The 72,089-nt window shown below is 38.7% G+C and overlaps 1 protein-coding gene across 1 annotated transcript; it reads left to right on the top strand.

Annotated features, from left to right (window-relative positions):
- Positions 1-22,471: 22,471 nt before the first annotated feature.
- On the top strand, positions 22,472-50,429 carry RAB11FIP2 (RAB11 family interacting protein 2; the record flags this gene model as incomplete). Its single annotated transcript, XM_084265092.1, has 5 exons — positions 22,472-22,985; positions 34,194-34,636; positions 35,353-35,815; positions 46,591-46,636; positions 50,202-50,429. Exons 1-5 carry the CDS (start codon positions 22,633-22,635, stop codon positions 50,427-50,429), a joined length of 1,533 nt encoding a protein of 510 aa, XP_084121218.1. The 5' UTR covers positions 22,472-22,632.
- Positions 50,430-72,089: the final 21,660 nt, after the last annotated feature.

The following is a 72,089-nucleotide window of genomic DNA, read 5'->3' as shown; positions in this document are numbered from 1 at the left end:
TTATGTAGGGTCACACTGCCTGTCCTTTTCCTCCCTATGGTTTGCCACCTCCATTGCTGTCTTTTGCCTTCTGTTGGGCTGTAAGTTATTTGGAAAGGCTTTCCCCACTCCCCCCTCATTCCATGTTTGTACAGCATCAAGCACAGTGAGACTCCAAGGGTCTCTCACCTTACCATACTATTAACAATTAAGAACAGTCATTATTTTATTCTCATTATCTAATCAAAGAAATAATGTGGCTTCGAAGCTGCACATGCTGTTGCAAGTAGCAAAGTGCTGGTGATACCCAAGGCCCTTTTGCTGCTCTTAGCTAGCCCCTAACTCACTTAATTTTGTGTAGTTTAGCACATTACAAGATTGTTCAAGAGTGCCATAAATGATGTCAGGCACCATCAGAAACCACTTCAGAAAATCATTGCCTGTAGCCAGATCAAAAGGTGAACACCTGGAAACTTGCAGTTCTGGGAAAGCAGAATAAATCTTTTCTTTTTTTTTTTTCCCTCCTCCTTTCTCTTCCTCTCAGAGATTTGTTTCTTTTTGCCTTAAAGAATTTGAAAGGTTTATTTACAGCTTTTCAAATGACCCCTAATCTATTTAGAAAAACATAGCATGGCAAATTCATCTCGGGTGTAACTCCATTTGTTGACTTAAGCAGACTTGTGCCAGAAGGGAGCCTGGCCCAGGAGTTTCTCTGCAGAGAAAAACAAAGCATTTGAATACAACGCTTAATTGGCTTGTTGAGCCCCATCACAGACTGTCCTGGAATATATTTATTAAAGGTAATTCTCTTATTTTCATAAGATTGTATCAGTAACTGAAGCTCGTGGTGCAGCTTTAAACCTTGTCTTGTTCCCTGGGCTTTGCAGCTCCAGGCTGATAATTTTCACAGCACCTGACAACATTTAAAGAGACGTTGTTTTATGTAGTTTGGTGAAATCTAAGACCATAAATAACAGGGGAAGTTATTCTGTCAGATATCAGCAATATAATTCATCAAACAATCCATCAGGGTCAACTTTTTGGGAAGCAATATAAAAAGTTATTCATCGTGGTGGTGCAGAATTTAAAGACATGCTGGGATCCTGTTGCAAGGACGTGCAGAGTCCATAAGTAACATTAAAATGATGTCTGCTGTAAATATTTTAATCAAAAGATAATTGGTTTGTTAAAGCTTGCAAATTGGTGGAATTCTTCTCTTGATTGGATTTATATACCAATTCATTCTTTTTCTAGGTGGGTTCCAAACCAGGAATACCTTTAAGAACATGTAAACCCCAGAAAAAGAGTCTGGGGCACAACCAGTCCCACCAAAAATGGTCATTCCTGCTTTCCATGTGATTCTGCCTTAACTACACAGCACAGATCCGGGTGTCAGAGCTGTCTCCCAATGTCATGTATGGAGCAGGGGCACAGGGGAAGGATGCTGGGAGAAAGGATTGGCAGAAAGTGTATGGAAAGGGGACAGAGCAGTAAGCGGGAGGAAAACTAGGAAGGGGGAAAGAGAGAGATGCTTTGAAAAGCAGAAATAAGCCAATAAGATTGGGAGGTAGAGATGGAGCCAAAGCATCTATGGACAACCAATCTTCTCTCCTGGGTGGAAGCTGAGTGGCTCTACCAGTTTCCAGTATGAATCTGTCCTGTCCCAAGAAAGAAGCCTTAATTAACAAACCAGTGACAAAGTCAACAGAAAACCAGTGAGTAACCTGTGTGTGTTTTGGAAGTATCAGCTGCTTTGCTTTCGTTTGGATGTCAATGACATCAGGATTGTGTCAGGGCAACCTGGTTTTTGGTTTTCTCAAGTGAAAAAAAATTGGTACAGTTTAAATTGTTTTGCTATGAATGAGCTCACTTTAGAGAGTACCGATCCAACTAGACTTGTAGATTTCCACCATATAAACAGGAGGGGAACCAACTTTTCAAAAGGGTAGACAATGGCAGGACAAGGGGGAATGCATTATAGCTAAAGAGGGAAGGTTTAGATGAGATATTCAGGGGAAGTTCTTTACAGAGAGAGTGGTGAGGGGCTGGAACATGCTGCCTAGAAAGGTGGTGGATGCCCCATCCCTGGGGATGTTCAAGGCCAGGTTGGATGGGGCCCTGGGAAACCTTGGTAGATCATGCCTGGAGGTTGGTGGCCCTGCCTGTGGCAGGGGGCTGGACCTCTATGATCCTTGGGGTCCTTTCCAACCCAGACCATTCTGTGGTTCTGTGGTCCCTTTTTTTTCTGATTTTAATATACCAGTGTGAGACTTGTACTTACTACCCTGTTCTGGCCTTTCACTGTGGCTTTATTCACACAGTTGAACAATTTATAAGGAAATCCTGAGGTCACAGAGCATATGCAAGCACCTAGCAAGTTGCACTGATGGAGGCAGCACCAAGAAGGAAATTTGTTTCAGAAATGACAGTGACCTTCCATGTGCAAGCAAACTGATTTGCAGGGAAAGCATTAATAAAAGAGAGTCTTTTAATGACACATCCAAACAATATTTTTTTACAAACCAATTTCTTGCTAAGGAAGCAGGCTGGGTGTAGGCACGTGCAGTGCTGCTAAAACCAATTGGTTTCCTATATATGCTAATAATACTCATGTATGTTGGCAAATATGTATGCTAACAATGATGCCAGGGGAAAAATATTAAAAAAAATAAAGAAAAACTTGTATTCTGTAGAAGGCTGGTTTGATATATCCAAGAAACTTTTGAATTTATACACCATGGGAGATGAACACTTTTTCTCATAGGAAACAACACCAGGTAATTTAAAAGCACCAATAATAAGCTGTATCAACCCCCAAACTATTCTTCAGTTCTTTGAAGATAAAGTAAATTACTTCTGTATCTATATCTGATTTAGCATCACTGGGATTTTCAAACTGACTTCATGAGAGCAAGATCAACCTCTGCAGCAACAATGGTATTACAGACTCTATTTTGATCTGGAATTACAGACTGAAAACTTTTGTTTTCACTCTGGTGAGCTCTCCTGTCTGCATCACACTTACAACCCTTTCAGTGGTTCCAGGTTACAAACAGCAAAGCTAATCCGAAGAGAAACATTTATATGTTTGATGTTAACTCTAATAACAGCTTTATTCAGTTAGACCTCCTAAACCTTTTAATAAAGCAGATACTTGACACAGAGTTTTTATTTTTATAATAGATGTGTCCCCCAAAAGTCTAAAGCGATAAGTAATCTGAATCTAGAGTAACACTTCTCAGTACTTCCCATACAGTTTCTACCTATTACCATTGCATAATAAATAGATGTTTTAAATATTTGTTCCTAGAGGTCTTTCCTTGAACTTAAGCATAAGTTATCTAAACAATTGAAAAAAGATTTATAGTTATGAAGAGGCCTATATGTCAAGCAAAGTTTTATGATATGTTTCATAATAAATTAGCAATAAATGGATACAGGTGACTGTGGAATTTATGGCCTTTAATGTTTTAATGCTTCACTAAAGAAAAACCTATTATTAAGGTCCTAAAGGGTAATACAGGAATACCATCTACAAATTGTCAAATTAAATAGTTGTTGCCAGGTATTTGAACGGTGGAACATTTCGGCTTGACCAGCAACAGGGGTAGACAGCAAAGAAAGTAACAGAAAACTAAAGCATTTCCAAAGAACAAATGAAGATTTCACAGTGGAACCCCCACACAAACCTGTCACCTCTGCTCCAGTCGCACTGAAATGATGGGCCTGATCCTTGAGCATCCCTCCTTTGAAATATCTGTAATCTAAGTCTACTTGTAGGGCTCCAAATTACTCGGAAAGGCTGCAGGACTCATCCCAGTTTAACTGATGGCTAAAAGCTAGTGAGGGAAGCACTGTGCCCCACTTTGCTTGGCAGAGACCTTTCCAAATGCTTCTGTCCACGTGGAAACTACCACTGGAAACAGTGCATCATGGAAGAGAAATGGACTTTACTGTCCTGACACTGTGACCTCAGGTAACACTGGAAATAGCCCAAACCCAGATTCAGGCAAATGCCAAAACTAGACAATGCATTTAGAGGAGATGCACATGAACCCTTTCTGCTAAGATCTCTTGAGTGGTTAAACTCCATCAAAAGAGAAAAATATGGATAAACCTGACAAGAATCTGACCACAAGAGAAACCAAACCTTTTGTTCAAAACAGAGCTGGTATTTGGTGGGGTAAAGAGAGAGAGATTTACCTTTGAATGGAAATCAGACCTGGCAGTAAGGAGTTAAGATCCCATCTCCTGCCCACTCATAGGAAACAGCCCCCAGAGATGTAACACAGACCCAACCCAGCACTCAAGAAAAGGCTGGGTCAAAATTACTTTTTTAAGATTAGGCATATCCAAGCCATTAGCATGATGTCTGCACGTTAACACATCAGCACAAAGACAGGGCAAGGGGGAAGAGGAAAGAGTTATGCAAAAGTGCTCTGCGACTGCCATTGGGGCAGTTCATCTCTAAAAGGAAACACATGTTATCCAACCCTAAGCCTAATGGGGTTGGACAGTAATTAAAAAATATCTTTTATTTGGAGAGCTGGGTCTTGAAACTACCAACTTGCACCATTAATCTTTTTGATCTACTGCAAAGATCTGCAGCAAGGGTCAGCAAGCAGGATCTCTGCCATTTGTAGAGGGACAAGCACACTGATGGGACAGTGAACTGGGAAACAGATACTGTCATTGCATACAGGTAGGGGTTAGCAGTGGTTGGAAAAGGGATTGTGCATGGCCGTTGCCTGATCACAGATCTGTTCTCACCTCACCAGGCTGCCATGGGTAAATCACTTTAAAAAACTACCAGCAGCTCCACAGTTATAAAACTTAGGTGAGACAAGTGCATGGGGGAATTATTTTAATTGAATGGGAAGCAAGAAGAGGACTCAGGGAAAGGTATCATTGCTTTCAGGCTGCCTTGTTCTGCTCATCAGAGGTGGCAGAGCAAAACCTACTGCTAGGCTGGGGACCTTGTGATTTGTAAATTGGGTTGTCTCAACTTTAAGCTATATCATGTTAAGTGTGCCATAACAGTTAAAGCAGTGAACCCAGCTCCTCTGTGCCATGCTGTACACTTTTCTCCCAGTGTTGACACAGGTCTGCTCTCGAGCACCTTGACATCCTTTACCTAAAACTAAATGCAAAGAGGGGATACTACTGGTATAACCAGACAGGGTTTGTAGTCAGGGAAAATCTATCCCTAACCTGAGCTGTCACCAAACAACAGTTTCCTGGCAGACCCTGGAGGACAGTGTTTTCACCAGCCTCCAACGACATCATGAAGATGTGTCAGTTTAAACCCTGTTGTCATTCAATTAATCTCTAGCACAGCTTTGGTAAAGAGAGAAGTGCTCCACTCCAGATAGCTGGGATAATCATTAATTAACCCATTAGTCTTGCTCACTTCATAGTTCCTTTCTGTGCTCTACTGTCATGGCATTACTAGATGTTCTTCCTCATTTTGATAGGGCTAAGAAGCTCTCTTTGGGTTTTTTTGATTGTTTTGTTGTTGCTGTTTGTAGCTGTGGAGGGTTGGGGTTTTTTAGACTTTGGGGTGTTTTTAAAAAGAATTTGATGAACACCTGTGATTTCATCTGGAAGCTGTTTTTATCCTCATGCTGTGAAGAGCTAACTTCCAGATCACCCTCCCATCCATATGTCTATCAGATGTGTTCGTGTTGTGCTGGGTTGGGCAGGGTTGGGGGGAGATTTTTCACTACGAACTATGAGCTTATGTGACCCCTATCAATGACTGCTGCAGGTGAGCTGTAAAGCCATCTGCCTCTATACTACAGGTACGACCTTCCGCTGTGCCACCAGCTATCGCCCCTCCTTTGCCCTCAGGGAGCCTTACCAGCTGCAGCAGAGTCAGATATAATGGAAACTCTAAATAATTGCTATGTTTCTTTGTGCTTTTACTTGTTATTCATCACTTGCCCTACAAATTCTGTACCACTGTAAAAGAGTAAAGATCCCATGGTTATTTCTTTGAATTCTTTCTCCCTCGGGACAGAACAAACTGAGATGATTGTGTGAGCTAAAGATTAGTTTAGCTTAAGCAAGTGTCCCCCAGATCTGTCTCTAGGGTATATATCACCTTTCTGTTGTCTCTGAAGTACTTCCAGTCAGGAAATATGGGGGGAAAGACACCTTCAGATATTTTTTTTCATCCTTACACAACAGAAGTTAGAAGACTTAAATCTAGCCACAATCCCTCTTAGGTTAATAGTGTTTTCATGCCTGACTTTGGCAGCTGTGATGAAGAGTCCACACAGAGGAATCCTCTGGAAAGGTCAGTTCATGAGAACACTCAGCTTCTGGAGACAGGGCAAGTAAAACAACTTTTGTGTAAAGAAAGTTGATAGCTTCTTGGAGTTGGACTTGAGAATCCTGATGGGTCTCTTCCAACTGAGTATATTCTATGATTCTTCTAAATTAAAAAGTTACCAAAAAAAAAAAAACCAAAAGGACAGATTTGCTGGTTCAAGCCACCATTTATTTAATTTACATATTTAGCTAGCATATTTGTGTAAATAAGATAAAAAAATGCAGCACTACTGTACTGCAGGTAAGGTTCTTCTAAACCACAGGCTTCTAAAATATAGTTTTCAGGCCATTCTGCCACCATCTACTATTCCACCATGATAAATATTTAAACATGCAATATAGCTATGTTTCTTGAGACTTCCAATGTATGGATACTTTAATGGCATCTGCAGTAGTGTTTAAATGAGTATAAAGAAAGCAAATTTATGGATTTCAGATGCTCCCGAGTTTAAAAGCAGACTGAAAAATATGGAAGTGAGGAAGTGACGAGGTATAATGAGCTGCAATTACTTTGCATTTGGGATTTTCAGACATGTTTAAACCATTGAAATCTCTTCTTCCATTCAGACATATATCACAGAGCTTTAAAGATTCTTTCTTCCTATAGGAGCTGTGCATTGGGAATGGGTGTGAACCAAAACCCTACTCCAGACATCGCTGTTCCAGGCTGCGGCTCTGAATCACAACCTGAATTTTGCAGCTGAGGTCCCTCCCTGTTATGTCCAGGGCTGCCAATTCTTCTAACGCTCAGTGTAAGGCATTTTTTTGAGTACTAAAATTATATCAGTGAGCTCTGAGGGCTACAGCTGAGGAGAAGGGATGCTGAACTTCAGCTATAGCCACCAGACAGCTTATTGGAGACTGGGCTGCTGGGACCGATGGTGTTTCCAGTGACCACCCATGGAAATTGCAGTGTGCTTGTCACAGCAGAATAGGGCTGCTCCTCTCCCTGAGCAGTGTGTAGAGCTAAAAAACAGCACACACCGAGGTGATTAAAGACAGAGGATTTGTAGTCTTCATGCCTGGGCTGCTGGAACCACTGTTGGAAACTAACTGGGACAGGAGGGACAGGGGAGCAAATCCTGCTTCTACATATGGAGGTGAAGTGAGCTGGATGCAAGCAGGAGGTCTTCTCTTGTAAGGGGAAGAAATGGAGCAGCTGACTGAAGGAGTAAAAGACAGAGCCATGTCTAGGTAAAGATGAAGAAATTAAGATGGAGATTTTTTTTCTGGGGACAAGACAGCACTACACAAAATCAGAAACAGAGAGAAGAGGTTAAGCCTACCAGAAGGAAGGAGTTGATGTTTGCAAGACATGGAAGAAGATACTGAGGTGAGTATGTGTACCATCCTGACAGGAAAAAACAACCAAACCAAACCAAACCAAACCAAAAAAACCCCAAAAGAATGGAAGAAAAAAGGGATATGTCAGTTCATGTCAATTTAGACAATTCAGGAGCTACTGCACACCCTCTGTAGGGACAAAAAAAAAAGGCCAGTGATGTTGGAAAAAAAGAAAAATAAAACAGAGAACTGAATGAGTCAGCATCAAGACCTGTGATGCTGATGATACTTTTCACATGCTCCGTAGGGGCTTCCTAAAAAGTGGAGTGTCTTCTGAAACCAAAACAGAAACAGGTAAGAATAAGCAGCAGCAGCTCCAGCTCTATCTCCATAAAACTTAAAGGTACACAAATGCAACAGTGCTTAGCCTCAATGGCATTTCTACTGTGATATAAAACAGCCAAGTTCAGGGCAATTTCTTTGGGTTTTTTTTTGCTTTCACTGACAATATCTCCTTGCCCTTCTATTTTTCTTGTTTATTTTAACTCAGGAGGGACTCAGGGGAAAAAAAATAAAAGTGGAAGTTATGCTAATGAAATTCTGTGTTTCCCTTTTAAAGATACAAGCATAATCTTTTGCCAACGTACTTAATGCAAATTCAAGGATGCAGGATCAAAACTCAGAGTTATCCTCACTCTCAAAAATAAAACAAATATGTAAAAAATCTCTAGCAGAACGATTTAAATGACAGCAAAAAATACCACACCTTGAAATCAATAGTCGAGTTCAAAAATAGAGTTGAAATTCCACCGCTAATGACAATGTGTGGTGAATGTAGCCCAAGATTTTGTCTGTAGATGCACTTTATCAAACATCCCCACCCTGGGACTGAGAGAATGAAGCGACAGAAGAGAGTCACCTCTCCAGTAACCAGACTGCAACTTGCCTGGAGTTGGATGTCTGGTTCTGGTTTTATTTCTACAAGGCTGAAGTTAAAATATATATTCTTGCCCTCTCTCATTTGACAGAAGAACGTACTCAGCCCCCTAACATTTGCACTGCCTGTCTTGCTGCCATCGTTAAGAGAACCTACTGCCTTGTAAAAATGTAACTACACGTGTTTCATAAAAATCGATATAAAAATAACAACACTAGGGCACTTACATCTTTCTGGAACAATTGAATGCTGAAATAAGCATCTCTGGTTCTTCATCCTGCAAACGGATCAAATTACATTTCACTAGGTAATAAAGTGTGGTACAATAGCCTGCCCAATCTGTTTTCATCTTGTCTTGTACAAAGTCTCAGATATACTCACTCATTATTCAACCTAATGGGCCTGCCTTTGGCATATATTGAACGTTAGTGCTCTCCTTGGAAGCTGCAGAGGTTAACTGCTCCTAACAGTCTCCTTCCTTCCTCTCTGGGCATGTTTTCTCCATGAATAATAGAAACAACAGAACTGAATGTCATAGCACCCCAGAATGAAGGTGCCAGTACAAACCACAGCGATGAAGTAATGATAGCGTTTTTCTGTCTTAATCCCTGATAATCCCAATGGAACCCAGTCCATACCTGGAAATATTTTCAAATGTATCAGGGAAGGAATCTGCTTCTGCCAAAACACTTTCAGGATTGAAAGCCCCTATTATTAAGCATTATTATCATTCTTTATTTACTTTATTGATAGTGTTTGCGTGGTCAGGGGAAAAAATACCATCCATAGCTGAACTGGAAGTGCTACATGCTCCATTCAACTGTCATTTCAGAAGAGGTCAAAAGTCTTTCTAAATAGAAATGACCTAACTTAATTTTTACTGTGAGGTAAATCACGGTCACTGCAGTGCTATAAGTGGTCCTGCTGCAGCAAGCTAAAACAAAAAATCCCTTTTGAAAACGGGAGCTTGAAAATTATTATTTGTATCTATTTGTCTATAATTCTCAGGCTTCCCAGCAAGGAATGACACAAATTGCTAATTGGCCACAAAAAAATGAATAAACAGTTGATACAGTTGAATTGTCCTCGTTGCTCTCGTTTTGTGCTGCAATATTTTTCTAGTCAAAGTAGATACATCACATTTTGATGTAGTTAGGCTCTTTTCAAGGTGTGAAATTGGTAAGTACCAACAGCAAAGGAAAAAAATTCTCTTAATACTGTGCTGTGCCACTTGAAGCAGTATTACCCTTTGGCTCTGAGCCAGCTGACTCCAGTGAGAACTGTTTTATAGCACATGACTATAATAAAAGATATTTAAACATGGCCTAACAATGGATTAAACTAGTAAGACATAGTTTGTGTTAGATCCCAAGGATGAATATCAAAAATAGAGGCAACAGTTTTGAAACAACAGCCAGCAGTGAAAAGTTTACTTCTAATATAAACCAGACAGTCCCCAAAATAATTTGTGGTTTATTTAATTCTTACCGTTCATCTTGTGTTCCTTTGAGTAAGCTAAAGTAAGACACCCGCCTAAAAACACCAGCTGGTTTCGATTTGGATTCTGGATCTCTAGTGAACTGAAAAAGTGTAATCTGCATCTGCAAGGGTGGGGAGTCATTTCTGTAAACAGGAAAAATAAGGATTTTTAGGGGAGGGAGAGGGAAGGGCAGCTTATGAGAAGGTATATTTTTGGGGAGAAGAAAAAACAGCCTCGCTAATATATTATAATAAATTACTGTTTTGTCATTATCTGGTTATATTTGCACAAACATCAATTGCATGTGAGCCCTGAAAAAGAATGTCTCATTGCCTTTAATATGCACTGCAGTGTGCACCCATACAAAATCATTACTGTAACAAAACCAGCTGCGTGTAATAGAAAGCAAATGATTTACAATGTTACTATAAGAAACTACTTTATTTCATATTATCATAAAAAGAACAGCACTGAAAATTTGCATGACAAACACAAGAATCCAGGAAATTCCGAATCTAATTCATTTTTAGGTTTTAATAGGTATTAACTTACAGAGGTGAATTGCTAAGAACAATTCTTAAAGAATATTTCCAGAGAGTTTAGCTGCAATATTGCAACTCACATTTAGTGAAATGCATGCTAGTCCAGTAGTTGAAGAAAATTCATAAGCTTTAAATAATTTGGATTCATAGGTGGACCTACAAAAGTACTTGTATATTTATTGCCATGCTCTGGCTGAAGGTTCTGGACCATCAAGGATGTCTCTGAAGTCATTGGGACCTCACTCCCCTGAACAAAGACTGCTGGGTTAGATGCTGCCCTTCCTAAAATTTCTTTAATCAACCTGCACAGTTACTGTTGTCAAGTATTGTGAAATTATCACAAATAAACCTAAGCAGTTCCAAATTCATGCCCTGGAGCAGATAGGGTTACTTGAGTAGATTACAAAGGATCAACTCCCAACTCCATATCACACAAGTCATGAAACAAGCTTCTGCTGTATCGGGGAAGGGAAGCCTATTTTATGTAACTATCAAAGGAGATAACAGCTGTTACCAAAAAGGTGGCAGGCACGTAAAACAAAAACTAAAGTCTTGAACAAATGAAGCTTTATAAGACCCAGGCAGGACTCAAACAAATGTTCAATGAAAGTCACTTTTATGGCTTTACTTTGGTTTATCGCAAGGCAGTAATAAATGTGTCTCATTAAAAGCCAGTAAAAGAACACCACCTACACCACCAATTGCTGTAACTGCAGATACAGCAGATCTGGAATAGTTACCTAAAGACCCTCATTTCCTAGCATTTAATGCTTCCCTGTCCATATAAACTAACCTTCTATGGATTTAAAGACTGTTGGATGCTAAAAGCAGCAGCTGTTGCTGGGAAAACAACACTTTCAAGGCCCTGTTTCTTTCTCAAGGTGAATTCAGGGGGATGTTGAATGAACATGGAGCTCTCCTTGGGTAAAATATTGCCAGAGAAGGTTATGCCAACAGAAAACCAAGCAATTCCCCCATTCTGGCTACAAAGTAAGTGTTTTACCTCAGCATTATTGCTCAGCGGGTCAAATTCAATCCTGGTGAAATGGCAGTTCCCATGGTGAAGCCGCAGGAAAATTCTGAAACCTTCTGGCACCTGTCAAGAAATGGGGATGTGAAAGTGGGGGGAGGAACTGGCATGTAGAAGCTGGGATTAAGGGTGGGAGCCACCACATAAAAGGTTATTCTTGTTCTAGTTGTTAGAACTTTTTTATTGCATAGAATTTACATACATGCTTATTAAGTGGTTTAAAAAAGAAGCCTGACAGATATTAAACAGCATGCCACACTCTTTATGCTGCTGCCATACAGATGTGTCCAAAGCATAAACAGACTTACAGTCAGCACTCGGCTGCTCTATGGGAGAGTATCTCTGCAGTAAACTTCTCCAAAGTTTTCAGGACAATTAACATGAGAATTGGAAACTTTTTTTTTCCCTCAGATTTGATCCTTTGCTTGATCTCTCACTGTTTTTCAATTATGCAGGGAAAATATATAGCAAGTGTTTTAATATCCTAGATTGAATTTCCTAGACCTAAGCTTGTAGCAGAATTACTGGGCCAGGGATTCTGGCACAAGAAGTACAGCTGTGTGTGAGCTGGTGGGAAAACTACTGGAATATCATGACTACTCATGGTGTTCACACTTCAAAGAAGCCATGGAAAATTGAAAATAGATCAGAAAAGAATGATTTCAAGATCTGGAATATCTGCCTTGTAGGGACAGACATATGCAGCCTAATCTGTTTACTCTATCAAAAAAAGGTTAAGAGACTTGATTGCGATATATTAATACCTACATGTGGAGAAGATTTGTAATGGCTCTGTAATTTAGCATCTAAAAATAAATCAAGACCTCAAAGCTGAAAATGGACTAATTCAGAGAACAGACAAAGCCGACAGGATTAACAGTAAGGTTAATTAGTCACCAAGAAAACTTCTACAAAAAGATTGTGTGTTCTGTACCCCAGAAGGTTTTCAGTCAAGACTGGTGGCTCTTTGACATCAGGAGAAACATTGTGCTTCACTTGTGAACTGGGCTGCGTGCGGGATTCCCAGGTAGGACGCTCTGGCTAGGGCAAGTTTGTTAATCACCATGATCCCTATGCCCAGAGATGCGCTGGGGCAGGTCTTACTCAGTTAAACTAGCTGGCAAAATCAACACCTGTATATGAACCACAGTAAAACTTACATCTTGAATGGGCCCTCCTTCACAGCAACGCTGAAGCCCTGTCACCTGTCCTTGTCTTGGTGGTCAGCTCCCTCTTTTCTTCCCCATGCCCTCCACGCCTGGATTTTTCTGTAGAAAATACAAAAGTGGAGCCAAGTAATCTGCTTCATCCAATCCCACTGGTACCATGCACAACCCAATTGCTCTCATTTCTCTTCTACCTCTCTACCTGCTTTCCTTCAAAGACACCTAAATTTCAAGCTTGCTACTGGGTAGAAAAGTCTGGAGGAAATGGCTCCTTTGGGAGCATATGCTGGATACTTAAATTTTCAAATGAATCTCTGTTTCTGTGATTTAAGTAATTGCAGGGATAAGCCTGAAAAGTGGTATCTTGGCTGGGATGATATTTAATTTAGTACTTAGTCCTGAGTAGAGGTTATTTGCACAGTAATGTTAATCTTGTGCCTCTTTAGTCAGCACTCTCTAGGCATTATTGTGCTGCTCAAACCCAGCAATGGTGCAATTATTAATGCCTTACCTAAAACTTCCATGACCTCTTGATATTGTCACAAGGGATGGAAGAACCCACATAGTGGCAGGACACTGTACAAAAGATTGTGAGATAAATTAATCTCAACACCTGAGTGCCCAAGTGGAGCATTTAAATACATAGCCTTTTCCACCACTGAAAATGAAGGTGGACAAGCTGCTGCAGTAGTATGGGGAGAGAAAAAACGAGATTGAGAAGCAGCAAAGAAACAAAGAAGCTGAAGGAAAACAAAATATGGAGATGATTTAAAATCACTTATGAGACCTGTGCCTGCTAATGCATTTTTTCAAATGATTATGACTTACATAAAATACATTCAGACATCTTCTTCTCATTAAAAATACTGAGTTGAAAAAGATACAACCAGTATCCCAGTGTGTTCCTCTTACATGAGCTTTTGAACCACAGCTACGAAGCTGCATCCAACACTGGTATGCCTTAACATCATATGTTTCTATATGATGAGACATCTGTGTTCTTACATGGACAATCATATTTACTCCAGCATCAGTGAGAGTGCTTCTAGAGAACAATTGCTGATGTGTTAGGATGGTTTCTACTTTTCTGCTGAGACTGGTATGCTCCATTTTTTATGTCATATTTTTCTAGCAGATAAGTTTCAAAACAGCTGCTACAGTGAGTTTATACTGTTATTCACTGCAGAGAGATAATGCTGTCAAACATCAATGGAAAAAGAAGGAGCACTGTTGGCCTAAGCCATGAAGATGCAGGGAAAACCCTAAGGTAGGGAACGACCGATATTAAAAAAAAGTCATTTTTGCTAATGCAAGGTCCACTCAAAGTGGTGGGTGAAGAAGCACAGAGGGTGATGTCTATACACTGTTAGTATTGACTTTTTTAGCGAGGCTCAAACCAAAGACAGCTCTCGTGGGAAACTTCCACAGTGATTCCTCTTTTAAAACTAAAACAAAGGAGCATGAAGAGCAAAGTTATACAACCAAGAGATTGTCTAACACCAGGTAACTGTTTTCATTTGCTCAGGACCCTAAAAGGAACTAAATCTGACTGCATTGCTCTGCTTTCATGTTTTCTGAGCACAATTCTAAGGTGACAGTGGGCAAAGTGTCAGAAAAGCCTCAGTAGATTTCTAGCGTAGGGAAAAGGGCTTCAGAGCTGCAAATAATAATCAGAGGCAAAATTCTGCACTCCATCACACTGGAGAAAATTCAAAGTAATTACCCCACTGACTTCAGTGGAGTGATCCTAGATTTAGATTACTGTAAATGACAGAAAAAAAATTGGACCCAATATAGAAATAATTTATCTAAGGCCCTAAGTATAGTTGCACAATTCAGTCTGCAAATAATGCCACTAATGCACATATGGCTAATTTACATCCAGGCTATGAGAACATATACAGTGCTGACTTCCAGGATGCTTGATGCTCTAGGCAGTGCCAAAATAAATTTGCAGTATTCCCATAGCCCTTGCAATCTTTCCAAGTTTTGATGTTGGGAGGAAGATGCAGTACAGATATTTTGGAAAAGTGAAATTTTATCTATTATATGACTACATGTTGGATAATTCTTACAAAAAAGGCATGGAAGGCTGTCAAGCAGTACTCCACATCTCTGGAAGCTCTCTCCTCTCAATAAGTTGTTTTTATCTAATTTGTCTCTTACTGGGAGCAGAATTTTAGAAGCAGCTTGAGTTTTCTAAGAATAAACCATGCTTCAAAGAAAAGAGGGTTGTAAGCAACATTGGAGAAGAGTGCTTGGAGTATATACATTTAATGCACATAAAACTTAACTACAGCAATTTAATTTAGATTCCTTCTCTAATGACATATTTATATTAAGAACTTGCTAAAGCCAAATTGAAATTTATATTGCTAGGAGGCAGGAATGATATAAAATCTGAATAATTCATCAACTCAGCAAGAGAAAAAAAATCTCCCAAAATAACAAATATTGTTCTGGGCTTTATCAGCTCTGCAGTGTGGGGTGAAGAGTTAGAAAATCCTTGTCCTGGTGTACCAGGGCTCAAAAGGAGACATGTTAAATTTAAGTGTAACAAATACATTTACCCACCTTCCTACCTTAATAAAATATTTTATTTATTGTGGTTTTGGGTTAGTTTTTTGGGTGGAGGGGGTTGTATCATTAGGGAAGAAGAGTTCTCCTGTTACCAACAGGCAGGAGGTGTCGAGACCCTGCAGTTAACTGCAGATTAATCACAGCTGACTCAATGCTGCAGGTGGATTCCATTAGACCCTTCAACAACAGAAGAGACATGGGGTAGTCCTTCAGTAGAAGAAAATCCCTGGGAAGAAATTTTAGGGGCAGCTAAGCCTGGGAAAAAGTCTTTGGAATGAGTAGAGAGTTTAAATGTGTTGTTTTAGTTAAGAAGATGAAACTTCAAGGAGTACTTTTCAGTCTTTTCAAGAAGCATGCTCTGCTTTAAGATGGGTAGGTGTTTCAACTATTTGCTGCAACTGCCACCTTAGTATGCAAAGGAATTATGTGAGTATAACCATTTCATCTTCTTGCAAGTAATTCCCTTTTTGTCTGTTCTCATGTGGCAGCCTACTGTTCTTGAGTGTGTAAAGCCTGTAAAGGGCTTTGAGGTCCTACAGAGGGAAAAGTAGAGAAGCTCTGGGCTTCCATGACTAAGAACGTTTTTAGGACACACCTTTCTGGTATATGCTGAGATTCTCATTAAGAGCATTGATAACTTTGGATAAGTTCTGAGGTAATGGCTATAAATGGTTTCTCCTTGGAGTCCTATAAAGAGAGAATAAATGTTTGAGTTATTTAAATACAGGATAAACACCTCTGAAGAAGCTTCATACTCGGACAATGATAAAAATCTTTTCTTTTTCTTTTTATTCCCCCTCTTAGTTCATTAGGGAACAGGAAAGAAGGTCATAATTTTCAAGTAATTTGTTTCTATTGCTAATGTTTCTTAGTTTCTGTCAAGCATGAAAAAAGACTATTCTCTACAGAGATGGCAAAATTATCCTTCACTCTCCTTATACTATTTATGTCCATTTCCAATGCATGGAAGTTTTCTGTGACCTTTAAGCATCAGACATACTGAAAACAAGCAAAGTACATGCATGTTTAAGTCTGAAAACAGCCGTTTCTAATGCAAGTCTTTTTATTCTGAGCTCCAGTTTGTGTTCCTATGAGTTTTGGATGGGTTATTCTCTAAGGGTCAAGTTGCAGGTTTCTATGAAGTTATAGGAGAGCCAACAGCAAATCTGAATCAAGCCCTTAGTGGTTAGCTTTAGAAGAGTTGCACATGATTGATCTGCTGAAGACAGCCTGAATCTTGCCAGGTCTAGGGCAGGGCTGTGATACCTCAGCATGCCTGAGGTATCCCATGGCTATCTCAGGTTAGAAGTGCTTGAGGAGTTTACAGGGTGGGGATGCTTTGGCAGCAGAGCAAAATGGTTTGCCTGCATACAATTCGTGCTGAGAGTGAGGTGTCTTCATGTCTTTAAAAGACTGAATTGAAATCTAACTCAGGCTCACGAGTAACATCTTGAGACACAGTCAGTTTGGGTCAAATCTGGATGATTGGCAAGTTTAATTATAGCATCTGATGACTGGTTTACAGCATTTAAGCCTCTTTGAACTTCACAATGGATGACAGTGTTGAAAGGCTGTGAAACAAGATCAGCTAAAAATGAACAAAAAAGATGGTGCTTCCAACAGTCTTAGTGGTACCTGGTGTTTATTTGAAGTCTGATATTGTACAAAATCCTACTGTATCTGTGACTGCAGGTTTCTGGTTGAAAAGTAACAATTTCTGTCAAAACAATGGACAATCCTGTGGGCCTGATTTCCAGCTCCCAGTCCCCTTTACAGAGAGAAATTTCCCTAGCTATTTGTTGTCTGATCCTGTTTATTGCAGTAAGGCAATAAAGATAGTGAAAAATGAGGTGGGGGAGACACAAATTTTATCTTAAGCAGAGGGGAGAATAAACCAATAGTTGGTTAAAGAGAACAATGGCATGGAAGCGATGACAGTGATGGTACCCAAGAGCTCAGTACAGGCAAGAAAGTGCATATAGGGCTGTCAGGAGCTATCAGAGAGGATTCGGTCCTAGTGTTGAGGCCAAAGGCAGCTGAAGGATGAGACTGCACTTATGAGGTGATGCTCCACAGAAGTGAACATGAAGGGTAGGAGACCATGCAGAGCAGTGCAGTGCCAAACTCCCTCAGCCTCAGAAAACCTTCAACGTTTTGGGATGCAAAATTTGTGTTCAGGACAGAAATAGGCAGAAATGTGATGAATACTCATCTAGCTTTTAATATTTACATCAAAATGCTTCCAGCTTAGAGAAGTTTTCTCGAACCAAGATAGCAGACAAAAACAGTAAGCTTGAGAGAAACTTTCAGATCCACAGTGGTGGGTTTAAGCCCAGATATTTCACTTCTGCAATCAATTAATTCTCGTGAACTCCTGAAGAAGTCACTAATTGAAAAAATGGCAGCTAAGACAGAGTTACAACAATGCTCTGTCTCAAAATTTTCAGATTCTCTCCAGAAAATGTGTAATCTGGACAGTTGCAACAGCTACTGAAAGTTAGGCAGAGGCAGAAAGCAGCAGCTCGTTACATGTCTAGACAAAACCAGTTGGTGCCTCACAACTACATAATGTTTAAAACAAACACATCTCCCAAGATCTGGCAACCAAGAACTATTCAGCAAATAATTTTGAAGAAGAGAGCATTTAAAAAAAAAAAAAAAAAGGTATCAAAACGGTTCCTACTTCATAAACAGAGATCAGGGAGAAAGTAAATCACCAAATTATCTGCTACAGTTTACCACTGCAAGTGCAACTGCTGTGATCTTCGTTAGCAAGTACACAACTGGAAATCAGAAGCAGAAGATGGAACTGTCTCAGCAGCACAGGCAAAAAGATTTTCTTGCATTTTCTTTTGGAAGGGCAGCCAGAATATCAAGCCTGATGTTTAATCAGATGTACTGTTGGCTCAGGAGGGGGAATTGAGAGGGTATTTCAAATTACTCAAATTGGAAAAAAATCCACCATAATTCTTGGAATTCCCTCTTTAAAAAACAATGTAGATTTCCCAGGCCAGAAATGCCTGGAAGAATGTGTAATAGAGATAGATGGCACACATGAGGATTAAGGTTCAGTAGATATCCACTGTTGTTCTGTGATAAACAGTCATTTTTTAAAACTCACTCTCATCACTGTATAATGTTTTCTGTCCAGCTCTGCTCACTTCAAGTATGTTCTATCACGAATTTCCCAGTCCTCTGTTTTGTTTCTTTTAGAGGATTTTGAGCCCAAAATGTTATGTTTGGAGCTTACACTCCAAAGTATCTCCCTTGAGCACTGTATCATGATAAATAGGATTTGCCTCTGAGGATGCTAGGTAACTGCAGTATCATTTTCTGCCTTGTCTCTTTTCACCATCTTCCCACCACCTGTGTAGGGTAGGAGAAAGACAGACAAGAAAAGGAAGCCCAGAATTCTTGCTGAAGAAAAATCCATCAAAGCTGGAACCCATGGCCTCATAAAAGTTTCTACATTTCCAATGTTCAATATCTAGCCTATGCTCCTGGTAGCTGCTCCAACACTCCCTCTCCTTGTAGATATCATCCCTCTCTTCTATGACACTGTTAGTCCACTAAGATATTCTTTCCTAAGTAAACCACTCAAAATAAAAAGCAAATTCTGGGATTAAGGAGCATTTTGGTGATGTGAGCTTGCTAGAAGAAGGAATATGGTGACCTTGATAAATAAAAAGCCTTAAGTGCTTTTCACGGAGAAAGCATGAATTAGGTCTTGCCAAAACCCAATCTAAGAAAAATTCTTTCCTTTACCCAAGAGACACTTCAGTTTTAATTATCTCTTGCAGAGTCCCAAGACTTTCCTTCTCTTGTATCTATTTTTGTCCACTTATTCTAATCAGCAAAGAGACAGTGAAAACAGAAATTGTCCATCACTTCTGTCAGCTTCACAGTATCCTTCCCCACGTGAACTATTGTTTGGTCAGTGCCCACTTCAAATTCAGGCAGAAAAAATGGTTTCTCAAAGATTAGTCATCCTCATTAGCATTCCCACTGTACTGCTAAGGCACAGTATTTAATATTAATGTCCACTGATATTCCCACACTGTTTGTCCTGCATCCAGAACGCTTGATCTCAACATTGGGAGGAAAAGAAAAGGAACAGTATGGTCTCATAACCCAAATGGTGCAAAGGAAACAAAATGGATTTTCTAATACAATATTCACTAAATCATGGACACTGATGGGCAAAACCCACAGTGCACGCAGACACTGAGCAGTGGCAGTGGTTTAGTAAGCAGGAATCAGAGTTGTTTCTGGATTAAGGCTCTAACACAGTGCCAGGGGACACTGTGGTGCTGGAGATATCATTATTTCTCTGAGATGTTTTGTCATTTATATCACGCGTCACATTCAAGAAGATGACAATGACCCTATTCCAAAGAGAATGAAATCAAAAGGCTGGATTGCAACCTGACCCCAGGGGGGTATAAGAGGGAATAAAATATCTGGTGCACCTTCGAGCAGAATTCCCTTCAGGCAGAGGGGTGGGGGAGTTGAGAGGACATCCTGGGCATCCTCCATCAGCTGAGCAGAGAGGAGAGGCATGAGAAAGGGAGTGGGGCCCCACTCTTCTCACATGCCAGATTGTGCATAAGGAATAGAGGACTAATAGTTTGCTTATTACTGAAAGCCAGATTGGGGTTTGTATTGATACATTGCATGCAGATGTATAAAAGCTTTTCAGCTGCACGTATATGTATTCTGGTCAGCCCCTGGTTAGAAGGAGACAACTATATGAAAATTATGGAATACCAATAAAAGACAAGGAAAAAGCACCAATCCTGCCTCTTCTAAGAACTCATAAAACTTTTCCTGAGACACAGAATGCAAGACATGATGTTTGACTTAAATTTCTGATTAAATAAATACATTCTGCCTACCTAAAATTAATTTGTTTTGATTTGACAAGTGCATCATGCTTGCTTCCAATTTAGTGCAATGAAGAATATTCTGTTTAAACAGAACTTCTATGTGGTAAAATACATTTAAGAAATAATGTGCTGTACATATGTCTCCCTGGTTTCCAACAAGAACCCTGTGGCTTTCCCCCTTGGCCTAAGCCTCCTGCAGCACACTGTCACTGTAATCCTTCTTGGCTCTTCCAGCCTGAAATATTGCTACTCCTCCATGCACAGCAGTTCACCCCAGGAGCTTTGTTGACAACTTGCCACAAAGTTATGGAAAGATACCTGAGGATGTGGGACACTGGCAGCTGGAGAGGAAGGGAAGCAATTTTCAGGTGAGAGGGGCTGGCAGTTTATCCCAAAAAGTTGGTGTGCAGCCTTAATTTGACCACCAATACAAATCACAGCAGATAATCATAGCATTTATAACTCTTTAAGAAATTAATACTCTAGAGAATCCGCTTACATGCTTTTTTTCTAAATACAATCCCAAGACACGCTCTGAAGTTATGATTTCCAACTGGACCATCTATTTTCCAACGTCCACAAAAATGTGAAAGAGGAAAGAAGTGCCAGCACTGTGACAATTAGCATGCAGACAAGTATTGTTCCCAGTTGAAACCTAAGTGCTTATTTAAATTGTGTACAGAGATAACATGAGCTGCGACTCTGACTAATGACTGTGTGTAGACCAGTGATACCCAAACTTCTGTGACCCTGGCCCATAACTCGCTCAGCATTAAGTGTTGTGGGCAGCAACATACTTTACTCTCCCTAATGGCCTTCAGCTTTAACTTTTTAATTTCCTGTAGGACTCAGAAGTATGAGGTGGTCTCCCAAGCTTTTTGTTGCTCGCTAACCCGTGAGCCGTGGACTGGGGACTCATGAGTGAGGGGTGGTGGATGAAGTATTATCTGACTTGGCTGCTGATTTCCCCACTTGTTACGGCTTTTGGAGCCTTGCAACCCTAATGGCATGGGGGCTTCTCTTCTTTTTTTTTGTAGAAACAAGGTTAATACCTGTGACTCTGCTTACTGGTACGTGTGTAAAAGGCACACATACACATGTAGCCTCTGAGCGTGCCATCAGCAAAATTAAGCGTCCTCAGAATGTGTGACAATTGTATCTGCTTTCCTGGTTTCTCATTTAAATCCAAGAGAATCGCCAGGGAGGGTAGATGGGGTGGAATATAAAGAGGTTCCCGAGGTAGCTGGCAGCTGGATGGGTTGGTTGGGAGCTTGCCCCAGGGCAGCACAAGCTGGTGGCTACCCAGAGCCCCTGCCAGCCCCCAGGGCCGGGCAGCCACTGCTGCCAGACCCTGTGCTCCGCAGAATTTACAGGGGGCTCTTTTCCCTGCTAGATTGCTGTATCAATAGTTAGCATTAATGTATATACAATAATATTAGTATTATTCGTGTAATACTAGTTAATGATATGGTGTATGGGAGTTCCTCCTGCCCGCAGCCCCAGCGCGGCTCTCCCTCCCCTCTAGAAACAAAAATAGCGATGAATTAACGAGACGGGGAGCTCGGGCGGGAGGGGACCCCGAGGGCCCAGCTTTCCGTTACCGTCGGGGGCACCCCGGCCTCTCCCCACCCGGTCCTCGGGCAGGATTGCGGGGAAGGGCGGGGGCCCTCAGCGGCGCCTGCCCCGGCTTAGCGGCCAGGGGAGGCGGCTGCCCGCCCGCTCCGGCGGCAGGGAGGGGGCGAACCCTGCCCTCTGCCCTCTGACCGCCGCGGAGGCCGCCGCCGCCGCTGGCAGCATGGGGAAGGCGGAAGCGGCGGAGCCGGCCCGTCAGGCCGGGCGGCGGCGGCGGGGGGGGAGCGCGGCGAGAGGCTGAGGCAGGCGGGAGGGAGGGCAGCGCCGTGACGGCCGCGACAGCCCGGCCCGACACCCCCGGGAAGAGCCGGGCGGCGGCAAAGCCTCCTCGCCGCGCTGCCCTGCCCTGCGGCACCGAGCCGTGAGGGGCTGGGGGAGGCCGCCGGCGGCCTGCGGGGCCCGCGCTCGGCCGGGCCGCGGTGCGCTGCGCTGAGGGGCCGCGACACTCCGGGCCGGGCGGCGGACGGGGCCCTGCCCGGGGGATGCCCTGGGGGCGGCGGGGAGCCGGGCCGGCGGCAGCGGCGGGTGGGGGGAGGCCGGGGGCGGGAGGAGAGTAGTGTCGGTGCTGCGGGGGCACCCTGCAGCCCCCAGCCATGGAGCCGCAGGCCGGCCTGCGTGGGGAGGGGGGAACTTGAGGACTGGGGAGTGTCACCCGCGGTGCGGAGCGCTGGAGGAAGGACGGCGCTGAGCCCCTGACAGGTGTCTCCGTTGTAAGTGCCCTTACGCAGTTAACTCGAAGACTCACAGACTTAGTGTTTGTTATTGCTGCTGCGATCTTCAGAGATGATGTTGGCAGAGCAAGCCCAGAAGTGGTTCCCAACTCACGTGCAAGTTACGGTCCTTCAAGCCAAAGGTCTGAAGCCAAAAGGTAAAAATGGCAGCAACGACGCCTACACCATCATACAGCTGGGCAAAGAGAAGTACTCCACCTCGGTGGCTGAGAAGACCCTGGATCCCATCTGGAAAGAAGAGGCCTCCTTCGAGCTCCCTGGATTACTCATGCAGGAGAATCCAGAAAAATACATCCTGTACCTGATTGTCATGCACAGGTCGCTGGTGGGGCTGGACAAGTTTTTGGGACAGGTGGCGATAAGTCTGAATGATATATTTGAGGACAAGCAAAGAAGGAAAACCGAGTAAGTGATGGTTGTTGGTTTTTTTTCATTGCATTTTCTGTTCGTTGTTCACCTGCACATGGGGAGGGTGGGAAGTAGTAGCCTTAATGTAAACATATGTTGAAATGGGATTAGTATGCTTCTTTCTGCTGTGGTGTGTGTTCAAAGACCCTGACATACACGGTTATGTCATTGCAGCCTGACCTCTTCCAGAGAGCTTTACTGTAATCACAGTGGTCTCTCTGCTCGGGGAATGACTGTCAATAACATTAACGTTTTTTGACAAATTCTTGGGTGCAACATGAATTCATGTTTTTCTAAAGATTCTTCCTTGTTCTGCTCAGGGCCATATCCTCATGCAACTCCTACCTTAGTTTGAACCATATTTGAGACTCGGACGCCCTTCGAGCCTGGTGCTGTTCTCTTTAAAAATGTTTTCTATCAATTGCTGCAACCAAGCATCTTTAAATATTTTATGTTTCTGTTTTAGTGGTCAAAGAACTGTGACTTAATGCAGGCTTACCGCAGCGCTTTTCTCATCCTCATTAGTCTTAGGCTGAGATCCTTCACACTGCTCTGGTCAGCAGGCCTCAACGGGGAAGACTGAAGAGAATTTTCTGCTATTGTAGTAGCCTCCATCATTACCTTCATATGTCTTTGTCTAATAAAGTTGCTGGCACTGGAATAGAAAAAACTAAGAAAAGGCATCACTGCATTTTACTGGGCTGAACTGTAAACATATCTAACTCTTTGGGTTTTTCAACTAAACAAGTAAAATTGTTATAATTTCCAGTGAGAACATGGTTGCAGAAAGACATCGGGTACCACTGTAATTTACCCTCCAAAGTGCATGGGAATAAAGTGTAGGTCAAAGCGTACTGGAGGCATGCCTGTGGCTCCATCATTTGTGTTTGGTTTAACAATGCATGTCCCACAGAAGTAGTCTGAGAACAGCATGGAGACCTCCAGGCTCACTCTATGTTGGCAGTGACGTATAAGCACTGACAAATCTTTCTGCTCCAGGTGTCTTTCCTCCTCTAGTGTCTCTTCAGTAGAGTAGAAAGGCCCCTGTGCCCAAATCTTAGCTGTTGAAATTAAAGTCTGTTATTTCTTCTGTTGGTGATGGTAGGTCTATGGTAGGATGCTGGCCTTTGCATCAAAATGACTGAGAGGTTAGCATTGTTTTTCTGTAGCAGACTCTGCTGGGGTGGTGGGAACCTCCCAACACATTTTGGAATGGGGCAGCTGGAGGCAGAAATGAGCGACACCAGCCAGGTCTTACTGATGAGACAACTGTTTCTGCAGAAACCATCTCAAAACCTGCTTCAGCTTATGTGCAAAGGCTGAGGTTGAAGAAGCACCGAAGACAAGTCAAAACTCTCTTTGCCCTGGTTGTTGGGAGTTGGGGTTTTTTTTGTAAACTAAGGTTTTAGTGAAACAGTATGTTTACTAACCATATAATAGGAAAGAACACGTCCATGCAGAATTGTCTTGTGGGTTCAGGGTCTGAATTATTACCTGAGGTATTATACTTCATAATTACTTATCTTTCTAAGGACAAGCTAGTTATCTTGATGCAATACATGGTAATGCCTGTAGCCTTAGGGTCTTAATTTCTATTTACACCTGATTCAAGTAGTTTCAGTGCTCTTTAGACATGCATCTTAAATATTCTTTAATCATGAGTTGTAATTAGCTTGCAAGTCAGTAGGCAACTGCCTCAATTTGAACACCTAGCTGCTCTACAGGAAAAAAAAAGGTGAATGAATCAAGTAGAAATGCTACTAACTGTAAAAACTTTGTAAATCCAGGCAGAAATATGTATTCAGAAACTGGAGGAAAAGATGTAAATTATTTATGTATTGCTGTGAGTAAGGAAACCTCTTTTCCCTTTGGGGAACCATAGGCTTTTGCATCAATTTTATCAAAAGTCCTATTGGTGTCTGTTACAAAGTTACTGCAAAAATTTATAAGTGGGGCAATTAACGTAGTCCTTGTGCTAGCCAAGTAAACATTCACCTCTCTTTGGTATTTCTCTATGAAGTTAGCTTCGTAAGGGCTTCTTAAGTGTTCTTTATTTTTTTTTTTAACTTCTTTCTCTGAAGTGTGAGAGAGGAACTCGTGTGATGTAGAAACCTGCAGCGGTGCTTCCCTGGACCACCGCTGAAATCACCAGGGCTCCCCAAGAAAGCTGCGCTCTGCCTGCGAGCTGTGCTGCAGAGGATGGGGGCCTGGGGGAGGGAATTTTTACAAACAGCCTGAGTCCTGTTTTCAGAAGTTACTTGAGCATTTAAGATCGCAAATCTTATTAAAAGTTGATGGGTGTTAGGCTTCTAGAGCTGAACAGCTGGGCTTGTAAAAGTCTTACACACGTGTAAAAGCGCGGATAGGTGGTTGGGGGGGGGATTCTGGCAGCACATACTCAATGTCGATTTAAATTCTTATGAGATAGGAGCCACTGAAAGTCCAGTTTTCCTGTCGGTGTCTTTAGCAGCTTGGAAACCTAGAAAATGCCCTTTTTGCAACTCACTTTTGCAGAAAATAAATGCGAGTCCCTAAGCGTTTAGGTGCCTTTGAAGAGGTGCCGTGGTTGTCTAGTTGCATGCCGTGGTGGAAGGCGTGCGTGCTGTTGCTGGCTCCTTTCAGCTCTCGCTGGAGACATGGATGCAATATTTGTACGTGTCTGTGGGAGGAGGGCAAACTTTCAAGGCTATATTTGCAAATGTGATCTCAAACAAAACGCTCTTTCTTCTTACTCGCCTTTTATTAAATCCTTTTTGATACAAAATATTCCTAGTCCTGTGTTGGCAGTAAACTAAGGGTAATATATATATAGGACCCGAAGACCTTCTAGCCGTGACTACGGTGTGGGAACTGAGATACCCAGTGCCTTTCAAGACCAAGTCCAATGTCTTTATTACCAAAGCATTCTGATGGTTGAAAGCTATAGTCATTGTTTCAGAAACACTAATCTGTTTTATTAAGCAATGTTTTTACTTTCAAATATGTTCAACAGGCTTGTGGTGTTATTAAATCCAGAGTTATTTTCTCATGTTGATGTAACCTTAACATTTCTTGCTTTGTTTGGGGATGAATGAGATCCAGTTATTTGATGAAGTGTCTATTGGTAATATTTCTACTTTTTAATATATTTAATAGCTTCCTCTTTCCAACACAGCTGTACATATGGTGCTGTAAGAGACAGACTCAAGAGTCACCAGGGTATTGCAAAAAAGATATTTAATATTCTGCACAATGCTGAACCCTGTCAGCAATTCCCTAGTGCTTTTTTAGTAAGGAGGTACGAGAAGTGAAGGCTACCAGCTGATTTTGAATTCCTAGGAAAACTGTGGGGTGTGTGACATTCAGCTTTTTGTGTGTGTGTGTATATATATATTTAATATTTCATAATGTGGAAGAAATAAATTTAAAAATTCACTGCAGCTTCAGAAACATTGTATTAGGGAAAAAATAATCTTGTTTTCTGTACAGCTTTTTTTTCTTGCTTTTAATACCTTAAGAAACATATTCTCTTCAGTAAAGTTTTCAGGCAGAGGCCTCATGATAGGATTTGCATGTCTTGTGTTCTGAAAAACTTAATTTCACACAGTATTTCATGAAACAAAGCAGTATATTTAATTTGATAGTGGAAATTTTCTACGTAACATCCTTTCTCTTTCTTTCTGAAACCGATTATTTTTTTGAATTCTTAAAAGTGAAAATTCCTGGAACGGTTAGATCCAGATGTGGCTCAGATGGTCTCTTACTAGGTCTCTTCCTGAGACCTCAGCCAAAGCATCTGCAGGATCTTCACTCGTTTTCTTTCTGCATTGGTGCAGAAGTGCCCAGCACACAGTGGTAACTTCACAGAGTTGTGTCTCTGGCATCTCTGCTGCGATGCAAACGGGCAGGCTCTTTTTACTTCTTCGGCACTTTTCTCCAGGGTTGAAACTAGGCTCCAGACGCTGAGAGATTTTACTGAGGGTATTTTTAACAGTTCAAAAAAGCTTGGGAGACACTGGTTTATTGGAAGTGTATTTAGCATAACTTTTCAGATCTTAGATTTCTGACATGTTTGGATATTTTTTTTTGGTGGTAAAATCCTGTGGGGTTTTTTTAATTCATCCCGAGAAATCCATGACAATGTTTTTGGTCTGCTGCTGCAGAATAAATATACCTCTTTTGCTCTTACAGTGTAAATATAAATTATGATCAATTAATTTATTGTTTTAAAGGATATATCAATTTTTGATACCATTTCTATTCAGTTACAATTCATAGTTGCCTTAACAGTACTACTGATCTGATGATGCGTAACATGGAATAAAAAAGTACTCATCTACTGACATGTCTTAATTTACTGAAGTATTTTTCGGTAGCTTTTTCTTAACAACTGTGCTTATTTTTTTTCTTCAGTGTGCTAAGAGATCACAATGATAGAAGAGCAAATTTCCATTGTCTGTCACTAGGATGTTACTTATTTCATCTGCATTTGCTTTGTCCTTGTTAGTCTCTAATTCTGCAGTATTTATTGTCCACTCCTTTACTAGACGTTCAGCTGATGTAACACTTGTCTGGAATGTTACACGTTTGAGGGGGGCAGATGATGGTAGAATTATTTCTGAAGAAAGTTTTGTTGGAGGAGATGTTTTTTATTTGTGACTTCACCTTCTCTCTGGTTCTACACACACACGCCCCATAGACATCCCCCAGCCCCAAATTGCAGCAGTGCTGTAAAAAATGCTTATTTGAGCATAGTACAGTAAAGGAATCTTGGCCGTATCAGAGATGTTTCTTCTTTGCTTACATTGACTCTATAAAATAGTCAAAGGCAGCTTCTCAGCATAGAAACAAATAAAAATTAAATAGCTAAAAAGAATTAGCGATTGACAGGGTTCGATACCCCTGTGTTGTAAAGCACTTATCCTCTCGTGCTGCCAAGCTTCCTGAAAGATATGAGAATAGTGTGACTACCCCCAAATCAATGTGACAGTCTCCTTCTTGGGTATGGACAGGATCTCCTTTCTTGTGCCATTGCCCTGTCCTGTCTCTGTCATCTGTAGCAACATAAGAAAGAGGCAATTGCTCAAGTAGGTGGCTTTGAATGGAACTTGAATTATGAAGAGCTACTAGTAAACAGATAGTATGATTGTCAAGGACTTGGTGGTTAATGACTAGTGCCTCTTTGAAAATACTCCTACAAAACATTATAAACATTATTTACAAATATTTGAGTCTTAAATAAAAACATGCATTTTATGTGGCAAAAGTAGTAGTGAAAATGGCAGGCTGTAACAGAAATTATCAAAGTGTGGTTAAAGTAAGAGAAGAAACTCGTTCCACTCAAAAATGGGAAGAGTAGTAACTGTGAAAGTTGTCAAAGGCACAGAAATAATGAACAGCCTGGAGGATCCATAGAGATTTGTGCTATTATACCTCCTTTGTGGTACCCACTTAGTAAAGGTGAAAACTGAAGTGAAGTTAGTAGTGAGGAACTGAAGAGAAGGATAATTAGTGAAACAAAATGTTGAGCCCACTTTTAGCCTTAATAGTAATACTTTGAAATAATCTAGTAATAATCCCAGCATTTACATTTCAACAACAAATGCAAGCACATCCTCTGAGTGAGTCGTAATTCTGAGTCAGAGTCTGAGTGCCATCTGGACTGAAATAGTTCTCCATTTTCTGTGCTCACACATGCTTGCACACACACATTCGGCTGAAATAAATGGTCTTCAGTTATTTTGTTTTTAAAATAAAAGATTTCAGACATAGTCTTTAGCCAAAGTAATAAATGAACCAGCTAAGACCACTTAAGTCCTTTGATTCTAGTTGGTGTTCGCTAACCCCTTAGTAGGGATGTTGGGATAGGTGTCGGTTCCCATATGTTTTGTGATGTTATGATGTCACTCTGTAATACTTATTTTTAAAATCTACTTTATGTATCTCATTTCAGTTGCCTTCCAGAAAGTAATAGTATTCATCTTTGTGATTGTCATCGCATATTTAAATAAATAATCTGTTTTCATCCTCACTTTCCTTCATAGATAATACAGTCTGTGCGCAGCCCCTTGCCTTAGTTTTCCTACTTGTTGACTTTTGGGGCAGACTTTTGGTATGGTATTTGTGTGGTTTATCACAAAATGTACTTCAAAGTGCATTTGCTCCTTATGAGAATGTTAAACAGTTCTGGGCTTTGGATGTTTTTTATCCATTAGCTGTGGACTTTTATGTTGGTGGGATTTTGAGAAGCAAGTTTCTTCCTTATGTCTAGCTTGAACGTAGTAATCTAAGATGAGAAAGTACTTTTTTCCTATGACAGCTGATGGATCTATCATTGGGATTTCAATGGTCTTTTGTAGGGTAGTTTTAGAAGTACCCACTGATGTAGAAGATCACTGTGTAGCAGATGAAAGTTTCTTAGCAGATCAGGATGCTGATTTTACTTCTAAAAGCAAGGTTAGAAGCCTTGTGGATGCTGTGGTTTATGTGGCTTTTTGCAGAATTCCTCCAGTAATTTGTGAATTGAAATCAGGATTTTGCAAACATCTTTGGGTGCAATCTAATGATTCCAGCAAAGTGAAATTAGGTGAGCCCAATAGATACTTCTTGGTAGAGTGAAGACGGAGTGGCATATTTGCAAAGCCCAAAAATGAGTGGGAAAATCCCTTCTGTAGTTTCCATCTTTGACACTGACAGGAAGATGGAGTCAGAAGGTTATCTGTCATGCACAGGTTGAACATGATGGGTAGAAGACTTCTTATTCCCATTGGAATTGGTAGACAGGTGGTTTTGGAGGCAGCTAAGGTTTTAAGTGTACAATTAAAATTAATTACACTATGTAATTAAAATTACACTGTGTAATTACATAGTGTTTTTTCTTACGTATACTGTTATTATTTTACTTGCCTATCCTGTCATCCTGTCCTGCTCACTGTTACATGCTGAGCAGAGTAAGTTCAGGTGGCCAACTGCTAAGTCGTGGAACTGTCAAATTCTGGGGCAGATTTGGAGTATAAGACACAATGACATCAGCTTCCAGCTATTAGGAGAAGAGAAGCAAGGTACTGGTTTCAAAATATTTGTTGACTGCAGGCTGAAGGGTGCACTGAGAGTAATGTTACTAAAGAAAAGTGAGTTGGAAAAGTTAAATTAAAAGTTGAAAAACTTAAATCAGAAAAAGGGAAGGAAAAGAACGGCATGAGGAAATTGTGTTGGAAACATCTTTGCAGATCACTAGCTATTGAGAGGGAATAGGCAAACTTTTTAGCAGTTCCTTCAGCTTTCTCCTTCACTCTTCCTGTCTACATTTTCTAAGCTAAAGTGTTCATTACTGTTAATGCTACACAACTTACTGTCATAGTATGTGGAAGATGGTTCCTGTCTTTCTTAGAAATAAGAGAGTTTGCTTTTTCCACCCCTGTTTGTAGGTATGGCCAGAATTATTTTTTTCATTGTTAGAAAATAACCAAACTTCCTAAGAGATGGGTTTAGTTTTTCAGGGCTGACTCGGCAGCAGGAATTCTTTCTATTTAGCCTTGAATCTGGATTTTCTCTTTACATGTTCAAAAAAACCAAACTGTTGGCATTGCAGAGTGGCAATTTATATAATTCTGAGAAAATAAAAATGATTGGAAACCTGTGCAAGTCAGGTGAAGCCCATTAGTGCACTCAAAAACAGATGAGAAGAAGCAGCATGGATTGTTCTGATGGAAACCATAGGGGAATAGTTGAAATTAGAGGGGGTATGGAGGACCTTGTTCTACAGTCCATTTGAAGGTGAGAGCAAGAAGTATGAATGTGATTCAGAAGGCAATAGGGCTTCCTTTGAAGTTGGAAAAATTTGCCAGACTTTGTACAAGGTCTGTTTAAATAAAGACTGTCTGCAAGACTGGATGTAATATTTGGTTATTAAATAAAAGGGCATCTGCTCTCATAAAAGCCACCCTGTTTTGTTCATGTATGTTATTGGCTATTTTCCTACTTTGTACAGGCTTTCGATAGAATAAGCTCATGGCAGCCTGACAAATGGAGCATTTATTGTGGCTAAAAGTACTGTAAACAAAACCAAAATAGCAAGTTTTATTGGCTTTTATAATACATTACAATTTTTGAAATTGGCAGTGGTATAGTGGAATTTAGTATTTTAGGACCCAAATGTTGTTATCTGAAAACAGTGGACTTCATTTTCCAGCTCTTTTTTCTATTACACAGAGTGCTGTTTTTTCTATTTGTTGCTCACGCCCATGTGTTGCAGAAACAAATTCTAATAAGAAACACTTACAGCCTCTGTTGCTCCTTCACATTGCCTGCATTTGTTCTCATCTGTTTAAAAAAGTAATTATTTACTTTTGAATTTGAAGAAAATAATAATTTGAGTCTGCTTCTCATATTGTCTTGTTACGAGCTGAAGCATCTGGAACCTTCATAATAACTAAAACAAGACAAACTCTCCAAGGTAACAAAGAAACCTCCTTGAAATGATGATGAAAATTAAATATCTGGGTTTTATACAAAGATTTGATCCAGCAATCATTATTCAAATAGAAATTCCATTGAATTCCAGAGGAATCTTGCTGGAGTAAAGACTTTATGATTAAATTCTATTGGAATCAGTGGTAGTATTGAAGTTGGTCCCAGCAGGTATGAGGTCCAGTCCCATAGGACGTTATGTGCACTTCTTAGGGTGAGGAGAGTTTTTCCCAGCTGAACTCCTTGTTAGTGTCAAGTTCTTCAGACTTGACTTTGAAAACAAATGTACAAGCTGCAAAGACAGTGTATTAGTTGTGTGTTGTAATTCTCCCCTTCAGATCTGGTGAATGTCAAAATAACATGGAGGTATGCCAGTTGCAGGTGAGTACTGATAGTAACACAGGGTTGTTGATTCATGATAAGAATGTCAATAACTGGGTTAAATTAAGCTTTAAAAGAAAAGGCTTCCTTCCACTCAGCAAAAGCTGAAGAATTTATCTCTTGATACTGTTCTAAACTAAGTTAGCATGTGTCATACATCAGTTTAAAGTTTTGCTAATTCCCAAGTAACATAGGAAGTTTCAGCTGTCTTACCAGGGTAAGAGTCTTAATGTTTGAGACCTGCGAGGGGAGGGAACGTGAAGAGCAACATGTTCTCTTATACTGTAGCCTGATCCATTAAATTTGAATGTCAAATAGTGAGGTCCTCTTTGCCTGTTAAGCCTCTAAAAACACTCAAAAGTTTAAGCTCAATGTCTGTCTAAGGAATCACAGTGATGACTTGATGTCTTTCTCAGTTTCACAATGGGTTTTGTTTTTGGGTTTTGTTTTGGTTTGTTTGGGCTTTTTTTTTTGCACGGGCACTACCTATCTGAGCAAGGGCTTGCTCATTAAGGTTCTGTAGTGTTCTGGGGTTTTTTTTAAGAGAATTTGTGAATACATTTTCTTTTAAAGACAAGATTTGGAGAAAGTCAGCTTTCTTGTCTTCCAGTTACTGCTGTATTATTATCACAAAAAAGATTTACTCTTGGTTCTGTTGTGTGCGGGTTTTGTAATGACTCTACAGATGACTTAAAGTGTTTCTGGAATCAGTTACCAAGAAGTGAAACGTTATTAACTAAAAGGAAAAATGATCCATCTTCTTCAGGCAAGTAATGTTTTAGGCTTTGCATTTCAGTAAAATACCTAAATGAAGTTACCTCCCAACAGAAGAAAAACTCCTTTCCTAAAGGCTTAATTGTCTTCCCAACAGTTTGAACTTCTGGATCTACTGGTCTGAATTCATATTGTCCAGTGCTGGGACAAAGAAAGTCTGATTTCTTAATTATTCTACTTTAATAGAGGATATAAAATCTTTTGGACATTACAGAGTAACAAAAAAAGTCATAAAAAGTCACAACACTCTTTATCCTTTTTTTATTTCTTTGTTGGGTCACTTACAGAAGTATTTTTTCAACAGCTTTCCAGAAAATGGTATCTCTGTCTGAAAATTTGGTTTGAGCTGTCGCCTTTAAAAATATTTATGAAATCAGAAAGGAAATTGAGGGTTATTTTTTTTTTCCTTTCCTGACCTTGTTTTCTATATTTGGCAGTATTGAATAATGTATGTATGTATAACTGCATAATCAATTTTGCATCTGTGCTGATAGGCTATTTCATTTCTTAGTCTCCAGTTCAAAAGTTACTTCATTGTGATACTGCACCATTGCATTAGCACATGTGTTTGCATTTCTTCTGGCAGTGGGATTAGAGAACTTTTTTAAGTAGGAAAACACTATGTGTGAGGAGTGTTGAGATGGGATTGTCTGTCAGTCATTCATTTAGGTGAAGGAAGATTGAGCCGTAATTCTACTAATGCTGCGATGGGACAATGGAGCACATTAGGGAACGAATAAGACACTTTGATAACAATTAAGCCTTTGCTGGACCTGGCAAAAAATGCACACTTGTTTTTTTTTAAACAGATGGTCACACCTTTGATCTGTTTTTCAAGGTAGAGGGGTTTGTGTCATGGTTTCAGAGGCTGTGGAAGTATTTCTGACTGGTGACCTGCAAAAGAAGGGATGTTAAGATACACATGCTGTTCTGTCACTGGTGCTTATGGAGTTGCCATCAATGTTAGTAGGGGTTGCAGTTGCAGAACTGAAATGGTAGTTGACCCTTCAGGGGTCTCAGATATTTATTTGCTAGTGCAGTTGATGTAAATGTTAATCAGTGTTTAGAAGGAAAGGACAGAGAGGGAAAGATGTCTGCTAGCCTGTAAACCAGAGAAAAATCAAAGGAGGAAAGGTTAGTACATGAAATATTTGCACATAGAATACATTCAGGTAACGTACACCACTGTTAAATTAAGGCCACTTGAAAAGTATCAAGTGTTCATTTAGAAAAATAAAATGTATTTATAATGAACATTATAACCAAAATGTATTTATAATGAACATTTGGTATATCTGTTTACAAAAGCGAATTTGTGAGCCTGTTAGCTTGATGAAGTTTAGCCAGCTTCCATGGACTTTGGTTGTCACTGCAGATAAACAGTGCAAAGAGCCTTGTGCTTGCTTAGTTGTGAAGTTTTCTCTTCAAAAGCAAATGTAGACAAAGATGTTTTGTGGTACAGGAATGTTTTAATACTTGGTATGGAGTTTGGTTTTCATATTCTAAATTATACTAGCCAGATAGATGCATTAACTGACTAACCAGAGTTTAATGACGAGCCTCCAGAAAACACAACTTAACTTGCTCTTTTTCTCCTTCAAGGTGGTTTCACCTAGAGTCCAGACAAGGGAAGAGAACTAAAGACAGAGGAGAAATAAAGGTCAATATTCAGTTTATGAGGAATAACATGACAGCAAGTATGTTTGATTTGTCAATGAAGGACAAAACCAAATCCCCTTTTGCTAAGCTAAAAGACAAAATGAAGGGTCGAAAAAATGATGGGACTTTTTCAGATACATCCTCTGCAATCATCCCAAGCACTCACATACCCGATGCAAACATAGAGGTGTGTAGTGGTGAAGTACAAATGAAATCAAAACCAAAAAAACCTTTCCTTTTGGGACCTCAGCGGCTATCCTCTGCTCATTCGATGTCAGATTTAACAGGATCACATGTCTCCTCAGAAAAAATAAAGTCCAGCACAGTTGGCTACTCTCATCTTTTCAGGCGTCAGCTAGAATCCTTTGGTTCGGTTGATGAAGGTGGTAAGTAAATCTCATACTAAATCTTGACCTTTATAATTACAGCTGATTGCTATTAGAGCATTCAGAAGTCTGTTCATTTAGTTTATGAAGAAATTACAAGGCAAAAAAATTAAGAATTACGACTGGCCCATTTTTTTTCACTTCCATTAGTTGGTGGCAACTCATAAATGGTGTTTCAGAGCCTAAAGAATAAAGTTGGTCATAATTTCTGTTAATTCATATTTTTTCTTCTTCAATCCTCCTTTGAGTGTATGTTGTAGTGAAATGTTGCATTCTGGAGGGAACTGTAGGCAAAATAATGTCTTGTAAAGAAAAAAGTTTCTTTAGAAAGTTAAAAACTCTCATCAAAGTTTTAAACTTATATGAAGGACTGAAAATACTGTTAATTGTTCAAAGTTATTATGCAGCAATAGACTATTGTCACTGTCTGGAATGGCAGTCTAGTCACAGCTGTCTTCTTTGTAGAACTGTTTTCACACAGGAAACAAAAGTTTGCTGTAATGTCTATCCATAAACATTTCTGGACCAAGAAGTCAAGGCCACAGCTGTTGGGTTTGGTGGTGGGTTTTTTTAACATAGCTTAGTTACTTGGCAGTGTTTTGAACTGCGACTCAGTTGCAAAGCTTCTAGACCTTAAGCTAAAATGTGTTCTGTGCATGTCATAAACTATGATATAACGTCTCATTGATAATATACTAATGACAGATTGTTTGCAGGGAGTCTAAAATCTCCACATAGAAGGACATTAAGTGTTGATACTTCTAAAATGAACCAGCTTGACAGCACAGTTGATGAAACTGCACTTGAAGCACAAAATGACCCGTTTACCAATGTGAGTGCTTCGTTACCCCAAAAATTTGCTACACTGCCAAGACAGAAGAACCCGTTTGAAGAAAGCCCAGCAACGTGGGATCAGAACATCAGTCTGTTCTCCAAACCCCTCGAAATCAGAAAAGAAATTAAAAAAGAGAAAAAAGAGAAAGTTAGTCTTTTTGAGAGAGTGACTGGAAAAAAAGATAGCAAGAGGTCAGATAAAATTAGCAACGGGGGATCAGACAGTTCTACTGACTTGAAGTCACCTAGTGCGTTTGGTGAAACTCATCAGGAGAGTTTTGATTACGATTCGACTAACCCGTTTATGACAAGCTTCAAGCCTACGAGCATGTTGGCATCGTCAAGGTAGGTATTTGCTGTGTTTCCATCTGATATCTTGAACATGTTGTATAAATGAAAAGTATTGAGGAGCACAGACTTGGTGTTTTATATATGTTTATGTCAACTCTTATCTGTTTCTAGTAAAAGCTGTGAAATTTTTTTATATGTCTCTTCTTATTTCATTCTGAAATAACATATTATTAACATGTACTGTGAATATTCTTGTGTTTGTGGAAGGGATGGGTTTCAGAATGGGTTCTTCCTGCAAGTCATCCCTGTTCACTGAACACCCATTGCTAACTATTACAGTGCCCAAAGTCAAGGTTTTAGAGAGAAAGGTTTCAAAATATCCAAACTGGAATTTTAATCTTGTAAAATAAATCCTTGTTTTAAGTGAAAACATGGCTCTAACAAATTTACCTTTCCCTATTTATTAATTCCTTAATTGATGACACAGTAATATTTTCTTTTTTTAAAAAATTGTTCTTATTTTTCATTAAGATTTTAGAACAAATTGATCTCATTGTACCCCAAGTCAGTTTCATTCTTTGGATAAAATGCACGCGTTCCTCATTTAAACTTATAATTTTCTCAACAAAAATAATCATGGATGTGAATTAGATAAATTAACTGAGATGGAACTGTGATAGAAAAGATTTGGTTCCTAGAAGCTCAGTGAATTCAGACTTCAGTGAATTATCTTCTTAGCGTCTTCTACAAGCCAAGACAGTTCCTAGTGTCTTGAATAACATGTTTACAGAGCCTTAGAATATTATTTATTTAATAAAGGATTTCTTTAGATTAGAGTAAGGTTAGAATGTAGCTTGGTTTGTCAGAAGTTAAAGTCCCATTTAAATAAGCTCCTTTAAAGAGAAGTAATTTAAATAACAATTAAAATTACATAGCATTTAATTTTTTTTTTAAATGAAAAAATGCATTCAGGCAGATGCTAGATATAAGTAGTGAAATCTTTTGAAGTTCTTGAATGCAGCAGATCTTGATAAATATAAATCTTTAACGGTAATCATGATGGAATTTTTTTTTCCTTTATTTTGTAATTAAAAAGCTCATCACAGTGCCCATTCAGAAGGACTCTAGTTATTTGTTCCCCGTCTTTGTATGAGGCTTTTACTAGATCTTGACTTCTATGTAAACATAAACTTTTGATAAGACAATGTTTTGTTTTCAAAAAGCCAAAAATAGTAAACATTTTGACCTTTTCTATAAGACAGCTGTTACAGAATATCTAGCTTGCCATAATTTAAGTTAGAAGCTCTCAACTTCTTTATGCTCTGGTATTCTGTTCTGTGGGAATTTTTCAGAACAAGTTCACTTTCCTTCCAGTGAATCTTGTACACTGATGTTCTTTTGAAGTAAAAACTAATGCAAAATGTGCATATTTAATGAGTTTACAGTTTAAGTTTACCTTTTATCTGTGGAGGATTTGTTGAATAGAATCTATTTTTAATTTTTTTAACTAGTAATACTGTGAAGAAAGAGTTGTATAAATCCGTGGGCACAAAATAAATGAGGTTTAGTAACAAATTCAGTATGCAGAAAGCATGCACAGGGAATTTAGACTTTGAGACGCTTTCTGTTTACTCATAGTGCTGTTAAGCTTTTGGATGGCTACCATGTCAGCAAAGTAAACCAGGCAGTATCTTTTTATTAAGGTGTGTCCAAAATCAGTGTTTGTGAGTGGGTGAGGAGTTGGCTTTGCAAGTGCATTGTCCAGTTAACCCCACTTAGCTAAGCCTTTGAGTGATGGAACAGATCAGGGGCTTGTGAACTGCATTCCTGGCTGATGAAACTGAACTGGAAGGTGTATTCCAGGAGCATACTGGAACCACAAAGAGTGAAGAAGAAACCCCACAGCAACCCTCTTCCCCCTCCCTTGATCATATGGCCAAACTCATCTCCTTCATCCACAGTGTAAAGGTCAGGTTCTCAGCACTGATGAACCCATGTAAAGTTTGGGGGAGTTTGCAGTGACTTTGAGCTTTGGTTCTGTCTCGAGTCCATCCTAATTAATTGTGTTTGGTGATGTTGATTAAGCACTAATGCTGTGCAGAATGGCAGCTTGTAACAACATCACCTACCTGATGGCTGAGTTGCAGAACAGTTGCTGAATAGCCCTTCGCCTGGTTGTTAAGTGCAGACTGGCTGTATGGATGCTCTGTCAGTAATTACACTTATTTACTGATTAGAATAATGAGGAAAAATCCACATTCTCTGTGTTTTTCAGCTGATACAGAAAATACAGAAGTGGCTCAGGAACAGTTAGAGATTATTTTTTTTTTTCCTAAAATCAAGAAATAAAGCCAGGATTATTTGATGATGATGGAGATGATTTACTGTTACTTTTTATGGTTATTTCAAGAAGGTTTAAGAAATATTTTGGAAAAGTGAAACAAAAGCCATTTGTGTATAATGCTAGTTGCCAGGAAAACCCAAAATATGGACCCCTAATTTCCGTTAATATCTGCTCTGGCAAAGGCTTGTTCTGTGGCTTTGGCTAAATCCCTTAGTCTCCTTACTCCTGGTGTGTCAAATAGGGATGATATTTTGTTACCACTTACAAATGCTGAGTGGATAAATTAGTATTTTGTAACGATTTTATAGATAGGTTTTTACATAAGAGTTCAGATTCAGAGGTTTTATTGTCTGGTGTAGGGGTAATACAGATATTTATGAGCTGATTTCTTGACAGTTTAAAAACGCTGCAGTCTCAGTGAAATGAGAAACCCTTTATTTGTAAATATTACAAAACCTGCTAGCTCCAGAGGATTTATGTCATACAGCCAATGAAGAATTTTTAAGCACACAATATGTCTAGTATTTTTAGCCAACATTTACCAGCAATAGTTTTGTCTTTGTGCTTTGGAACTCTTACCTAATATTACCTTAAATTGCACTCATTCTTAGAATTACTGCTATTGTCGTGGCTCTCAAGAGGTTAATTTGCAGTCAGGAGCCACGTGGATCATATTGAACACAGTTAAAGAAATTGAGGGTACTCCTGGAAAACAAAGATTGTTTTGTGCCATGGCCAAACCTTGTGCATCATTTCTCTGAAATTGTTTGTGTTTAGGAAAATACACTACAGTAGGTTAATAAACTGATGTGAAAATTTCTCAATTTACACCACTTGACAAGTGCTAAAAGAAAAGCATCTTTAATTTTAATGTGTTATTAGGACCTTTTTAGAGAGATTGTACGAGTTATTAACAAGGTCCTCTGAGACAGGAGACGGGTAATTAACAAGACCTACAGAAAGAGAGTTTAGGTAATTAACAAGATCTTAGGCACTGGACACAGGGAAACAAATAGTCTGATATTTAAAGCTGACAGGTTGTTACTAGTCTGATCAAATGCCAGATCAGGGAAATGAATTGATAGGTGTTTGGGAGTTTTCTAAGAAATATTATCTGTATTTTATATATAGATATATACACATATATAGAGATATACTCATATATAGAGATAAGCAATAGCAAAATACTTTTAAAGTACCACTTAAATGATCTAAGTATTGTTAAACTTAGGGAAAAGATAAAACCTGTGCCTACATACTGGTTATGCTTATCTCATGGTCTTGCAATGAGTATGTTACATTCTAAAAACTATTGAAGAGGGAATACAGGAGGAGAAAGAAACATGGATCTTACTGGCTTTCACTGTAACAACAATGAATAGTGCTCATATTTATAACATTAGTAATCAATTGGAACATAGATACAAAAATACTAATTTTTTTCTGTGTTCTTTTACTTCTTCAGCCTTTTTTTTTTCAAATTGCAACTTAAAAATATCCCCACCCTTAAAGTTATCCCTTTTGCATTTTCTTTGTCTGTCATTTCTGAATGTGGTTATTTTTCTTAGTGTCTCTCCCCCATACTGTCGTCACACTTCCCTGTGAGAGCTGCCTGCCTCTCCAGTGATGCCTGTTCTTATCAAACATTTAATAGGTCCATCCTTAGATTTGGGGGTGGGAGGAAGGGAGGTGCCATGAAAACATGAGCACTCATAACTGCAGTGTGTTTGGAGCATTTTATATTAGGTCTAAAAAAACAGCTGATGCCTCTTACATACAAATTTTTAATATTTCCTGAAATGTATGATGGTCAACTAGTCAGAGCAGCCTTTGGGAAGTCAGGGTGTTACTCTGAATCTCTAGGTTACTTCTAGTCACTTGAGCTGTGTTCATAGACCAGGTGCCTGGCTCTAGTCAGCTGCAGTTGTAAAGTAAAACCTGTTAGCTTAAACCACAGTGAAGATAAGTTATTAGTGCAATAAATTCAACATCATCAGGGACAAATGACTGTGAAATTATTTCAGTCTCGCCCATTACATATGATGTGCCAGTGGCTCAGTTACTGGCCACAGCTCCATTGGAATGACCCCCAGAAGTTGCCTGATGAGAGCAAAGGGTTGTAGTGGCTGTGTATTTCTTTACCCAGTGGGTCATCCTCTCCCTGTGTACAATGCAGCTCACTGTTTTTCATTTTTCTGTGCCTTGTTCAGAAATGTTGATCCCTAACAAGTTTATTACTCTGCCTGCTTGAGTAATAAAGTTGCTCTGACATTTTACTGTATGCTTCTCAGTCAAAAAATGACATCAGGTGAATGATGCCATTTCCAGAATTTTGTGTCCTCTGTCAGCATTAGCATGTCTTATTTTAAGGACAGTGTACTTCTGCACTGTTTTGCTTGAAATTAAAGGATTTTTTTAGGTCTCTCCTGAAATATGACTAGTTTTATTTCTAGTCAAATGTGATTATCTATAGGATAGGTAGATAGTCTATGATGGTTCATTAATTATCCTGTAGGCTACTAATTTTTGTTAATTCAGTGGGGTAAAGCTGTTGATTGAATGTTCTTTCAACAAAACAAATACCTTTAAATGTATATGAGAGGTAAGAGGAAATAACAAAACAAGCAGAAGTTATCCAAGAGTCTTGGTCTGTCTTGTGTTTATTAACAAATGCAGAAACTATATGCAATTGATGAACTTTTTTTTTTTTCCTGCTTCATTATAAGAACTAAGAATTAATGCTATTTTTTCAGGCTTTTAAAAATTATTCTGGAATTTTCAATACAATGTTTGACTTTAGGATTGGTTGATCTCTTTGATTAATCTCTAATAGCAGGGTCTTTTAGGGGAGGTGCTGGCACAAATTCTAGTATAAAAGTTCTTTAGTGGTCTCTTGAGGATAAAACTTCATTAGCTTTTTAGTCATAGCACAACTGCCTAGTAAAAGTAGGAATATTTAAATGCTTACAAGTATTAACTTTTTATGTAAAACTGTTGGTTTTTTTCTAGAAACGTAAAATAAGATTCAGTTGAACACACTGTGAGAGATCACTTTTAATTTTTAGAATGTCTTGTAAGTCCTGAATAATAAATGAATTTGCACAAGTAATGTATCCAGCAAGTACAAGTGCCATTGCTTTATGGTACTTCTATTTTTTGGAAGGAAAAGGCTAGAATTCTGGGGTAGAGCTCATGAATACAGCTCCATATGCATCCGCTTCCCTTCCTCTGTCTCCAGTAGTATCAAACACTTAAGACTTGGTCACCAGCCTATAGTGGAATTCAAGTTCATATGTTTTTAAAATGAAGGTGTTTATCCATAAAGCCAAAATTCTTTATTTTTAAAGTTTTTTTTTAATTGAAAGGTTTTTTTCCTGTATAGTTGCATTGTTGTGTTTCTACTGCACTCCATTCGAGATAGACGTGGGCTACAAGAGCAGAGTCTGCTCCCTTGAAGAGCATATTGTTCACAACCATTACTCAGACTGTATTCTGAAACTGTAACATAAAGAAGAGCTTTCTGCCATCGTCAAATGGCTCCTTAGAGTGCAGCAGTATACTTGTGAACAGACCATTTCCAAAGTAATCTATGTAAAGAATACGTAGCTTAAGAAGAAATGATTTGCAAACAAAAAGTGCCTTGCATTCAAAGTGCAGGGGTTTTGGTCCAGTCTCTCAACTCTTGGCTCAAGACTTAATAGTAATATTAAGAAATGGAGTGATAGCAACAAAACTTGACACTCTTATTATGTCCTCCTGGGGTTACAGAGACTCCAGAAAGCCTTGGAGCATGGCTTGACAGCAGGACAATTTATATAGTGAAGTGTCTTAAGTGATGTTCCCCAGAATCTGATTGGGAAATAAATGGTAATATGCTTACTCTATAGTTTCTTAGCTGCCAGACATGACAGTTATTCCTGTATAAAGTGATGTCTGCATTGCCAGGCACAGCAGGCTAATAATATTCTATGGAAAGTTTCTGAATTTCATTAACTATCTGATTTTATTTCGTTCTTTTGTTTTTCTGGTACATTGGTAATAACTTAAACTGTGTCCTGATATTTCAAGGTTTTCATATATGTTGTAAGAATCCAGAGAAACGCTTAAACAATGTAATAAGAATCAGTCCAAAGACTGAGAAGTAGGAACAGGAATAATATTTCAACTCAAATGGAAAAAGAGCATGGTAGAGCTTTGCTAATTACCTGCACATAGATGTTCCATGTTAAAGGAAAAAACCTGAAAGCTGATTGGTATAGGGGATAGTTCACATGATGTCAAGTTAACATACAAGATTTCAGTACTTTGAATAGTAGCAATTAATGTAAATATCCTAGTTTTAATTTCTAGTAGTGAATTGCTATTCATATAGCTCATACGAATAGCAAAAGATAACTAAAAAGCTTTTGCTCATAAGAAAATACAGCATAATTTAGGAGTCTGATTCCCATTCATTATGTTGTCAGAGTAAATGGTTCAGGCACTAAAATGTTTAAATCAGCTATAGGAAAGATTTTTTAAACATTGTTTTAATCTCTAGGCATTTAAAAGCTAAATATTTAAGCAGCCACTAGATCTAATGTTTGAATTTTTAACTACCATTAAACTTCAAAAGAGAAAATTACAAGCTCCAGTCATAAACTTGAGCTTGTAATACATCCTGAACTCCACTCTACTGTGTTGAAGTATCTGCACAAACTGCAAATGATCAGCACGCAATGTAAGTACTTAACTACCTCATAAAAAATAGGTGTTATTTAAAAAAATTGAGTTTCATGTAGTTCTAATGAAATGTACTTAAGTAGGGAGAATAACAAGAAAGTATAATATGCTTGCTGTGATTATGAAACAGTCATCCAAACCACTCCACAGAATTAGCATTATGGTATAGTTTATACTGGTTTTATTTCTCATCACTTTTCTTCCCCCAGTAACATGGTGATAGCAAAGGGTTCTCATCTCAGGTGAGCTAAAATTGAAATCCAAGCTAATAAAACCCCAGAAAATGGATGAAACTTTAATATTCAGTAACAATGTACTGGTAAATAAAAAGTTATATCCATAGAAATTAAACAATGGTTATTATTTAAGCTGGGTAAAAGTATCTGGTATAAAGTAACATTTAAGGAAATTAATTGAATTCCCCACATGCATAAAATGGGGGACAAACTAATTGCTGTGCTAGATTGAAGAAATCTGTGCTTCCAGTGCCTAGGGGTGATGTAGAAGTTGGGTGGCTTGTTTGGTCAGTGCCACCTGCGTGATCCTGCTGCAGCTGATTTTGAATGTTTGGTGTAATTTACATCCCTTTCACTAGTTCCTTTATTGAAGATGGTTAGAAGGAAAGTTTATTGGTTGTAAGAGGGAAACTGTTAAAAATCATTATGAGACCTGGGACATCACCTTGAGGCCAGTGCAACTCCTCGGTGGTGGAGAAGGGGACTTGTCCTCTCTGAATAAGTGAAAGAGCTAGAAAATAAACTGATTCCTTGACATGACGGATGCAGGAGCAAGAATGAGCTCTTGTCAGTCAGCAGAAAGAGTAGAAGACAAGCCTGTTTGTGTAGGTTAGAAGGTATATCCAGTAAGGAGACATTACTCAGATGTAACAACACCTGGGAGTTACACACAGTGTGAATGACAGTTTGTACTTCTCAGAGTGAGTTGGCAAAAAGTCTGTTTGTTAGAAAAGAATCATCATTTTACTTCTAAACTCAGCAAATTTAGTTTAGGCATCATAATTGAAAAACAATAATTACAGAACCCCACAATGCCAGGGTTTTTTTCAGTCACTGTTCACAGTAAACTGCTTTAAAAAAAAAAACAAATGAAACTTTTCTTTTCCCAAGCTGTGAACAGCTTTTTAATGCTTCTTTTGCAAAAATTCCCTGCCAATTTATCAAACCCTGGGGAAGAAACAGAGATGGGACTGGAACTACTGATACTACAGTGAACTCTGATTGTAGCATGGTAAAAAAGGGCATTATTTGTTTTTAATTGCTTAGATCAATGATTGAATGCTCTTAGGAAGTAGAAGGAAGGGCTGCTCGAAGGAGCCTGCAGGTGGTTGTACAGCATGTGGGCTGTGGTCCTAGAGGTGTGTTTTCTGTAAGCTATTTCCAGCATCACATGAGATGGTAACTTTGGGGCTGTAAAGGTAGGGATGAATTTTACATTAAAAGTAAACGCCCTCATGAATTTGAGTTCACCATACATGCAACTCCCCCAACTGTATGTATCCATAATTTTACAGTATTTTCTTCTGAGGTATCACATGGTCCTTGGACAGTGAATTATGTGTCCAGCAGTGAGCGCCTGCATCTGCTCATGCTCACCTCAGGATGGGAGCGCTGGCAGGAATCCCTGTGGGGCTCCCACCTTTACCTAGCAGACAGTCTGATTTAAAAAATGCTATATGTAATCTCAGCACCTCTTTCTTCCTTGTGAAGCTGGATAAGCAGTGTATTTTGTACGTATCTCTTTAAAAATATGAGTAAGACCATTCACGGGGTTTGGGTTTTTATTGGTGAATATTTTATTTAATAGGGTTTTTTTTTTTGTGTTTGCAAGTACATTCATTGCTTCATGTGAAATACACAGATGGGCTTTTTGTAATTGCAGTTCTGCACTGATAGGGAAACGATTGCAGGTTTTTTAGCTAACAACAACAAAAAATATTAGCCCGTGTTGCCAGGGAATTATATTTCTACTTCTTAGACTCAGAACTACTGCTTTTCTTTTAAGCTGCTGCTATGAAATAGACTCCCAGAACTGATTTCCCAGAAACTATAAAGTCATTCAGGGCAATGAAAGATCTTGCTTTTTTAACCTTTCAGAAAGTCACTCAGTTGAGCAGTCAGGCCGTATTATTCTATATCTTGTCTAACATGAGGAAACAGTCCCGAAAGAAAGATATCCCAAATTAACGCCACACTTCGTTAAATAGAGACATTCTTGGTTTTCACCAAGCTAATTCGATCCAGTTCAGTTCACTCATTTTTTTTTTGTCCTGGGATCACAAAAGACAGCCGTGAATGAAGCGAGTTCATCATGTGTTTGACACATCAGTGTGAAACTAAAAGGAGGGCTGCGAGGGAGGGTTCCTGCCTTTAGCTTTGTAGACAATACCCGATGAAAGAGGCCCCCTCATTCAAAACTGGTCTCCAGCAAACGAGGCAGACTGCTGCAGATCACTGTTACAAACAGGTATAATGGGAATTAGCCAGAATTTCATTCATCAGACACCTCTTGATTTCTAGTTGTGACTGTTGGTGTAATCCAATCTTCCATCTAATATCCTCAGTCCAGCAGATGGTTTGTGGGACTTCTGTATGAGCAAAAGCTTTGCCTGCTTTGGAAATGGAAAATAATGTACAGAATAAAAAATAAAAATCTAATGTAAAAAGTAATTGTAATGTAAAAAATATTTTTTACAGCAAAAAAATTTATGGCTTGTAAACTCAGATGACAGAGTGATGGACAGTTACAAAACACGTTCCTTACTTGAAGCTACCTTTAAAATAATGAAAAACTGTAAACATAATTGTGTAACTTTTTGCATTATTCTGTCAACAAGCATCAGGCCTGACAGCCAGTATGTGTAATCTGAATAGTTAAGTCTTTGAGATGAAAGAATAATGACACATGTGGTGCTACCAAGTAAATAGTATTTGTTAGCCATAGACAAAGTGAACACAGTTTCAGATTTTCTCTCCAAACTTGCTATGGCAAGTGCATAAGAACACAGCAGCACAGATTTTAAAAGATATTTGCAAATAATTCCATCAACCTGAGAGACCAGTGGACCATTTCTTAGACCTGACACTTTGACAATGTCTGTGTTTAGTGACAGCTGCACTTCTGCAATTGAGGAAGAAAATATTATCAACGCAAGAAAATCATGAAGTAGCTTTTGCTTTCTGGATACATAGGATGATTGCTGGGTTTGTAAAGTCATAGATTGTTTTCTCAGTTTTAACAAATGATGCTTACAGAAGATGGCTTTTCAGCTCTGACTCAAGCTGGTGATCTCACTTGAATTTCTAAAGGACCTTTTTTTTCCTCTAGAAGCTGCCACGAAAGCTGGGAATGCACATTAGTCTGTGAGGGTTTGTTGTTCAATACTGATCTCATCCCAGGGACCTCTTTCCAGAATATTTCATTTAAAGTTTCTGGTTTTGCTTAGAAGCTTGAATGTAAGTCTAGAGAGAAGATTGAGGGAAGTCCAACCTGTAATATCCGTTCTTGGATTTTTAATTACTCATTCAAATTTTATAACAAAAGGAATATGAAAAATACAAAAAATAGTGAATATATGAAAGTTTCCATTAACTTTGGATATTTGCCTGTTTTTCAGAAGTTCAACAAACCAAGAAAGTAAATCAGATTAAATATTTTATAGCTGTATAGTACTTCTAGTAGATGTGCTGGTCAGATGAGAATGCACTGCTAATATTTGGGATTTTGGTTTTTTCTCCCCTCCCAGTTTTAATATGAATCCTTCCGGCATTGGAGACCTCAGGAAAACAATGGTGAGTTACGAAGTGTTGCGGAGAGGCATCAGTGAATGCCAGCTAGTTGGTGGTGTGGTGGGTGCAATAGAAGATATTATTCTTGTTTAAGGAAATGGGGGGGGGGGGGGTTCTTTTGGCAAATCTAGGAAATCAATACAGATTAGGAAATAAAGAAGAATAGATGATGTAGAGAAGAAGGGAAAAATGAAATCTTTGCACAGAAAATCAAAAGGAAGCTGTTGCTTTGAGGTATTTCAGATGACTGTGGAGAAGTGATGTTCAAGTGAGGAGCTGTACAGTAGGCAGTGACGTATTAGTTGACCTAAGAGGAGTGTCCTGTCGCTGTAGTCAGAGACTTGAGGACAGTCAATTTAGGTGGTCCATTAAAATGGAAATAATGACCTGAGACATGACAGGATTAATAACACAAATGATTAATGAACGCTCTCCCATAAACCACTAAAAATAGGAATGCTGGCAATTATTATTCAAAATACTCTTTTGACTCTAAAAGGACCGAGAATAAATTGTGTACTGAGAAAAGACCAAAAAATTTCCTATGCAGTGTCTTTGAAGGAAAATGTGGTCTTATAGAATTTGTTCTGTGAATAGATGAAATCTCTAAAAGTGGGTTTGTTTTCAATCTCTAAAATATATAGAAAACAATTTTCACAAGCAAATATGACTTTGTACTGTTTGTTTTCTGCTGGTTTATGTAAATGACTTGTAATAGCATTTGATGTTATTGTAAATGCCCGAGTTTTTATAATGTAAGTAACTGGTGGGAGATGTCAGAGTATATGAAGGCTGCCTTTGATCAGATAGTAAACTGAATTCTACCAGGCGGTTACTTAATCTCTGACAAGAAGCGACATCAAAAAAATTGATTTAACTTAGCAGCTATTGTCTGTAAAGTCACCATAATTACAGTTTCTATGTGCTTGCAAATGTACTACCTCAAATCATGCAATTTATTGCTGGTAAAAGCATCAGTTTAATTCTTTTAAGAAACAAGATGTGAATTGTTTTATTTAAAGGATTTAAAGGTGATAAAAGAAATCCTTGATGATTTTTTTTTCTTTTGGAATACCAGCTATCCTAAATGTCAGTTGTAGGATTATGAGGTGGTGCTCATTTAATACAAAATACAAATTAGGAGGAGAAGAAACTATATCTCAGCCATAGTTTTGAATGAAACCATTTGAATTCTTTTTTTTTTTTTTTTTAATATGCAAGATTGCTTTCTAAGGTGTTTGAAGTAATTTATTATTAGGTTCTGCAATAATAGCCCTCACCAAGTTATTATATTTCTTCCTTGTGCATCACATTTAGTAATTATGTTTGTATGTCTTCTACTCTGGTGCCAACACCTGTCTTGGAAAGCAGTGTTTAAATGGGAGCAGTAGCCAGTTGAAAGGGCAGCATGAGCTCTTTAAGGCCTAATTAAGAACTGAAAGGAAGATGAAGTAAGTAGGACAAAAGATGTGAAAGTAGCTTCGATGATATTCCCAGAGCAGAATTCCTCATTAGAACAATAAAGAGATGATCAGAGATTGCCAGGCCTTCATGTTACCAAGCTCCGTTTCCTCTGGCTGCCAGTGTGTACCCCAGTAGTGTTTTGGAGCTGTGACAGTCAGTCTTTGCCTAGCTTATTATTTAGAGTCTTTTTTTCCTTAATAATTCATTGTAACGTTAATTTTTTGTGATAAAGTTTTAGTAGCTATTTTTGTAAAGATATAATTGTGCCTTATACATTTCAGTGTCACTTATTTGCTCAAAATCAAAATATATAAAACCTAAATATAATTTTATCTAATTAATGTGATATCTTTTTTCCTCTCCCCGCTCCAGAGCTATATAGAGCATGTGTATGGCAAAACATTTTTAAAGCATATATATTACACACAAATTCCCAGTAAATTTTATATAATAATTGAAGTCATTATTGCATCTTAATTCCTGTTCCTTTGCCAAATCAGAAAATTAGGAAAACCCTGTATCTTAGACGTGGAAGTGTTAATGATGTCTCTTCCAACGTGTACAGAGATTTAGTCCCATAAAGAGAGAATTTTGCTTCCTTCTTGTAGAAAATGTGCTAAAATTATAATGAACACAAAGTGAAGTTATTATCTTTTCTATACTTGTTGGAAATCAACTACTAACCTATTTATAAATTTCACTGTTAATAGAGTGGGATTTATTGATCACTTACAATATTGTAACTTGATAATATAGTTTAAAATACTGGATACACATACATAAACATAACATCAAGTATCTCGTGAGTAACTCTTAAAGGCACACATTTTCAAGATGCACTATTAGAACATAATTGATGGAGAGAGGCTGATTGATCTGTCGTACTTCAGCCTATTTGCAGTGCCCCATCACTTTTAATTGGGTTTATTTGAAAACTTTGGCCGCCTGTATATTGTAGTGATTCAGCATATGCCAGTGTGCAAATCTGGAGCTGCATAGAAAGAAAAGGAAGGGAAAAGAACGAAGCATGGAAGAAGAATGAGTATGACTTTATTATGTGCTGTGCTCCCTAGCTGAGCAAGCTGTATCATTTTTAATGACATTTCTACTGTAAACAAAAGCTCTCTTATGTACTTCTCCTGCCCTGTAAGAGTTGCAGGATTTGAGGGGTATAGATTATTTTACTTAGAGGTTCCATATCTTTTAAATGACTCCATTCTGATTCCAGTAAGATTCACTGCTTTGCATATCTAAGAATGCCAATACTTTATAAACCAACTCTCACAACCATTTTCTCAGTTATACATTTCCAAATATTTCATAACCTGGTTAGCTAAGGTCACAGCTAATTCCACTTGACACAGAAGACAACATTCAAGTTTACAGTGTTTTGGTCATATGTTGCCCTTTGTTAAGGGGACTAATCTGTCCATCTCTGTTAGGACCTGCACTTTCAGAGTCATCTGAAATCATGACAGAAACAATTCCTATTGCTTAAATCTGGGTCCCCCCTGCTTGAAAGAGAGCAAACAAGAACTTTTAGTAGTCCATATTTCTGTCTTTGGGATGTAGGCCTTTTTTTCACCTGGAATTTAAAATTGACAGTTTTATCGTATGATTCAGAGACCAAGGCCTGGAGAACCACTGATGGTTGAAAATAGAATATGAAAGACAGTGAGGGCTGATGTCATTTAAAGCTAAGGAGATGTTTTGCTGTGATATGTTCAAAAGGTACTCAAGAAAGTTACAGTAGGAGTTTTCTCTTGGCCTGTAATTAATGTTAACACATAGTTGGTTTCCCAGGATAGACCTGATAACTGTTCTTGTGGTTACTGCTCCTATGGCCATTCACTATGTGTACAGCTCTCTGAGAGCAGTATTTTTCTCTGAGATGACAGCATGGGAAATGTTTTAAACCAAGCATCTTATTCCCAGTCATCTGCTCCAGTGTTGGAGGGAAAAACTCTAGAGCACATGGAGTTATGTCATCTATGAGACATTGCTTCTGTCAAGGGGCAGTTGTAAGAAACATGAAAAGCCATAAACCATCAGTTTGGTCAGAACACTGAACTATTTAATAAAATCTGGTGTTTTTTCTCTATAGGAAGGAAATCCTTTCGACGCCACCGCAGGATACCGTAACCTTACTTACGAAGAGGTTTTGCAGGAGCTGGTGAAACATAAAGAGCAACTTAAGAAGAAGGACACTCATATTCGTGAGCTTGAGGATTACATTGATAATCTGCTGGTTAGAGTGATGGAAGAAACACCTAGTATTCTCAGAGTGCCATATGAACCTTCTCGAAAAGCTGGCAAATTTTCCAAAAGTTAAGATAGTCAATACTTGCTGGTAATTATGCTGAATGTGTTAGTGGAGGGAAATCACTTTTTAACATTATGACTTCGTGGCTTTTCTCCTTAGAAATTGCAGAAATCAGGGGAGGACAGGACTATGACATGAGTTTTTTCATTTCTTTTTTACTCCAAACACTAGCAGGGACTGCCAAAAGTAATATTCTGTTACATTACCTAAATCACCTTTTTTTTTTTCCTTTTTCCTTTTTGAAAACACTTTTAGGTACAGAATATTCATGGTAGAGTAAATAATACACATTAAATATGTCCATGCAGTTTATATAGTAGCTTAGTGTTCACCATGTGGCACTTTAGGCTGGGAAGCCTGTGCTCTTACGAATGTTTCCTTGAACGATTATTGGTATTATGCAAATATATCAGTTCTGATATTGCAGCATGCCATTGAGACTGCTGTTTCCAAGCCAGTGTAGTACACTTTACTAAACCTAAGTGTGTTTTATTGCAATGGAATGTAGTTTGTTCTACACATGCTAGAGGAAAACAGTGATGCAATCTTTGCAGAGTAAATGCTGTATTCTATATAATGTGCTTTTTGTAAAACAATGTAAAAAATACCGTGCCATTTCAGTAGTGGCATGTGCTGGAATCAGTTATTTTACATGTAAATGCTGAGTTTTGTGTACAATGATTGAACTTTGATAGTGAGCTCATGACATGAGGTTGTTTTAGTGTTCTTTTTGTATTAAGTTATTGCATGCCTCTTTATTTTGAACGGCCGTAATGGAGTCAGAGTTACAACTGGAGAAAAGTATGGAATAATGATATGAATACTTTGGTCAGATTCTACTACAGTGAAAGTGTAGGAGACATGAGCAGACTGACTTAAATAGGCATGGTAATTCAGAAAATACAGAACTGACTCAATTTCAGGTTGAGTTTTACAGGATATATACGTGTCTTAGTTTTTTTTAAAATCTTATACAGCAAAGTATATGCCTTTAGAGAAGTAGGCTATATTGCTTAAACAAATAGAGAGTACTTAGAAAGGCTTTTCATTGAAAAAATAATCTTTATTCCTTATAAGCACTTCTAAAAGTTGGTTTTCATTGAGGCAAATTAAAGAATGTAGTAAATGTCTTCCTGATCACTTAATAATTGTTTGTAAGATGACATAAGAAAAAGCTATTAGTTAGTCAATAAATTGACAAAATAGAGTGATGAATGTATAATAGGAAAATATTGTGTTAGAAGAATCCTCACAATATTAACATAAATAGATTTTAATTTCTTTGTAAGACTCTCAGTTGGATTCTCTGTTGCTGTGAAACAGTAGGATGATGTTAAAAAGGAATATTTTAGATTTGGATTTAAGAAAACTGACTGTCTTCTCCTTCTCCTTTTCTTTTTCTACACCTGATCTTTTTTGTTGTTGTTGTTAGAGCACCATGTAATGGCTGTTACCAAGGAGGGAAAAAAGCTTGAAATTAAATTCCTGTTTTGTTGTTGTTAAAGATTTTGGTTTTTCTAATTGCAAAAATAGGTAATACCTTGAGTAATTATGATCTGGAAAAGCTGCAAAAGTTCTATCTGAATGCTCTTGATGGCATTAGTATTGTATGACAGCACAGAATTACTCTTGTCAGAAAAAAAATACTTCTTTGTACAGTTGTTCTCAGATTTAATTTACTTATTTTTTGCTTTTTCTCCTTAATTGTGGCTTTTTCTTCTTTCTTTCTTTTTATTTTTATTTTCTTCTATTTTTTTAGCAACTACCTCCCATGCCTCTAACACAGTGTCCCTAAAATGTGTGCAGTCTGCCTATTTCCAACCCACTGTTGGGATCCCTTAGCGTAGGTCGTTGTGCCTGGATGGAGCCGGAGTGACTCAAGCCCGACGTAATCCTGGTGCTCTGCATTTAGATGTTTGTAGCACAGAAGTGGGTCCACTTCATCAGGTAGTCTCTCTTTCCACAACCTAGGGATCTATCAAGTTTGGTACCTCATAAACCACGTGAATGTTCCTTTGACCCACTTGAGATCTAAATGACTGTAAATTTGTTGTAATATATTTGAAGTGCCAAAGGTTATGTGCAAAGTTACGGTACATTTACTGTTGGAAGTTAAGTTTTGCACTCAATTAGATTTTAATTTCCTAATTACACCAAGATGTATTTCAGTTATTCAGTATTTCCATAAAAGTTCTTAAACATTTTCAAATGTTTGGCCGAAGCAAGTGGTTTTCTCATGTTGTTAATGGGGAAGTGTTGTGCAATTGTTTTGAATTCCAGAGTCATTTTCAAACTAACTGGTTTGAGACCATCTGTAGCATCTACACTGATTGAATCATACACACCAATGGGGTTTAACAAGTAAACTAACCAGAGAATACACTCCAATGACTTTTCACTTGCAAGCCAACTTATAATTATTAAAATGAAACTCGACTATATTTAGCACCTCTGAAATCACTCCTTTTAGAATGTAAATGTAGAATATCAAACTGCATAATTGACTAAAAGCAGATCATTTGACATATTTGCATACCACGAACGATAAGCAGATTAAAGGTAGCGAAAAGATCAATTTTTGTGCATTAGGGAGGAAATTTAGTGAAGCTTTGAATGCACTATCTAGTCTTTATCTGATCTGTAAGTGAATAAAAGCACCTTTTGTTTCTAAGAGTGTATCAAGAGAGGGGAGAACGACAAATGCCGTTTGGGAAAAGGTAAAGTTACTGCTAGAGGCAGAATGGGACATTTACAACTATGAAAATATTTTTCTGGAGTTCCTGTAGCTAAAGATAGAGGCTTCTTTTGGAACAGTTCTGGAAAGATTACCTGCATGTCATTTTCCGCTTAGAAAGTTCTAGCATTTTTCAATATTTTGATATTATTTTTGAAAAGCATCTTCACACCACATGTATTTTTCTGAACCATACAGCTCTCAAATGAAAACATTCCATACACTGTAATTTATATGTTGAAAACAAAGAAAGTGCTGTTTCTCCCATAGGATAAAAATCATAAACGTTCTTGCAGATCATTTAAAAACCATAATAATTTGCCACTCATGGTCAGTCTTTCTTGCCCTTTAAAATGTTGGGATGAAAATTTGGACAGGTCCACATTATTTTGAGTTTTTTCTCTCAAAAATTAGCATTAGAGTTCATCCATGGGCACGCTATACTTTGAAATTATCCTGTGAAACACCTCTGCTCATAGCTATGTTGCTTCACTTTAAAGAACCAATACTACAGCCATACTTTAAAGTTGTAAGTACCAAGTTGAAGCTTTCTGCCATTCAAGAAGGATGTTTAATATTTATATATGTTACCTCTTGCTGCTGTATTTTACGTTTAGCTTGGTTTTCCACCTACTAATGAATGTAGCATTCTCCCTAGATTATACATAACTACATTTATTGCTGTTGGCTCTGTATCAAGAACTATTTGTAATTTTCCAGCTGTGAAAATGTTGCCTTGCGTTAAGAAAGGTTTCATGATTTGGGGACCTAATGAAACTTGTGCTCACTAGGTACTAGTCTGCATTTCTTTCTGTACAGGATGCCCTTTCTTAGATGCATCTTAAACAGAACGTCTGTCTTAAATATATTTACTGCTGCACTGGAGGTTTATTTACACTTCCAGCTTTAAAGAAAAGTTACTGTCCTATATGAAGTATGTAAAGCTCATGCTTTTTTGCTCTTTTTGTATCCATTACTGTTGTAGATACGATAGAGGCGTTAGCCGTGGGCTTTTAAAATGGTGATATTTAAAGCATGTTGACTAACTTCCTCTCTTTGAAGTCTGTGGTGAAGGATTATAGCGCTGCTGAGTTGATGATGCTAGATTTAAGGGTCTGTCAGCACTTTCGGTATGAAACCCTATTTTCAGGGATTTATGACTTATAAATGTAGATACAGTCACTGGAAGTATTTAATATGCAATAGGTAGCACTTTAATCTGTTTATGAAGAGTTTTGCAATTTGTTTCTGTGGAAAAAGTCATGTTCTCCTGAAGCGTGGTGGGCATTTGCTTTATCTTTTCATCGTTCGTACGCTGAAGAAGCCACTGTACATTACAAATGGTAGAGCCATTCCTATTCATCTTAGAAGCTTCCAGATGTCTTGTATTACAGTGTACTATAAAAAGCTGAAGATCCAGGTTATATAGGAAGTCTGTAAAAGATACGAACATTACTTATAACTTAAGGGTTGATTTCTGTCTCGTGCAATCAATGGTAATTTGTCTACACTTAAGAATGGTACAGAATCACTATATGCACATGTGAGAACTATAAACTTAGACTGCATGAAAAACTCTATTTTTGTTTCATTATTGCAACTTCGACTCCTTTAATTTTATTAAAAAGTTATCTTAATCCTTTAATTTCTGTTCATTAAATGAAATATTGCATGTCTAACACTAATAAAGCACCACGATGCACTACCGTATTTCTGGAATTGTGATATTCATCTGTGTTAATGCAAAGGATGTAACTCCTAAGCTCTGCTTAAGTGTGTGTTTGTAAGAGCCACGCTGCTGAGGCTCAGCCCAGAGAGAGCTGTCTCCTTAAGGACAGCTCTAAATGAATATCCCAGCTGTTCACCAGGTACCCGGTGAGGGAAATCTCTTCAGTAGTATCCAAAACAGAATTAGTGAAAAAAAAAACTTGGCATGTTCTCAACTGTGCTAATATGTATGTCTCTTTTTAATTATTATTATTTTAATATGACATCTGCAGTCCCTTTACATACACTGTTCCTCTGATACTGTGGGCAGGTAAATACTCCCAGGAGATCTGTGGCGTTTCAGGGCAGAACTGCATTTAGCATGAGCACAAGCACTGCCAATTTTGATATGGAAAACATGGTGATTATTTTTTTTTCATCCTTGACAGAATAAAAACCAGCCAGAATGACAAAAATTGGAGCCTTCCCCCCCATCTCCCTGCCCTATAGGTATTTTTTTCAGTGCTCCCAGAAGATTTTCAACAGTTTTTCTCAGGAAGAAAAAAAAATGCTTTTGCCTTGTCTTTTCCTGTCCCTTCAGGGAGCAAGACAGGGAAGTTTGTCCCCTGACAATAGTAGGTTTTCGGGGTGTTAGGGATATGAAGAGTGGTCCTGGCTCAGGAGAAGAACATTGTGAGTCATTCACCCAGTTACTTGGAGCCTGGAATTTCACTGGGGTGCAATTCCTTTCCTTGCAGTTAACTTCCTCTGTGACTAAGTCCTTTGCCATGCAACTGTGGACTCGAGAGGTTTAGAAAGACTTCTTCTCTTCAAGGTATCCATGAAATGTGGTGGTTATGGAAGCAGTAGTTGATTTTTGAGATGTATGTCTACTTACACATGCTCTGCTACGCAGGTCTCCATCAGCTTTCACCCCACGTCTCACTGACTCTGCAACTCTCCTGATGGGTGAGTAGATGAAGAATGGAGGCGGAGGAGGAAGGCAGGTTTCTGAAAGCACCATGCTGCATTTTAAATACCAGTTTCCATCTGTAATTCACATCTGGTAATTAATCTCAGCTCCTCTGCCCATTTGAAAATAGAGCCAGTGCAATTTCCCTACCTCAGAGGCATAATGTTTGTTAGTTGATACCAACCGTAATTCTGTTGACACTGTTAAGAGCCCAGCTTGATTAAATAGCTTCCAGTTTCCCCAGCATGGAGTTGTTTTTTTGAGTTTTCATTATTTAACGTCTCAATGTCCTAATAAAGGGTTTCAAGGATATTTTAAATTTATTTGAGCAGTTAAAGATCGATCAAAAAATTTGAGATGTAATCATTAAAGACAAATCTTTCTCCAGTTACATTTATTAGAGTTAATTCTTTATGGACCCATACAGAGTAAAAATCAGGATTTCATTTCCACATTTTATTTGTTTTTATGGGTGTGCTGTACAAGCTCTGGCTGCAGCTCACTCATCCTTTTGTGTAACCCAGAGCAAGACCAGCTACTCTGCATTACTAAATTAAATGCTGGATTCTTTTGTTGGATTATTTTGTATTGGTGCTGTTTTAGGAGAGAGAGAGGAATAAGACTATCTGCTGAAGGAAGCTGTTTTCTCTGTACTGCTTTACTGGCTAATGATGACAGCAGGTTACCATGCCAAGTACAGCCCAGTTTGAAAATGGTGTGGCATTGCCTGTGTAATATTTATATAAATCAGTACATTCAGTGCTGGAAGCCAGGGGCTATTACATGGAGATTATCACAGTGTATTTACAATGTCTTTTTACAACATTTAGCAACATAGGTCAGTCTTTGATAAGCAGATGGTATTTAGGGCAGAAAAAGTACCACCATGGCTAAACACCGACATGTTTGAACTCTTAAAGTGAGCAGCTTAAAAGGTTTTGGGGATATGCAGCATTTAAATGAAGCCAAGTACTGCAAAGTAGAAAAGCTGCTTGGATGGTCTCTTATTTCAGCCTTAACTGTATCTGCTGTGAGACATAGAGGGAAGGCGTAAAAGTAACACTGTAGAGATTCCAGTGCTGGCACCCAAGTAGAAAAACCACCAACAAAAAGTTAACAGGACTGAGATTCAGATTTTAAGGGATCTATTTGCCCAGCACGTGCAAGATTCTTTTTATAATAGGAAAAGTTAACACAGCATCCTTCACTAGCAGGATCTGTGTCCGGGTGAAAAAAAAGGAGGAATTTAACAGTGTCCCTCTGACACTAGTATTAACTTCAGGGATTGAAAACGACCCGTTTTTCCCAGGAAAGTTAGGAGATGTCTGAGGATATTCAGTGTACGCAGCATGTGGCCGGCCAGATTGCCTCTGGTGTTACTTGAAGTAGGTGTCTGGCTCGAGGGCTCGGAGGGGTCTAACAAATAAACCACCAAAATGTGTCATATCACCTCCTTCTCTAAATGATTCATTCGGGTGATGAATGTCTCCTTCTCCGATAACTTGCTGCTTACATTATGAATTCCTTGAAAATTGACTCCCTGGGACATCTTTACAGGAGACATCAAGGGTTTCCATTTAAATTTAATGAATATTATGTAGTTTGCCAAGGACTTCTACAATGCATTAAGAAAATCTGCCTCTCTGAGGCCAGAGCTTTGTCAAAATAACGGCAGCTTGATGGCATCCCTTACAAGCAGCTGCTGACTCTCCAGAAATGAGTATTTTCTATTTCCCAATAAAATGTTTTCCCTATTAAAGCAGCTCATTTCATTAAATTTGTAATTAACAGTTTAAATATGCTTATATTTTGAGCAAAATGCAGGATGTCAGGGTTTGAGAGAGAAGTCTTGCCTGGTGCATAGCAATTGCATTTGGATAAGCATTTTTCAATACGCTATTTTTAGGGCTGGTTTACGTCCTATTTTAAACTAAATCATTAAATGTGCCTAGGAAGAAGCAATGTGCTCATGCAATTTATAGTTTTAATTAATTTATGGATACATTCTCTGATACTTTACAGTTATGATTCAACCACAGTTACGTACTTCACATTGTAAGGTAATACTGTGAGAGCCCAAGTGATTCTCTTCTAAAAATACAGAGAGCCAACGTAACCAATACACTTTTCAGTAGTGTAGAAGTTAAAAATGAGCTCTGGGGGAATTACATTTTTCCTAAAAAAAATTGTACAGAGCTTTGTGTTGAACGGCAGTGTGGCCAGACTCGGGCACGCAGCCTCAAGCACTCCTTTGATCCAGCAGGCTAGCCTCAAACTTGCTTTTATTTCTTTGCAACTGGAGGACAAGAGACCAAGAATTGGTTTACAGCAGGTGCTGGGTACTGCTCTTATGGGCCAAGGGAAAAAGATGCTTGGTGAGATTCAGTTTTGACATTTGTGTGTGTGTGTGTGAATTACATTGAGTGCAAACACCAGGCCTTTGTGTTTCCAGCATCAGACATAGAAAACTTCCTATTTCCTATATTGGCATGTTTAAAAACTTGTATAAATAACATTGTTATTTTTAAGGGACAGATTATTGTTTGCTTACAATACGTGTAACAGTTCCCTTGATGAACGTTACTGCTGATGGAGACCCTCTTCTAATTGTCCTCCTCATAACCTACACACAGAGTGCTGTGAAGTAGAGTGAATTTTAAGTTGAGAGTAAATGAAAGGATCATCCACCAACAGCAAGGGGAAATAAAATAATCCTAATTAAAAGCAAAAGTATTGTGTGATCTGACTTAAGTTTCAGTTGGTGGATACTGAAATGTATTTTTTGGGGAAAGTATTTTTATTATAACTGTCCAGTATAATTGCTCTGGGAAAAAACTTCCTCCTTCAGGTTTGATGGTACAAAGTAGTTCTTTATAAACCAAATACTAAATTAAGGACTTGTGCTTAACCTTTGTTTTCAGAGAGTTGAAGCAGCATTTTCTTGCTGGAGTTGATCATGGCAGAGTTATATTTATTATTCTTTTATCTGTTTCAGGATTTTCTGTGTAGTTTTCAGTTCTGAACATTTCACCACCGTCTATTTAGAGCATTAGTTAAAACTTGTTCCAGTTCTCTTCATTCTTACGCACGCTGATGTGCTAAACTACTCCAGAAACCAGCTCAGCTCTCACCATATTTGGAGGCTGTTCCTCTTCTTTGCTCTTGGACTGTTTTGGATGGGGACTTCACATCTAAAGTAACAAATGAAATATGTGACAAGAGCTGACTGCCAAAACTGGGATCAAAGGAAGTTTCTGAAGGGCTCGTTGGAAAACTCTTCAACTTTTGAAGGGTAACTCGAAGCTACAGGCTAAATAGAGCAAAAGATGGTGAAATAAACCTCAAGGTGGGAACAGAGTTCTTGGGATGGGATGGGGGGGGGGGGGGCTGTCCCTAAAAGTAAAGGGAAACAAATAAGCAGATGAATTTCCAAATCCATATCAGGACGGGATGGTTAGGGTTTTCTTCATCTGCAAGCCTACGAAGCTTGGTGGTTCCTATTTAGGCTTGCTACACACAAGTGTGTTAGCAAAAGAGCATTCAAAAGAAAAGGTAGCGTTTGTTGTTCTTGTCCTGTGGGACATCATCAACTCGTCTGAAAAGCTGCCAACTTTGGAGTTGGTTTCAGTTAAATCCATTCAGCATTTTTCTCATCTAATGTCAAAAGATGAGAACATTCAGCTTCGATTCATTCACTACAGCCAGTTCATCTGAACAAAGAGGAAACTGCATTTTCCCCCGTATCCACCTAAGAAACACGTAGACTTAAGGCAGCTGCTGTAACAGTCAGTAGAGAGCTGTACTTTGTGCTTGAATATGTGTGCCTGAAACAAGCTAGCACTGAAGAAAAGAAAGTTCTTTGTGGAAAACCTAACCAAAAGCCCTTCCATAATCAATCACTGTATCAAAGTCACAGTATTTTAAGGTGATCACAAATAAAGAAGTAGGAGAGAAACATTTTGGTGATGATGGTCCTTAGCAATTGGGAGTAAAAAGTGACCTGTTAATTTTAGAAGGAGAGGAAGACACTTTTTAGGTAGTGACTGCAGTGGAGATGGAAGCAATGCTAATGTGTAAGGTAACTGTAGAAGTGAACGGCATCTCACTCAGAATATAAAAGGCTGAAGAATGAGTTTGGTGAGTTTGCCTGTGGTAGGCATGAGAAGCTGTAACTGGTTCCTTACAGGAGGCGATAACTGGCTAGCTACAGTAAGCATCACACTTCAGGAGTGTGCTAGATGCTGTGAACACAAATAGCAACATTTCTCAGACTTTTCCTAGTACCTGGGAGAAAGTACACATTTTTTTTCTCCCCCCAAAAAATAAATTGCTTGAATTAAAAGCCTCTGAATTTATTCATTCATTTATGTATGTATTTATTTATTTATTGCCCACAGGACAATTAGCAGATACACAAAATGTTGCATCCTTCATGGCTTTATTTGATTCCTCCTTTGACTTGTCTTTGAAAGGAAAGTTAATGGATTTTAGTCTGCAAAAGGCTAATGGAGTCAATGCTTTGTTCAAAGGCTGGCATGTAAATAAGGAGAGCTGCAGTTTTAAAGGGGAGACATTAAGCTAGTAGAGTTATTTTTACAAAGTCTTTCAGTGCAGTGGTGGTCTGGCCACAGCACTTGTTGCTGTGACCTGGAAAGCATCCTTCCCTAAATAAATCCCCATCCAAAGCAGCTGTCATTCTAGCTTGGGAAGAGTTGCTGGCATAATGCTGGCCAGTTGGAATAACCCCTCACTGAAATAATCCCAAATACAGAGTGATTATGTTTCAGGAGTATTTTAGAAGACAGTGTCGTGTCTCTAAGGGCAATTAAAAAGACACTGAGGGATAAGATTATCACTTATTACAAATTTTCCAGGATTTCTTTTCTTCCTCCTTGCTAACCTAGGAGTGGTCCTTGCACAGCCAAGTCAGTGCCTGAAAACCTTTGAGCAGGTTGGTTGCAGCCCTCATCTCTTGCACAGTAGCAGATCTCAGCCTGCCGTTGGGATTGTTGTTATCCCTTCGCTGCGGTACCCGGTGGAAGCACCACATATGCTATCAGACTGTGTATCTCAACTGCTGGATATTAATTATTTAGACCGTTGGAAAACACAACCTCCTCCGCTTCCCACAGGTATAAAATGTGTTTATTTTAGATGTGGCCCTGGAGTTTACACTGTCTGTGGCTGCCCGTGAGAGAGGCTGGCGGCGCGTCTGCTGAAATAACCTGAATCTCCTGCTCTCAGACCACATCTCTTGAGCAACAAAACTCAGGAGACTCACCCTTGTTTAAAACTTTTCATATTTATGTTTGTGGAGGGTTTTTTATGGTCCCTCGACATTAAGTAGAAAGGTGTGGAATTCTCAATAAGTGTAATTTTTAGTTGATATATTTTTTGCTTCGACATTAATGCCAAAATTTGGCATTATATGAGGACAAAATTATCTTAAATGGCTGTTAAATTTCAATATTGGCAGTTATTCCCACTTTGCAGTGGTTTTGATGTCTATCTTAGATCCAGGGCAGTGGACCCTTACGAAACCTGTTTTCAAAGCAGCTATTAGAGGAAAAATTAGGACTGGATATAAATCTTAGTACCTAGGAAGGAAATATTTGGGTTTGCCTTGTGGTAAAGTTACAGAAAAAATAATGTGTTCGTTGCCCAGGATTTTTGTGAGATGGCAGTAGCATCGGCCTGTTTCTTTCTGAGACCTTTTCTTCCTCTAACACACAGCTAAGCAGTTGAAGACATTGATTCACAGTTTCAGTGCTGAATATAAGCTTTTTTTCTTCAGCTGTTAAAATCCTCTCTCACATTTTGGTGCACCTTTATTTTCAATTTGGCTTCAAATCAGTCCAGAGCATGGACTCTAGCAACTGGTATAAAATTCATTGCAGAACAATAAAACAAATGCTATAGTGCCTGAGCATGTTCTATTTTCTTTACTAATATAATTGCTCATTGAACGTATTTTCCAGAAACACTTCTCTATATTTAAGTATGTATCTGAATAACCACACTTTTAAATTCAGGAGTCAAGTAGCTACTTTGTATGCTGCGCTTATCTTAAATGGAGTTTGATTTAAAACATTTATCTTCCCCAGTATCATCTCCCATGTCAAAGCACATTTCAATCGTGCTCTGTTCCTCATATCGCTTGTGCTTAGAATGGTATCTTGAGTACTGAAAAGTTTGAGGAGCGCTCTGTTATGTGCCCGCTCGGTAGTTGTGAGCTGCTCTGCCATTGTTTTGAGTATCACTGAAGCTGAGAAGGAGAAGCTGTGGCAAAGTAAACTTTTAAAAATTAAAGCCAAGGGCAGACTCTAGGGTTGGCAACACTAGACGACTGCAATTTAAGATGCGCCCAATTATGCAAAATCACGTGTTGAGTTACAGCCTCGAGTCTCTGTTGGGGTCTGTGAGGCTGCCTAGGTAAAAATATGAGAGGAATTTCAGGAGGGATTTCTTTTCTTTCTGCCTTAATCTTGACAGGGAGTGATGCGATTCTGGAAGTTATCTTGTCATTTTTAGATCAGTAACTCAAAAGGAAAGCCCTTACTCCAGGAACATGTAGTAGGTGCATCACTTCAGTGAAGGCAGCAGAACCAGGATGAAACATAGAGACTCAGAGGCATTTGGTATCTTGTGTTTTATTGATGTGCAGAGGTAGAAGACTTGGGCAACACCTCTGAATCTAGAAATAAATCAGTCAAGGGACAGCAAGTGATCCATTAAGGCAGAGCAGATTTTACTGATATTATTAATATTTAAGTTAAAAAACTTTTTTTTTTTCCCTAAGATTTTAAATGCTTAGTTTAGCATTTCCTTCAGACTATTGGAAAGCACAAGCACGCAATAGTGCCAAACAGTGGCTCCCAGAAAGGCTGGAATGAAGAGGTCAGGCTCAGTTTAGTTGGATGATTTATGCAGAAGGTAGGAAAATTAATTTAAAAAAAAAAAAAGAAACCCACCTACATTACTTCTTTTTTTTCTGGGTGAAAAGAAAACACCATGTGATACGCTTTTAAAGTACTTATCCCCAAGCCAAAACACTGTTGAGATATTTTGTAGTCTTCCTACTTCAGAAAACATCAAAACTTACCACCATTACAGTTGCCTGACTTCTGTGAGCATCTGAGGTATATGGTTTCATAATTTGGATCACTTGTATGAAAGCATTCTTAATAAGAGAAACAGACGGATTATGTTCAATAAAAACAGAAACACAGTGCTGAATATGTTTAAACAAGTTTTTGCATTGACAAACAAAACTACTGGGTACTTTTTTCTATCACGCAGACATAAAAAAAGTCATCAGTACTTACTAAAGAATTTATGCAGTGCTCAGGGCAAGTTACAGCTGGATCCTCTTACAAACCTCAATCTTTTCTAATAAATGACTCATAAAACTATTGTAGCTATGAAGCTTTTCAGAAAATTTATATAATTAAAGGGGATCTTCACCATTTCAACAAAGGTTAAGTTATTGTAAATATCTTCCTGTAATAGGAGGGGGAAAAAAAAACACACATTGGTTTTGCAAAGCATTTCTTTCAAGCAGCCCAGAAATTGAGTTCCTGAACTGACAATTTTACTACAGTCATTGTACAAATGCTTTTGACTGAGTGATGCTTCCTACTAGGCATGGCTAAGGCACCTGGAAGGAGAGTCTTCTGCATCTCTTTGTGTAATTAGCCAAGTGTATGGGAATTTGCTGTCCAATTAAATCTGTAACAGTTCTACTGAGCCAAACTGCCTTTTATTTTCTTATGCAAGGAAAGCATATGTATTTGTAAATATTCCTCAAATTCCACTGAGTCATTGACAAAGGAAGTGAATTCTAAAGCCTAACTACTTCTGTCACCCCCCAGGACTTGCACTCATCCTTTGATGTTGTGTAGCACTGGAGACATCGCTCCTGCCTTCCCCAGCTTGCAGGTGAAACCCTGTTTTAAGGTCTTCATCCCATGAGTAGCTTTTCCTTCCCCCCCAGGATCTGCCATGTCAAGTGCACTTACCTCTGCTGCCTGCTCAGCTGTCAATATCCACGTGGAGTCAGGAGACCGTCTGTCAAGGCATTAGGAAAAGCCACTGAGAAGATAGTGACACACCCTCAGAGAGAAAAGGTTGAATTTAAACACCTATCTTCTTCATGTCCACTCTGGTAGAAACAGACTGTGCAATAAGGCCATTAGCAAGTCTAACCAAGAAGGCTGGATTATTTCTTCATGACTAAAGCACTAGCAGGAAAGAAAATCCCAGTCAATTCTTAAAATACCTTGTGACTCACTGGGATGGGACCTTCTCTTTACACCAAGTGCTATAGGGACGTTTTTGCTTAGAATAGCTCAGGTTGGAAGGGCTCTCAGATTGGATCATGTACTTCAGCTTCCCAACTCTTCAGGCAACAACAGCTTTCCAGGAAATCTGTGGTAATTGGATAGTCTCCTCACAGGATTGTAACGAACTCTCATGTGTTTGTTTCTTGAAATGAAGAGCTGAACTGGCTAACATCATTTAACACGTAAAAACACCCTGCTCCTGGCATTTCATTATTCTTCTATGTTGTCCTATTCATATTAGCAAGACCACGTTTGTGAGTAATGGGTATGGGATTAGGTCATCTCCTAGTCCACTGAATGGTCAGAAAATGATTAGTTCAAACTGACTCTGCAGAACTCCCAGAGATGTGCAGAGGTAAGTAGTGTCTCTCTGCTGGCATTAAGAGCGAATACTACTTCTCAGAAGCCAAAAGCAACCTTCTGTAAGCACTAAAATGGACTATAAAAACAGGTAATACTAAAGCTTATGGGGTATATTCTGGTAAAACAATAATATTCAAGCTATATTAGCAGCAAAATTATTACTGGAGCAATAAGAACAACCACAAGATTTATAAAAAAATACTATAATACTGTATGATTATGTATTCTCCAAGGGTCATGTTAGACAGTGCCAGCTCAGAAAAAAGATTAAACTGTATCTAAAGACACTGTCAACTAGAGTTCCCATTGACAATTTGGGAGGAAAAAAATTAACAATCATTTAGGGCCTATGAGCAGATTTAGATAATGGAATATTCAGTCAATTGATTTATCTACCGTTACTAGAGAGATAAAAATTATAATGATCTAGAACTTGGCAAAAAAAAAGAATTAAACTGTTGAAAGGTTGCCATTAAAAGGGTATTTACCCACAAGTCAGAGGAGGTGAAGGGAGCTGGGCTGACAGAAACGAGATGGTGTCTATTTGAGCAGAAGTGAAACAGTAAATTCAGGAACCAAGCTGGACAATCATATTCTGGTGTCCCATAAAGCTCTGGATACAATGTAAGTGATGCTTTCCCTCACTTGGGAAACATCATAGTCATAGCAAATTTATATCAAAATAATATTACTGACCTTTTATAAACAAAACCCCAAACTTGCTGTACCAAATACTCAGTCACAAAGTCCCTCCAGCACAGTTAAGGTAGGGTAGCAAATGAGGTTAAGGAGGTCCTGCAACAGGAGCAGAAGCAAAATCAAGAACTTTGGATGCTGAGAAGACCAAGCTCAATGTTCTGATAAGAAGGGAGACGTGCTATTCAAGCCCCACAGTAAAGTCTAGCAAGACCAAGCAAGAGATAATATGTCTTTTCTGAGACTCTGCAGCTTTCAGTGCAGCGTTAGGAGGCACCTCTCTCAGTGCATGGTCTTCTTTTTACCTAAAGATCAACAAATACATACCATAAGATTGGACCAAAGCAACAGGCCACTAGGAAAAAAATATTTCTAGGAGCCAAATTGAACTGATTTAAATCAAAATGGCAAAAAGAGTCATTTAAATAGTGTTACTAAGCAAGCAGAACACCTTTAAGGCTGATAGAACTCTGCCTTAAGTTTGCTTACACGTAGGGCACACTATGTCTTGTATCTATTATTTACGCAGTCGAGTAGATGTTTTTATATTTACATTTCTCATGTGTTGGATAAGGGTTGTATCCTTACTGGTGTGGAAATTATAATTCCAGTGAAGGAAAAAATCTAGGAATTAATCTCGTTGATGCTACTGAAATAAATTTCCCTAAGTAGGCTAGATATGTAAGAGAACAATATAAATTCATCTAAATTCAATTATTAAACAAAGGGAATATTGTATTTAATTAGAAAATTGAATCCATTTACTTATATTCACTCATCCTTCATAATTTTAGAGATGATAGATCTCGTCCTCTTAAACAGACAGAAGAGAATAATCTCTCTTCCATTTTCCAATTCCTGTTTGATTTTCTTCAGCTGTGGATGAACTAATTGCTAATCAGAACTAGTGGAATAAACTAAAAGAAAAAAAAATATTCTTATACAGTAGAAAAGGATAGTTTTGTCAAAACCTGGCTTAAGGCTTCAACAAACTTTCTTCAAAACGTAGAGAACATTTGTATGCATGTTTCTTAAATTTAATAGTTGAATAGATTATATTAAGGTTATAATGAACAAAAATTATAGTGAATTTATTGACATTAAATTATTTTCCAAATATTTATATATTTATATAGATATATAGATATAAATTTTATATTTATATAATTTATAAATTTAAAATATAAATTTATAAATTTTAAATATAAATTTAGTGACCCCTATTTATAGTGGGTAAGGGAAAAATAAAACAAACAATATGAAACTTCAGGTACCTAATCCAGCTGTTGGAGACTTCCTTAACTGTCAGGCTCCAGTGCAATCTCTGCTCAAGCTGGAACCAGAAGATCAAGCACAATGAAAAGAAAATGGGGAGAGCTGGAGGGGACACAAACTGCACTCTGGTTTCCATGTCAGCAAAAGTCACAGTTCTCTTAATAATGAAAACAAAGTAAAAAGCATTTTATTTTGGTTTAAAAGATTGTAATTTTGCCACAGTACTCATGATGCTCATAAACCAGAAATTATTTTATCATACATTTATCATGACTTAAACCCCTCCGAATTCCCCCAAAGTAAGCTGATACAGGCTTAGGCTGTAACTTCTAACTCATGTTTGAAATCCCAAGTCACTGGGCTGAAGCACAACTCAGAAAGGCACAGTATTTTGACACAAAGAAAGCAAAACAGAGAGAAAGGAGCAAATCTCCTTTTGAAATGGACTTTTTTATTTGGGTTTGCTGGACTCGTGGTTTTTTTCTTAAGGGAGACTTAGGGTACTTAATGTACAATAATTAAAAAAAAATGAGGATTTACTATGATACTTCAAAATACCATAAAGGCTTATGCAAAGCAGAGTTCAAATTGCAATTGGTCGAGTTCCTTGGAGCTGTTTAAGCGAGAAAGAAGTTTTACAGCCTAGGTTTTTATGAAGCATATTATCCCAAATGGGTCAATCTGAAAATCACCATAGTAGGAGCTTGTTATATTTGGCTGGGATCTGCAATTGTTAGGAGTCAGTCCAAAATTCAGTGAAGTCATGGATTTTCATCAAGTCACTATAGATTAATACGGTCTAGATCTGTCACACTTCTGCTAACAATGACCTTTCTTTACATGTATGTGCATTCCCTTTCTGAATTCGATTACCAAGATATCTGTTTCTTAAGCCCTACAAAGTACTTTTTCTTGGGAAAAATACCTTGCCTGTCAATTTTTCAACCAGCGCTTGTAAGTCATGGTAAATCCTGCAAACTACAGTGAGACTAATCCTGGGAGAGAAAGACCTGTGCATGTATCAAGAGCACAGGTATCCAATTTTTCCAAAGAAAGGCAGGTATATTTAAGTATTTAAATCATATGTGAATACCAAAAAAAAAGGTGCACCAATAAGTTTAGGGAATTTCTTTGCAATACTTTTTTTGGGCTGATTTCCACCCAAATTTATCATCACATGCAAAATTGCCGCAGTTAAGAAAATTGCTGTTTGATGTGTAAAGGGGTGAATTGTTCTTCTGAAAGCAAGATATTATAAGGTTTGGCAGTTGTTATATTAGGGTTTATGAGCTGTGAATGTTCTACAATGTTCTCCGGCACCTAATAGGTTTGAACTGTTGATACATCTCTGAATGAATCTTGTAAATGGTGGTCCCTTGGGTGCACTCTGATTCTGAAACCTTTGTTACAGCAAATGGAATAAAGGTTTTGATAATCAAGGAACATATATGCTCAGTGCAGCATGGAAATTACGCCACTTCTGTTTCTCTAGATTCACTTCAAAAATACTTGATCGGCGCCACACACTTTGTATCCAGTTACAGAGTCTTGTTGCATTCACTGGCCTATGTGGAAAAGCTTTTCCCCAGGCACTTCAGATTATTCACTGGTGCAAGTGAGTCTAAGGACAGTAGTGAGATGCTTAAGTTGGCATTTTGACTGACCGAGCCAAACTAATGTGTAGACTCCACTGAGCCAAATTCTCTTCTGTATTTAAGAGGCTTATGTAGTTCTTTTCAAGAATGGACGTGATACTGGCCTTCTTAAAATTTTATTTTAATGAAGGGAAAGCGAGACGAGAGTAGGATGAAGAGCAATCAGTGATTAGAGGGCTTGGCCAAGCAGTAAGAATTCCAGGTTCTCTGTACATTTCTGAGCGAATGTATTAAGGTCCAAGCCATCTGCTTGCCAGGAAGATGCTGTTGCCACTGTAAAAGCTTTGGGCACAAGGACACTCCACCTGCGTAGCTAAAGCTTTGCCAGCGCTGCAGAAAGCACACAAAGGAGACAGAATCTTAGTTTTCTTACTCAGTAATGATTGCATTTTGTGCCTTAAAGATACAAGACCAAGTGATGAACGTTCAATGATAAAGACGATGCCACTCATGTTTAGATACTATTAGAGCTACACACTGAATGCTCAGAGGATATGTGTTGCTGGGCTGTAAGCATTGAGGAAGAATTCACTGGGAGAAGCTATGAACTTGCTTTAATACAGGTGAGTAAGTTTACACCTTTGGACAATCACTTTGGAGAGTAAGTGACTTTATTAACGAATTTAAGAGTGATGATGCTGTTCATTGGTGTCCAACAGGCATCGAGGTGTCAGCATTGAGGAAGTTTTATCGTTGAAAGTGTAGGTGCATATATGGCTTGAGGAGTTGGACTTCTGTACCTGAGTGCCTACATCTTATTCTTGTCTTACAAGAGCTACACACTGAATGCTCAGAGGATATGTGTTGCTGGGCTGTAAGCATTGAGGAAGAATTCACTGGGAGAAGCTATGAACTTGCTTTAATACAGGTGAGTAAGTTTACACCTTTGGACAATCACTTTGGAGAGTAAGTGACTTTATTAACGAATTTAAGAGTGATGATGCTGTTCATTGGTGTCCAACAGACATCGAGGTGTCAGCATTGAGGAAGTTTTATCGTTGAAAGTGTAGGTGCATATGTGGCTTGAGGAGTTGGACTTCTGTACCTGAGTGCCTACATCTTATTCTTGTCTTACATTTAGTTCCTGCAACCTTTGGCATGGGATGGCTGTGGTGATTCACCAAAAATCATGCAGAAAGATGTAATGGAGAAGGAACCTGAAGCAAACCAACCCATCCTTCAGGATAGGGATGTAATCAGCAAATCATCCTCTGCCCCTGCTGTTCTGGGTGATCCCTATGAAGAGGATCAGGTTTGTTTGTAAGTTATCCTCTCCGTGGCTGATCCTAGGGGGTCCACAATGGAGAAAGCTAAAAAGGCTTAATTAGGACCTGCTGGTGTGACCAAACAGTTATTTACAAAAAGCAGTAAAGACACATGAGGCAGTGTCCTACAGAGCAGAGAAGCCTGTAGGGACACTGAAAACTATCCAGGAGTGGTTACATCCACACGGACTGGCAGAAGCCCAAAAAAAATACACAATGGAGATGTACTCCATGACCTTAATTACCTGTCTCAGGAGTCACGCTCTCCTGGCACCATAAAGCCTCTGGTTACAGGTCACAAGTTTTTCCTTTTCCCTTAAAACCTCTCCTTCATTTGTCCATCAGCACCTAGTGCAGGCCTGTGCTTCCACCTCATGCACTGGGGTCAGTTCTCTCACTCGGATGTTGTAAAATAATTAGTTAACAAGAATGAAACATACCAGATGCAAGACCAATGAGGGCCTATAAAAGTCTCTAAGAAATGAGCCTTTAAAGCTTGTCTCCTCTTGCTAATTGAGAGGGGGCAGGGAGAGAGCAAGAGGTATAGTTTCAGTATATCCTGGGGGAAAATATTAGATGTGAATAATAAGGCAATGCTAATTCTGTTATTTCTCAGCTTTGGAACATTTGACTTTATCAAGTTATGTTGCTAACGTTTCTTAATCTCTAATTTGATATAATTTAAAGATAAGGCTATTTTCTCCGGGCACTGGGAGAAGCTATGAACTCGCTCTAATGCAGGTGAGTAAGTTTACACCTTTGGAGAATCACTTTGGAGAGTAAGTGACTTTATTAACGAATTTAAGAGTGATGATGCTGTTCATTGGTGTCCAACAGACATCGAGGTGTCAGCAAGGCTCTCATGATGTATGCTGTGGAACAGCCTGTTCTTACAGTTTTAAGAGACATGAGCTGGCATGTGTTTATCCGCCTCCGGGGCTTTGTCTTCTTGGAGCTCACCTCAAACCTAGGGGTGCTGCTCCTGGGAGATTCTTCCTGCGCTGGGGGAAGGTGCAGCACCCAGTCGTGCTCTGCTGCATTCCAGGAGTGCTGCTGGAGCCCAAAATAGAAACTCCTAACAACCAAAGGTGAGAACTTTGTTTTGTAAATCAAAGGAAAGTGTTAGTTACTAAGCTGGAGGAGGCCAGGGGATAATAGTTGTTTAGCAATAGGTCTATCCTGGAGCGTAAAAAGAAAATAAAGTAAATATATACACACAGCCCAAGCTACACCGACAAAAGCAGTATTGCTCTGTAGTTCCTCCGACTGAAGGGGTCATAATTTGCCCCCAATTACCTTTGGGTAAGCAGGGATCTAAACTAAGTCCTTGGAGCTGACCCTTCTTGGGTTTGTAAAAAATTCAGATGGGCTCTGCCTTTAAATGTGGTACCCGACTCCCATCTCACACTTTAACTGCAGCAAATGCACCTTTTGAGTTTACCTGTGCATTTGCAGTTGGAGAACTTCAGAAGATAAAAAGTTAATACGATATAAATTTAGGGCCGACATGCTTGCACTGTGAAGGCAGGTTAATCAGCCTCTTAACATCCTGTATTTCCCCTGGCAAGTAATGACATTATGCTTCAATCACATCAACCTTTTTTTAACACTGCCCTCAAGAAAGATTTGGAAAAGATAAACATTTCCCATAACATTTTTCCCCCCCTGACTTGCATCAGCTATATATGATTTATCTTTTAATGTGTTAAGGCCAGCTCAGTACTCCCTGCCCAAGATAATCTTTCATTGACTCCAAAGAGAGATTTTCTCATAGCAAGAACATTAAACAGAATGCAGATTTTATTTTATTTTATTTTATTTTATTTTATTTTATTTTATTTTATTTTATTTTATTTTTTATTAATTTATATTTTGTTTTTAAAATATTTTATTTTTTATTTTCTTTTATTTTTTTTAAATTTAATTTTTTAATTTTATTTTTTATCTTATTTCTAATGTGCCTCTTACAAATTTTTGGATTCTGTATCACCCTCTTACTTTTCATTTCTGTCTCAATGATGCAGGGGAGTTAATTTATTGGGATATAGTTTCTACACCATTGTTTCAGCCTCGCTTTAACACCTGCCATGGATGATAAATAGAGAGCCTGGCTACTGGTGTAAATTACAGAAGTGTGAGTATTGCATTAGTCATTATAAAACATTGCCAGCCACAAATTACTTAATGGTACCCGAAGTTAATAGGACATTAAGAGTATTATTGTGGCTAGTGAGGAACGTACAATTGAATGTGGGGCAGGTGTTTGCATTGCAGGTGTGTAATATGCCATATGAAATGGGATTCTTCCTCCTATGCTTTGCATCTAACTTTATTTATTATCGTGGTCTTTGTGCACAGTCACTGAGCTGAGTCATTTTTGGGTGGCAGGATTGCTGTCATCAATGATTTTTTTTCTTTATTCACATTGGCACTTACAATATTTTCTGCCAATTTCAAATATTCTTCCTTTCTTTGCTCCAGAGGCACTTTGATAGTGACTTGATTTAAGACATTGAAAACCTACATAAACCTTGCCTTAACAGTGTGGTCTGTGGCAGGCAAAAAGTTATTATACTCTTCATTTTTTGTTTGGTTGTTTTTTTGTTTGTAATGTGGAGTCAATCCTAAATTTTATCATGCATTTGCTAACTTGAATTTC

Source organism: Gallinula chloropus, assembly GCF_964237585.1.
Source record: "Gallinula chloropus genome assembly, chromosome: 5".
NCBI lineage: Eukaryota > Metazoa > Chordata > Aves > Gruiformes > Rallidae > Gallinula > Gallinula chloropus.
Note: the sequence above shows the minus strand (reverse complement) of the source record. Positions and strands in the feature narration are given on the sequence as shown.